Below are 72,089 nucleotides of genomic sequence, written 5' to 3'. Positions count from 1 at the left end.
AGTAGCATCTTTGGGGTGGAGGGTTTGTTATACATTTTCTCTCCTAGTGAACTTTCTATGCAGAGCCTGGCTACTTGGGCCTGGGGCCAGCGTGAGGATTTAGTGTAATTTCAGATTCACTGCCCACTCCAAGCCTTAAGTGCAACTGAGTGTATGTATTTTATACCAACTTTCACTAGCAGTCCAGAGTGATACACAATTGCAATTAAGAAATTTAAATTCCATTAGCTGACTAAATAATTTATCAACAAATACAGTAGAGGTTAATTAATGGCAGCGTTGCTTCTTTGGATGTTAGAATCACTTAATGTTGTTTGACATGCTGATTAAGGCATTCCAACAGCTAGAGTCTGTTTTTTGCAAGTCAGCCATAGAGTAATGCAGATATTTATCATTTTAAATATGCTATGAAACCATTTTGTATCCCCTTCACTTTTGGCACCAAATAGCTCTACTTTTCTAACGGGAAATGGTATTTTGTCACACTGAAGGGCACCAAAAGACCAATTACATATCATCACATTAAACCTTGAGGAAAAGATACAATTGGGGCTTAAGGCAATGGTACAAAAGCGTCTCATTCTGGCTGGGAACATGAAAAATACCTTATAATAACTCTATATACATAATTCTAGGTTTATTTGAGTACATAACAATACATCAATCTTATAGGCCCAACTCAGCAAAGCCCTAAGGTCCATGCTTAATTTTAAGTACATGAGTATTCCCATTGACGCCAATGGTGACAGTCACTTGCTTAAGTGCTTTCTGAATTATCACCTCCAAACTGTAGATCTCAAAGTATGTTACCAAGGAAGATAATTATCACTATCTCCATTTTACAAATGCACAGAGAAGTCAAGTGGCTTGGCTAGGTTACACAGCAAATCAATATCAGAGTCAGGAATAGAACCCAGGTCTCCAGTCCATGTACAGGTTTCAGAGTAGCAGCTGTGTTAGTCTGTATTCGCAAAAAGAAAAGGAGTACTGGTGGCATCTTAGAGACTAACAAATTTATTAGAGCATAAGCTTTCGTGAGCTACAGCTCACTTCATCGGATGCATTTGGTGGAAAAAAAAAACGTGCTCTATACACTGCACAACATTACTTCCTGGCATACAATACCTATAGCTATAAATGAAACTCATGTGCATATAATGAATTACCTGCAGTTCCAAACAACCTGTAAAAATGCATTTTATGAAATATTATCACACTACCTTTACAAAAAGAAAAGGAGTACCCGTGGCACCTTAGAGACTAACAAATTTATTAGAGCATAAGCTTTCGTGAGCTACAGCTCACTTCATGGGATGCATGCATGCATCCCATGAAGTGAGCTGTAGCTCACGAAAGCTTATGCTCTAATAAATTTGTTAGTCTCTAAGGTGCCACGGGTACTCCTTTTCTTTTTGCGAATACAGACTAACACGGCTGCTACTCTGAAACCTGTCACTACCTTTACAGTACTTAGAGCTTGTTGCAAGTTTGAACAAGCATATAGAAAATGTTTTAAAATGTTTTGCTTTCAAACAGTTTTGCTTCGAAGGGCAGGAATGCTTCTAGCCAGCAGCTATTAACCACTTTGCTCAATTATAATCATGGGGAAAAACACTTCCAACAAGGAGTCTTTTTCTAATAACATGCTCGATAAAATGTCAGTGATGATGATCTTTTGATTATTCTCTTTGCAATTTTTTCTCTTCTAAAATTAAAATGTACTTGCTAATACTTACAGATAATTTAAGAAGTTATTATCTTAATTTTCTAGGTTAGGCTTTTGTAGAAAAGTTGCATAATAAACATCATAATACTTGCCAGTTAAATAGCACCTTTCTTCTGAAAATCTGAAAAGCACCATATAAATACAAATTAACTAATCCACACATCTCCCCTGCACTCCAGGAAAGTATCCCCATTTTGCAGGTGGGCAAAGTGAAGGGACAGATAGTGTAAGTATAGTGGGTGGTACAGACACATCAGGACCCAAAAGCAGCCCTTTGTCGTGGTTTCCCCAAATCCTTAGTCAAAGAAGAAGGTGTCTGTGTGAGAAGCTTGGACTTAGACAAGTTCCACCAGAAGCTCAAAGGGAAGTAGTTAGGACAGATGCATCCAATTACACCCACCATGTGTAAATGCTTTTTTCCAATTTGATCTTTTGAAGGGGTTTAACTTAGCTTGCACCATTGCTCACTATTTCCCCTCTGATTTCTTTGCCTAAATACTTCCAATTTTATACTGAACCTGTGTTTGATTATCACCTTGGAATATTAGCACACACCCTTCCTTCTGCCTTTTGTCCCAACCTATTTTCCCCTCTGCGTAATTGACTGCACCCCAGAAACATTGTGTAGAGTGAGTTTATGTGAAAGAGATGGGTCCCAGGTAAAACAATAAGATTTGTCTAGGTAAATATTTTCACTATAAATAGTGAGTATAATCAATTTCTTGATTGTATGTTTTAAATATAACCATAGGTTATAGAAGATCAAAATCTCCATGTATAATGTCCATTGTACTAATGTATTCATTCTAGTAGCAGTGTAAAAGTCTTTGTTTTTTATTGGCCAAGCACCCTGCCAGGTTCCATAATAAGATTCTGAAGGATCTGGACCTTTTAAGATGATTAGGCCATCAGATGAATAAATGGAATTCAGTGTAGATACAAATAATTAGTCTGAGAGCAAGGAAGTAAGCTAGGAACTATATATGTTAAATTAAATGATATAGTAGCAGTATTTAGAGTTCTTATGGAAAAATCATTCAAACCAACAGCCTTGTCTATATAACATTAATTTTAATAAACAAATTTAAATAAACAAAAGCTGATAACTTGTATTAGTAAAGGAATAGAACAGAAAATGAACACGGTGATAACAATACTGTGTACATCACTCTTTGAAAGACTGTAAGGATAGGACAAAAACATGATGTCAGGCTTGAAGAATCTAAATTTTGGGGAAAAGTGAGAGGTATTGGGGTCACTGTCATTGTCTAATTTGGAAACGTAGAAGTGAGGGGTGTGTAAAGGATCTGATTAAAATGGGACGTTCTGAAACAACTTAAAACTCAGAAGACTTAGATTAAATGCATGACAGGATGTTTACACTAAAATTTATAGAATATGGGAAGGATTTCCAAAAGAGCCTGAGGGCTAGATTTTCAAAGGTATTTAGGGGCCTAAAGATGCAGAAAAGTGCCTAGTGAGATTTTCAAAAGCACCAAAGCTGGTTAGTCTCCTAACTCCCATTGATTCTCAACAGAACTTGTGCTTGTAAGTCACTTTTGAAACTACCACCCTATGTTCCCATGGAGCAAAGGGTGTAAATGAGCTCAGAGCTCCAGTAGCTATGTTTGTACAAGAGAGGATTAAGTGTGGAGCTGAAAATGCAAGATGGTGGGAATTAGATTTGTTTAAAAAAGCACAGGTGATTGAGCTGGACTGTCTTCTTCTTTCCTTAAATATTTTTTGGGGAGGGGCATGAACACTGTTTCTATAAAGGAAATGAATGCTATTCTAAAAAAAACCAAGCCCATCAACAGGTCATATGTTTTCAACAAACCAGCCCAGCTTGAAAATTAAACAAAAACAAGACACTGATTAGCAAATAAAAATCTGATCCAGGATAAAGCTACATTTAAAAGCCAAGAGTATATAATTTTTCTAATAAAATAAAAGAAATGAAAAATCACTAAATTTGGTCCCCATTCATATTACCTTTATTCATACACGCTTAGTCACTTTGATACATTAGAAGGAAAGGAAATTGGGAAACAAATACTATCATCATTTTAAAGGGACAAGGTGGGTTAGGTAATATCTTTTATTGGACCAACTTCTGTCGGTGAGAGAGACAAGCTTTCAAGCTACAGAGAGCTCTTCCTCAGATGAATTTGGTCCATTAAAAGATATTATTGCACTCTAGGGTTGCCAACTTTCTAATTGCTGAAAACCAAATACCCTTGTCCCACTCTTTCTTCGCCCCTTTCCCCAAGACTCCGTCCCATGCTCACTCTTCTCCCCCCTCCCTCTGTCACTTGCTCTCCACCCCTCCTCGTTCACTCCCACCTCTCCTGAGACTTCACCTGCTGCCTGCAGAACCAGGCTGGGATGAGCTGACACAGAGCCTGCCCAATCAGGGCACAGCAGGGGTCAGTCTCCAGAGCCAGGGCTGGGGCAATCGGGGCACAGTGGAGCAGAAGGGGGGTGGTCAGGATTGCAGTACCTACCTTTTGATGCCTGGTCTGGAAGCCATCCAGGTCCTTCCCCCTAGTGGTCGAGGTCAGATATTGATCAGATGCTGCTAGGTTCCCTTTTCGACCGGACATTCCCATAAAAGAACGGACACCTGGCAACCCTACTGCACTCACCCTTGTCTCTTGGGACCAACATAGCTAAAACAATGGCATAGTTGTTCTAGAGGTTGACAGTTTTCTGTCTTATTATATCCCTTTCTTGATGGTTCCCAACATTCTGTTTGCTTTTTTGACTGCCACTGCACATTGAGTGGATGATTTCAGAGAACTATCCACAATAACTCCAAGATCTCTTTCTTGAGTGGTAACAGCTAATTTAGACCTCATCATTGTGTATGTATAGTTAAGATTATGTTTTCCAATGCACATTACTTTGCATTTATCAACATTAAATTTCATCTGCCATTTTGTTGCCCAATCACCCAGTTTTGTGAGATCCTTTTGTAGCTCTTCACAGTCTGCCTGGGACTTAATTATCTTGCGTAGTTTTGTATCATCTGCAAATTTTGCCACCTCACTGTTTACCCCTTTTTCCAGGTCGTTTATGAATATGTTAAATAGGACTGGGGACACCACTATTTACCTCTCTCCATTCTGAAAACTGACTATTTATTCCTACAGTTTGTTTCCTATCTTTTAACCAGTTACCAATCTATGAGAGAACCTTCCTTCTTATCCCATGACTGCTTATTTTGCTTAAGAGCCTTCGGTGAGGGAACTTGTCAGAGGCTTTCTGAAAATCTAAATATACTATATCCACTGGATCTCCTTTGTCCGCATGCTTGTTGACCTTCTCAAAGAATTTGAACATTTGACCTAATTTAAAATGGACCACCTTTCATCTGTACGAAATCAAAATACCAATACTAAATCTTTAGTATTCTCCTTCTTTGTGAAGTGTAGTAACTGGTAGAGGTGCTCTATACAGATTTAAAAGGCTTTTTGGACCTGTCTGTACAGTAGATCAGTGTATGCTATTAATTATTAGAGACAAAAATGACCAGTGCACCCATCTTAATTCATTCACACCTCTGGGATTAGTTTGATGTTTTATAGAACTAATCAGTAATGTTTGCATTCAATCAGGTTTTACCTACTTCTCCAACTATGTGGTTGGTAATAAAATCTGTTGTTTGCAGAATGCATCCTATAGTCACATGAACAATGTGTAGTCTCTTCAAGGGTCAAAGTTGTGTCATGTCCTTCATAGAGAGCAGGGAAAAGTTACAAGAAAAATAGATGGGGCTTGTACTCCGGATGATCAGATTGTAGCAGTGAAAGAATACTAATGGCTGCATTTTCAAACATTTATACATAAGTAGCACCTGCAAAATATGGATGCAATCTGATATTGTGCAAGTAAATGTATAAGTACTTGTGAGTAAAAGGGATAATAGCATATTTAAATATAAAATTTGCATGTGCAAGGGTCTAGTTTTGCATATAATTTCCCATATTGTATGTGCAATAGCCAGTTCATACCTGAGCATGCATATTTTACAGATGTAACTCAGAACTTATGTTTGAAAATTTGGTCCAAAATATACAACTATGATCATTACTGACGTTCAGAATACTAGCTTTGGGAATACAATATTCAGTATCTCCAATTTTTCTTCTGGAACACTAGTATAAACCACATCAAATAATTAGAAATGACATTGGAGTTGCCTATCAACACTGATATCTTAATTCTCTGAAGAAAATCTGTCTTCACTTAAAGAAACAAAATAATTCACTAATAGAAGGCAACAAACAGAATTTTCTTGATTAAAATAAACAGAAAAATTTATATGCTACAATTTTACAAAAAATATCCAACTAATAAACTGGAAACTTGTCCATGGCTGCATGAGAAGTACAATCAATCAATTCCAAATGTAAGAAATGCAATTAATTATAGTAATAGTAACCATCTGATTTGTACTGACTATGCCGAGTTTAATTTCCAATTCTGTAAATCACTGAGAAGTCTCATAAACATGCTGAATATAAAAGATGTGAATAATCAGTTTTGATAAATATGCTGATAGTGAATCCCCAGTTTTAAACAGTGAACACACCAAAACAGTCACAGGTTTGGGAAAATATTTGGAAGTGGAATCAACAATTAAAGGGCTTCATGGTATTCAATAGGCGTGCAATTCACTCTTTTCTCTTTCAGAGTGATAAAATGGCTTTCTGCAGGGTGCTAAACTGGGACTGCCTTGTAATTAACAACTCCCATTATACCCACCCAATGTGTGACCAACCTTCATAAGCTGAAATGTGCATGATCTGAAATACTGGCTGCTGTTACTCTGCACCTTACTTTCAGCACCAATTTACCTCCTTCCCCCAACTAGTTGAGATTAGCATGGTTGACTGGTGAACTATATTAGATAAAGCACACAGACAGGGACTGTAACTTTGGTGGCATAAAACCTGCTCTGAATCTTTCCAACAATAGTGCACAGGTTTCCTTCAGGACTATACCACCACAGCAAACAAAATGAACAATATCGTGTTCTCTTTTGCCATCTCACTCGCAAAATTACTACAGTAGGAATTATCAATAGCAAACTGGGTGATTAACCCGGATTGAATAATCTCAACCCGGAACTCAAGCACCAGTCAGAGCTTAATTTCAGAAAGGGACCATTTAAAAATGTTTCCTTTGCAAAAGTTTGTATGTAACAAAAAATAATACAATGGAAAATTATAATGGAATATACAAGTTGGGGGGAGGGATAGCTCAGTGGCTTGAGCATTGGCCTGCTAAACATAGGGTTGTGCGTTCAATCCTTGAGGGTGCCATTTAGGGATCCAGGGCAAAAATTGGGGATTGGTCCTGCTTTGAGCAGGGGGTTGGACTAGATGACCTCCTGAGGTCCCTTCCAACCCTGATATTCTATTCTATGAATATGATGGAAAATTCAAATGTCCTCTGAAGAGTTGTGTGAAATTTGGAATCTAAATGTAATAATTAAAGTGTGAACTGATGAGATTTTAGCCCTGCTTTAAGTGTAAATCTTAGCAAGGAGTCATTACTGATGTTTCTATGATAATTTTATAGATATGAATCTTGTTTTCACAAGATGAAATAAGGCAGTTAAGTAAACTTCAGCATTCCTAAGTATAAAGGAGTAATCTATATTCTTCTTACCCTGACTATAGGGGGTATATTATCAGAACAGTGCACTGTTAATGTATACTATAAAGACTATGGGTTACATTGATTTTGTATGTGTAATCTTTTCTGCAGTATTTCTGAACATTCACTGTAATGTCTAATAAATGTCTCTCAATAAAATGTCTTTTGCTCATTAGTTGCACTATTGCCATATTCTAATAGTAAACATATCAGTGAGGCATAACTAAGATTCACAGTGCTGGAACCTTGCAGGACAAAGTACCATGTTGTGGCAGACAGTCAATTACCATGTATAAGGAAGAATCATACACAAGTGATGTTGTTTTCTAATGGCTCCTAAAATGCTCAACAACAAAAGAAATTGTCATTGAACTATGGAGTGGCTGTAGCTTTTTTGTCAGCTCAGCCTGTATAATGTCATAGATTAGTGGCATTGTAAGGGCAAGCATTTCACTTCACAGCTACAGGAAAGGTGAAAGCCAGCCCCAGAAAAACAAGCTCAATAAAGCCTACATGCATGCTTTCTGCTGATGGATTAGCTCTTATTGTCAGCTCTTGGTGTACATGAGGTTTTCAGTGAAGACTGAATTGGGAGGAAATGTAAGCTGCTAAAATAATGATAATTTCTATCTGGCGGCCCTCTAATTCTTTAGAGTGCTGAGATCTCTAGTATTTCCCTGCTTTATCCTCTGCTCTTGATCCCCACGTCCCACTGCATATGAACTGCACAAGAGCCTTTTTCACTAAAATCCTTTCACACAATAGACCTTTCTGTCTTTCTCTTCTGTTAACTCTAAGGATGTTACTGTGTTATTATTACTTATCATTGGTATTTCGGTAACACATTTAGGACCGGATTACGCAGGGATCATGCCCTATTGTGCTAAGTTCTTTACACACTTAATAAAAGAGATAGTCCCTGCCCCAAAGAACTCATGATCCATCCATATAAGAAATCAACAGGTGGCCAAAACAGATAAGTGATTTTAGTGGGAGGAGGAGAAGGTAAACAGAGAAACAATCCTGATTAGTAAGTGTAAGCGTTAGCCCACCAACTGCTTATGGTTACAATTCTATGGTGAACTCTGAGGACAAACCACAGTGAACACTAAAACAAATTTTCATGTACAACCACTTAACATTTGACAGTTCCAGGAAACTCACTGCCGACAGAAAATCCTCTCCCTCAGTTTTCTGTGATGGCCCCTCCCTGTGCACCTTCTCTCTTCCTTCCCCTGCCAGTGGTGCCATCATCTCACTAAACAGCCCTTCCTACTAGCCCTTCCCGTGTTGCTTTGCTCATTGTGCTCCTAGCATGTTGGCTGGCCATCTGACACACACACAGCCTTCTGTGGTTGCTATGCATGAAGGCTTGAATTTAGGCAAACAAAAGGATAGACGCCTGGCCTTATTTCTGGTGGGCAGGAATCTGGCTAGAGGTCTGTGAGTGACTTCACATAGTACAGTGCAAAACCTAGGGCCTGCCTGCTTCAAATAAGACTCTGATTTGCGTTTAAATAGAAAGACAGACAAACATTATGTTATTGTTTACAGTGTTGCAGTCATGGTGGTCCTAGGATATAAGAGAGATAAGATGGCTGAGGTAGTATCCCTTATTGGACCAACTTCTATTGGTGGAAGAGACAAGCTTTCCACAGATCTCTTCTTGCTCTCAAAAGCTTTTTTCTTTCATCAACAGAAGATGTTCCAATAAAAAAACATCAAGTCTCTTCCCTGATATAATGACATCACAGTTATGGTTCATCTTGTGCCATTCTTCACACAATCCATTCCAAATTAACTCTGAAGTCACACGAACATTTTAATGAACTATGTTTAATCTTATCTTTGATCAACTGCTATCCTGTGGTATCTGAGGCGAACAAAAAAAGATTACTGTCTGAAGGCTCCAACAGGCAGAGGTTAAATTAGTCCCTTTTCTCATTCCTACCACGATGCTTGTCAGAATAGATTAATGTTGTCCCATTTTCCTGTTCTCATTACAGTCTTTGTTATGGCCATGAGGTGTCTGAATCTTAATACTTTGAGCATGTACTGGTGTCCTCTGCAGTTCTGATCTTTTTCATATTTTATAGTTTTATAGTTGAAATAATTTCATCATCTCCCTTTGACAAGGAGCTGCACGGCCATCCATGCTAAACCATTTGCTCTACCTTTTGTTGCTCACTCCCCTTGTTATGCTAAATACCAGACTCTCTTTTGAGTCTTGTAGTCCTGGACCAATCAGTGTTCCCACAATACAGAGGCACAGGCATGGAGGCAACTCATAGAGCTGATTTACAAATGGAATCACTACAAAGAAATGCCTTTGTTACTTAATAGCACAGGACCTTTAAATAGGAGATGGAAAAGGTGTAGTACATTCTTTAATTCAGCCACCTGCTAATGCAGGGTTGCACCTAAAGTATATTAACCAACTGTTCAGTCCATGCTTAATAGCCTCAAGAGCTAGGGCTCACATTTCTGTATGGGAAACTATTGTGCAGCTGATTAGACCTCACTGTTTGGACATTTTTCCTGCTCTTTTGCTAAATCTTGCTTTGCAAAATTCTATCCCATTACTTCTACACATTGTTATACTCTCTTATACTCTTGGACCACTATATACACTGTCTCACTCCTTCATGGTTATACTTTTCATATCCTTTATTGCTACCCATTTAGCAATCATTTAATCTAATCTCTGTGTATTTCCTGAAGAGAGTGAAAAATTGTAGGAGATGAGTTGGATTGCTGCAGAATCGATGGAAACATGAAGAGTAGGGTGTACATAAATGTGATGCAAGCTTGTCTGAGATGAATGCTTAGAAATCCCTTGAAATAGATACATAATGTGGCTCTGAGGTACAGATTTCTGCACATCGTGAACTACTGCTGCCTTGAGGAGCATAAAATAATGATCTCTTTTCTATAGTCAGTTAAGTATGTAGTTTGTTTTTCCCAGATGAGTCTCACGTGAACATAGGCAACATTCCTTTGAGCACTGAATGCTGTGCTTTTGGAGAACTTCTGTGTGGGCTGATGCTGTAGTTCTCGGCAGCACACAAAGTTCAAGGGTGTAGCTGCTTCTAGACATTCAAATTAGGTTTTGCAATAATTTGTAATTTGCAGTAAAATGGAGTGATTTTCTCCACTCAGTAATATAGAAGCACTGGAAACATATGGCCCTAAACCAACACACATTCTTTACAATCAGATGGATTTCTGGTTAACTACAGAATGCTAGCCATCCACTCATGTGTATATATTCACAAAAGTACTAATGATCACATGATAAGGCAAATGTGACAAAGATGATACATGAGGAAGACATACAGGACAGAATGGGAGAATAACAACTTTGGTGAATGATTAAAAAAATAAAGGCTTCTGAGGAAAAACTAAAGGAACTAGGTATGTTTATTGCAGTATTGTTGTTACTGTGTTGGTCCCAGGATATTGGAGAGACAAGGTGGGTCAGGTAATATCTTTTATTGGACCAACTTCTATTGGTGAGAGAGACAAGCTTTCAAACTTAAATAGAGCCTTTCTTCAGATCTGGGAAAGGTGCTCAGAGTGTCAAAGCCAAATTCAAGGTGGAACAGATTGTATAGCATGAGGAATTAACTTGTTGTAAGACACCATTCAAGATAAAGCAGGCAATTAACATCTCTGCAGTCATAGGACAACGGAGAGTTGATAGATTATAGATTGTTGTAATGAGACATAAATCCAGTGTCTTTACTGAGTCCATGATTTTTAGTGCCTAACAAAGTTACGAATTTAAGCTCCCAGGCTCATCTATTGAAGGTGTTGCGCAGGTATCCTTGGAGGATGAGAACAGATAGGTCAGATATGGAGTGAGCATTTTGTGAAAAAGTGTGACCACAGGTGATATGCTGCTTTTGTCTTTCATCATTTTTCTGTGTGAATTCATTTGTGAGCGTAGTGATTGTCTGGTTTCAACCACATTGTAGTTACTGGAGCATTTAGTGTATTGGATGAAGACACCACATGTTGTGACAGGTATGTGTAGGACCCTTCGTTCATAAAAGGTGTGTTATGGGGCGATATTGATAATCATAGCAGTGGAGATATATCTTCAGCTTTTGCATCTGTTTTTATGGAAGCGTCTGATGCTGCTTTGAGATGGTGGGTCCTGGTCTGTGGGGAGCTTACCTCTGGTAGTGAACTTGGTGAAGTTGTGGGGGGGGGGGATTGTTTGAAGGGCAGTAGAGGTAGTTCAGAAAAGATATCTTTCAGGATGTGGTCCTCATTGTCTATGAGTTGTAATTGTTTAATGATAATATGGGATTCTGTGTGGGGTGGTAGGTGACAACTAGAGGTATGAGGTCAAAGTTGTTTTTCTTCCCATATTGAAGCAAGGGGTATTTGGGTAATCCATTCCATGATGAGATCTACTTCCCTGGTAAAGTTATTTTGGTGAAGGAGGTTTTAAGCGTGCTAAAGTGTGTTTCCTGAACTTTGTCCTTGGAGCATATTCTGTGGCATCTGAGTGCCTGGCCATGGATAATTTCTTGGTATGTTTGGAGTAGTTACTGAATCTGTGAAGGTAGGTGTGGTGATCTGCAGCTTTCTTGTCTACAGCTGTCTGGAGGGTTCCATTGCTGAAGCTAATTGTGGTGGCTAGGAAATTGATGTTGGTGTGAGAGTGTTCTAGAGATAGTTCGAGGGATGGGTGATAATGGTTGAAGTTCTGGTGGAAATCTATGAGGGAATTTAGTCATCTGTCCAGAGGATGAAAATATAATTAATGTATCTCAAAGATACCATTGGTTTCATGGTGCATTTGTCCAGAATTCCTTCCTCAAGGTGACATGTCTGTTCTCATAGTTTGGAAAGTGTTTGTTGTTGAATGTAAAGTGTTATGGATGAGGATAAAATGGATGAGTTTGTATTTGGGGTGGATATCTGAGTGTAGAGAAGTTTGAGGGGACACCAAACTTTGTGCAAATACCTAAGTTGAATTTATAAAGAGTTAGGGTATTCATTATCCTAATTGTTCACTAAAAAGAATAATAGAAATAATGGGTTTTATAATGCAACAGGGCCAATGTAGGTTATGTATTCTAACAACAGGTAAGCAATACAGAAAACATTCTGCTGGGACTGTAGAATGTCCATAATTGGTGATATTCAGCTCTAAAGATTAGATACAAGATTTTTAAAACCATCTAGGGAATTTAGCCATACAGTCCCATTAATTTAAATTAGAATTGTGTAGCTAAATCCCCTATTCATCCTTGAAAATATCAGCATATACACCCTTCTCTTAAGGATAGTATATATATATAAGAATCAGTTCACAAGACAGGAATTAGGTCTAAGACAATAATGATGAAACTTCCTTGCTTTCATCTTGCATGACAAATTTAATGGTTTTTTATTTCAGCTGCTGGGTTTTTTTAAAATGTTCTACCTTCTGTAACCTTTGTATATTACCATATAACGTTCTGGTTACAAACTGTCCAGAAAATAATTTATTTCTAAACATTTCTCATTTGTATACCTACATTTAATGACTATAGCCATAAATTGTGTCCTAGTGTGTGCGCACAATCTGTTATGCAGCCAACTGACCACTTAAGAACACATACAGCAACTGGTTTGTATGGATAATAGTGGGCCTTGTACAGGCAGGGAAAGTATGCACAGGTCCATCTTCCTTGTTTTTCTTTTTCCACTTATTTCTTTTTTGGTTTTGTTTACATTTAAATTTTCTTCTGTATCTTCCTTTCTTCACCATAACACTGCAGATTCTTGTCTGATACAAGAGGCATATACAGGGACACACAGTGTATGGTGTCCCTCTCAGCTAAGTTTCTGGATGAGTGCTTTGAAAAATAAGATGCATTCCTAACACAGAGGATGTAATCCTGAACAAAACTGTTCAATCCATTGGTTCTGCATAAAGCTTATAATGTAAAAGGAGTGGAGGTTTGCAGTTAACAAACAGGGAAGCAGAATTGTAAATGGCCCATAAATAATATTAAACCCCATTAGCTTTTCCAGTTTGATATTTGCAAACTGTGATATGTATGATTTAGTCCCATTTTGGCCTACTGTCATATCACTGGTAGAGAGTGATAGCCTGGCATGGAAAATCTGGGTAATGACTCAACTTAGAATCATAGAATCATAGAATATCAGGGTTGGAAGGGACCCCAGAAGGTCATCTAGTCCAACCCCCTGCTCAAAGCAGGACCAAGTCCCAGTTAAATCATCCTAGCCAGGGCTTTGTCAAGCCTGACCTTAAAAACCTCTAAGGAAGGAGATTCTACCACCTCCCTAGGTAACGCATTCCAGTGTTTCACCACCCTCTTAGTGAAAAAGTTTTTCCTAATATCCAATCTAAACCTCCCCCATTGCAACTTGAGACCATTACTCCTCGTTCTGTCATCTGCTACCATTGAGAACAGTCTAGAGCCATCCTCTTTGAAACCCCCTTTCAGGTAGTTGAAAGCAGCTATCAAATCCCCCCTCATTCTTCTCTTCTGCAGACTAAACAATCCCAGCTCCCTCAGCCTCTCCTCATAAGTCATGTGCTCTAGACCCCTAATCATTTTTGTTGCCCTTCGCTGTACTCTTTCCAATTTATCCACATCCTTCTTGTAGTGTGGGGCCCAAAACTGGACACAGTACTCCAGATGAGGCCTCACCAGTGTCGAATAGAGGGGAACGATCACGTCCCTCGATCTGCTCGCTATGCCCCTACTTATACATCCCAAAATGCCATTGGCCTTCTTGGCAACAAGGGCACACTGCTGACTCATATCCAGCTTCTCGTCCACTGTCACCCCTAGGTCCTTTTCCGCAGAACTGCTGCCGAGCCATTCGGTCCCTAGTCTGTAGCGGTGCATTGGATTCTTCCATCCTAAGTGCAGGACCCTGCACTTATCCTTATTGAACCTCATTAGATTTCTTTTGGCCCAATCTTCCAATTTGTCTAGGTCCTTCTGTATCCTATCCCTCCCCTCCAGCGTATCTACCACTCCTCCCAGTTTAGTATCATCCGCAAATTTGCTGAGAGTGCAATCCACACCATCCTCCAGATCATTTATGAAGATATTGAACAAAACGGGCCCCAGGACCGACCCCTGGGGCACTCCACTTGACACCGGCTGCCAACTAGACATGGAGCCATTGATCACTACCCGTTGAGCCCGACAATCTAGCCAGCTTTCTACCCACCTTATAGTGCATTCATCCAGCCCATACTTCCTTAACTTGCTGACAAGAATGCTGTGGGAGACCGTGTCAAAAGCTTTGCTAAAGTCAAGAAACAATACATCCACTGCTTTCCCTTCATCCACAGAACCAGTAATCTCATCATAAAAGGCGATTAGATTAGTCAGGCATGACCTTCCCTTGGTGAATCCATGCTGACTGTTCCTGATCACTTTCCTCTCCTCTAAGTGCTTCAGGATTGATTCTTTGAGGACCTGCTCCATGATTTTTCCAGGGACTGAGGTGAGGCTGACCGGCCTGTAGTTCCCAGGATCCTCCTTCTTCCCTTTTTTAAAGATGGGCACTACATTAGCCTTTTTCCAGTCATCCGGGACTTCCCCCGTTCGCCACGAGTTTTCAAAGATAATGGCCAAGGGCTCTGCAATCACAGCCGCCAATTCCCTCAGCACTCTCGGATGCAATTCGTCCGGCCCCATGGACTTGTGCACGTCCAGCTTTTCTAAATAGTCCCTAACCACCTCTATCTCTACAGAGGGCTGGCCATCTCTTCCCCATTTTGTGATGCCCAGCACAGCAGTCTGGGAGCTGACCTTGTTAGTGAAAACAGAGGCAAAAAAAGCATTGAGTACATTAGCTTTTTCCACATCCTCTGTCACTAGCTTGCCTCCCTCATTCAGTAAGGGGCCCACACTTTCCTTGGCTTTCTTCTTGTTGCCAACATACCTGAAGAAACCCTTCTTGTTACTCTTGACATCTCTTGCTAGCTGCAGCTCCAGGTGCGATTTGGCCCTCCTGATATCTTTCCTACATGCCCGAGCAATATTTTTATACTCTTCCCTGGTCATATGTCCAACCTTCCACTTCTTGTAAGCTTCTTTTTTATGTTTAAGATCCGCTAGGATTTCACCATTAAGCCAAGCTGGTCGCCTGCCATATTTACTATTCTTTCGACTCATCGGGATGGTTTGTCCCTGTAACCTCAACAGGGATTCCTTGAAATACAGCCAGCTCTCCTGGACTCCCTTCCCTTTCATGTTAGTCCCCCAGGGGATCCTGGCCATCTGTTCCCTGAGGGAGTCAAAGTCTGCTTTCCTGAAGTCCAGGGTCCGTATCCTGCTGCTTACCTTTCTTCCCTGCGTCAGGATCCTGAACTCAACCAACTCATGGTCACTGCCTCCCAGATTCCCATCCACTTTTGCTTCCCCCACTAATTCTACCCGGTTTGTGAGCAGCAGGTCAAGAAAAGCTCTCCCCCTAGTTGGCTCCCCTAGCACTTGCACCAGGAAATTGTCCCCTACGCTTTCCAAAAACTTCCTGGATTGTCTATGCACCGCTGTATTGCTCTCCCAGCAGATATCAGGAAAATTAAAGTCACCCATGAGAATCAGGGCATGCGATCTATTAGCTTCCGTGAGTTGCCGGAAGAAAGCCTCAACTTGAAAATGGAAAGAAAAAAAAAAGCACCGTTACTAAATATACAAGTCTAAACTGGGTGGAGAACTTGGGATATTTATGTGTGTGTATGTGTGTGTGTGTGTGGTGTGTGTGTGTGTTACAGACTTCCCCAGTGAAACAACACATTGAAGTGGGGGGTAGGGGCAAAGACAAAATAGGTGCCTTTCTTCATTTTTCATTCACTTACTTTAGGAAAAAAGCAAACTATGGCATAAATTAAATCTGCATTTACTGAAAAATATGCTTATACATCTTGATATGAACTATGAAATATACTTTATTTGGACTTTAGACTTCCTATATCTAGGTTTGGAAGAATTCAGCTTTAATCTGTAAATGTTAATAATTGTTTTTTCTCCTCCATTCAACATAAAAAAACATTTCCATGGTTATTACTGAGATTAACATAAAAGGAAAGTTAATTGTTAAAATCACACAGGGGCTAATGGGGTCCCATCACAAAGTATAGCCCAATTCAGTAAGGCACTCAAGAACATGCTTGTGTGCTGTTAAGCAAGGGCTTAGAATTAAGTTGGTGCTTCAATATTTTGCTGAATTGAAGCCAGAAACCTGTGTTGGTCAAATATAAGTATAAATACATGTATCTTTTTATTAGATTAGTGGGACTCAACTTATGCTCAGTATCTCTTTGATTTCATTGTGTGATACTGGCTGGAGATCACACACACAATATTAAGACATTTATATTATAAAATATCAAACATGATTTTATTTCTGAATATTTTTAATCTAGACTTCTATCCTAATTACACTTTCTCACAGACTCACTGTGGTTTTTATTCCCTGATACTGTAAGAAATTAATGTCAACAAAAACACTACATGGAAATAAACAGTTTTTTGGAAGCAGTAATTAGTGTGGGTGCAATCATGGCTGCAGCCCTGAGCAAAGAGCAGTACTTTGTTACACTCTTTCTGGAGCAGACCAGAAGAGATATCAATATGCCTTCTGAGTTCACCTTTGGAGGAGCATGTACCCTGGTCACTTAGTGCAGGGTGCTTCCCCTGCTGCAGTTTTGCTAGCTGTGGGTTTTGCAGTGGGTGACTGAGCCAGGACTCTGCCCACTTTCCACGTGCACTAGGGCATGGAGCCTGCTCTCCTCCCTGCATTGCTAGCTGCATTCCAGGTGACTGGCAAAAGCTGAGGGGAGCTTGGTGCAGTTGATTGTAGAGGAGATAGAAGGAAGGGAGCCTGGGCCTTAGCTTGTGCAGCTGACCTGAAGCCTTCTCCTCCAGCCACCCACTGCTAACTCCTGGCTGGCTGTTCCTGGCCCTGATGCAGAGAGAGAAGGGACAGGACAGGACACCTCTGGTTTCCTGCTCAGCAGGCACTATGGCTCCCTTTAGGGGCCTAAAAGGCAGAGCTTCAGCCAAATACCTGCAGCCAACCAGCTACAAATGCATGACAGGGCTACCACATGTGAAGATAAGGAGGCTGTTCTGCATTCCTCACACATCTGCCTCTCTGGAGAGATGCGTTTGTGTTGTGATAGTTCCTTCTCACTTGCAAGAAAATGAGGGTTGAAGGCTGGGGCATAATGTAGCCTGGGTCATCTGATGATGATTTTATTGAGGGCTCTAGACTGTGAGCTCACTTGTGCCTGCCCCCAGAGAGGGCAAAATTTATGCAGGACTAGCACTGCTGCTGAGGCCTAGATTCAGAGGCGCTAAGAGACACAGAGATGGAATGAGTTCATAGTTCTATCTCCCAACCTTTGCACAGTGTCAAAGAGGGACATGATGTATGCACTTCTCCTGTGCTGCTGGAAGCACTGACCGCGCACTCAGAGGCTCTTTCTGGGGCAGTGCAGCTCTGCCTGGTCCTCTACTATAGGCTGTGCCTTAAAGGCATGATGGAGCCCTGAGTTTGCCAATTATTTCTGTCATGTGTTGTGATTAAGACCCAATGAATCCTTGTACATTTGCAACATGAAATCATCCCAAAGTATTCGGTACAGTCAAATAAATAGAAACAACCTCCCTCCCACCATCTCTGTAATGACACAAAATATAATATGCAATATAAAATGGGGGTGATCATGACATTTTCTATATGGACAGATTGTGTCTAGAAGCTTATTACCAAGGATTCTGTAAATTCCCATCACATAAATGTTAACTATTTATATTCATATGATGATATAGAAAATTCATATTTTCATTGTCAAAATTCTCTAATGTTTCCACTACCTACATGGATCTAAATCGAATCTCTGTGGAGACTAATTTCAGCCCTGCAATTAATTACCCATTATCTGTTGTAATTTTCATTAATATTTATCTTAACTATTTTCATCTGCATAATATAGAAATTAAGGTCCTGATGTTGATCTCATGCTAATTTTACATCATTGTTACTCTTAACCATAGATGAGATCACAATGGGGAGGGGGCTCATTTTTCCAAAGCAAGGGAGAAAAAATTGATCTGAAGTGTCTCTTATGTCCAAAAATGCTAAGCTAGAAAAGAAGCAAGTATAAGCATTTCCTGTTTGTTTTATTTCTTAAAGTGCTGTCTAACTCATGCAAAATTCTCACATCTCAGCTTTGCTGCCAGCAGGAAAGCTTTTACACAGGCAGATAATCATTCTAATGCCCTCCTACAGGATCTTACTTTAATATAGATAATGATCACTATTAGCTTGAGAACTAGCAAATGCATTAGAGCTTTTTGCATCCTTATTTATGATGCAAAGCAAGACTGTTTTCTACAGCTGGCAAAACAGGGCAGGCAAGCAACAAACCATTGGAGAGGTTGAAAGTATGTGTGGATGTGACAGGCAGTCCAGTCTCCTTGGTTCTACTCCCAGTTCTGGGATGGACTGCAGTATAGTGACTGGAGCAGGGGCCTAGTGCTTAGAACTCCTGAATTCTCTTCCTAGCAATGAGTAGCTGAGTGTCTAGTGCAGTCATCTTGGGGGGTCTTGACCCTTGGGTTTTATGCTCAGTCCTGTTAGGAAGTGTTGCTTACTGTTAGAGCGGGGGGGGGGGGGAGGAGGGCCGGGGAGTCAGGCAGAAATGACTGACTTCACAGGGAGATTTGTTTGGACAAAGACTGCAGGATGAGGCATGAGATTTTTAACTGTATGTGACAACTGTGGCATTTAGCAAATTCTGCGTTTGGTGCGGTACCAATTGCATTACGAACTGTTCTCCTTGGTTTTAATATTTTATTAAATATACTGCTGAGTGCTGACAATGAAGTGGAAACTCCTTCCCCTTTACATGCACAACTAAAGGTGCAGGCATACTGATGCTTCTCCATTACTATATAGAAAAGCACCATGGGCTAGGTGGCCAGGATCTAGCTTCTTTTTCTTTATACAAATTGATCTATACAGGCTGTCAATATGGAATTGATATAGCCCACTCTAATGCAGTTAAAAGAAGTCTGTAAAAGACATGGTGATTCAGTTTTGACTAAAAATATGTAATCTAATCATTAACATACACGATAATCACTAACATGCATGCTTTGACAAATAGGCTTTGGGCTAATTTGGATCTCCTTGTTTCAATATCTAGTAGCGTGTATGCACTTTTGTAACAACTTATCCATAAAACAGTTAATTGAATACTAGACCTGGATTCTTAACTCTAAGTAGTATTATACAAAAACAACTACATTAAAAGAACATTAAGTTTGCAAAATTCAGAAACTCGAGAGTTAGAAAATGCTAGAGTTAAGGTTGCCTGTACAACCTTAATTCAACCCCTTTATGTGTATGCTTTATGCTACAGTTTTTAATGATATGATCACATGCTATTTTTTCTACAGGAACCATCATCCCAGACTCCTGCCTTCTTATCCCAGTTTCTTCACCTAACCGCTCACAGTCTCCACATTCCTGGGCTCCTCATCTGAACTTCAGTCTCTACTTCTGGGATCCTGTTTAATTCCTAATCTCCCCCTCTTAGCTCCTTGTCAAAGTCCCAGTTTTTCCCCCACCCTGGCTTCCAGTCTGAATCTTTCTCCCCTCATGCGGGACCCACTGCTGGACCTCTTGTCCCTGTCATGGGGAACTGCCCCCAAGCACTCCCCCTTGTGGCCCCTCAAAGCCCTGCAGGTGCATTGCCATCAAAGCCTGCTCAGGTTCTCTCAGTCAGTTACTCAGACCAGATTTGTTCAAAGCACATACCCCCTTCATGGGTGTTTGGTTTATTAATTCTTTCCACAGACAGTAGCTCACTTCTTTCCATCACTCAAGTTCACACCCATTCTGGGTTCATATAAAAGTCCTGGTAAGTTTTTCATGTCCCTGTTCAGGAGTCCCCTAGCCCCCTTCCTGAAGCTGTGGTTGTATTTTAAACAGTCACTCTCTCAAGAGTGGAGTCCACAGATCTCCTCTTTGACCTGGGTTATAACTTATCAGCCCCTCCATTTCTCCTGAAGGCAGGAATCCCCAGCTCTTGTCCCTGGAGCTGGGTTGTAGTTTAACCAGCTGTAAGGCCTTAGGCAGCTTCTCCTTCCGCTGGCCTTGTTTCTGCAATTAGTCCTAATGCTCAGAGCATTCAGCAGGACCACCTTCTCCTGCTCATTTCTCTCGTGCTATGAGGGAATAAGCAGCATATATGCTGGTCCCCTTCCTTAAACCTCATCCCAATTGTTTGGGTGACAGGAGAACCTTGTCCCACCCACTTTGCAAGGCTCCTGGACCTGCCCTCTTAAAATACAGTGATCGAACTTCCTCCCAGCACCACTTATTCCTGGGACCACTTCTTCTCTATCAATATCTCCTACATCCTTGTGTCTATCAGACCTTCCAAAATCTTAAAAGGCCTTGCCATGTGACTGGGACGGGTTGACCACTAGTCACCACTGCCCTCAAGGATGCAGACTATCCCGTCACACTCCCCCTTCATAGTGCCTTAGCTGATTTCTGTCTCCCACCTCCTCCAGCTCCCAGTCTTCCCCCCAGGCCCCTTGTTCCAACCTACTCTCTCCCCAGGGCTGATGCCTCATCCCTCTGCCTTTCAGTCTATTTCTCAGTGTTGCTAGCTCTCGCAACTTCATCATGAGTAACACAATTTTGGCCTCTGCTGAAGCCAGTCTCACAATGACTCAAAAAGCTCCAGCCCTCATGTGATTTCCAGCCTGGGTCAGCAGAAAGCTCTCTATGATTGGCTGCCTTCTTCACTACTCTACCTCTTACACAGGAACATAGGACTGGAAAGGACCTCCTAGGTCATCATGTCTAGCCCCCAGCTATCGCAGGCAATCCTGTCATATAATCTCATTCATAAATGTAGCAAGCTGCACCTTAAAGCTAATTAGGTTGTTTTCTCTCCATTGCTCCCATTGGACCACTGTTCTGGACCTTCACTCCTCTGACGGTTTAGATTTATCAATTCCAAGGTCAGAAGGGACCATTGTAGTCATCTAGTCTGATGTCCTCCATAACAAAGGCCACAAAATGTCCCCCAAATAATTTCTGAAGCATATATTTTAGAAGAACATCCAATCTTTATTGACTGGAAAGTAGCCATATCTCTTCATCAGCAAATGAGAAGGGACATGGCTATTGTGCATCTACATTTACAATTCCTGGCCGGTGAGCACAGTTTTCTAGTATTGATTAGAACACTGATCCACAAAGTTTTTACTAAGATGACCCACCAACTACATTTTGTCTTTTTTGTAGAGCCACCATTACAGAGATACTGTGTTTATGTCTATATAAAAGTTACTATTGCTTGCTAGGAGCAGGCATACAGGACTGTGGAGGGCCATTTAAAGTGGGGGCACCCTCCAACCCCCCTGCTCAGCTACCCCCTGGACTCCTTGCATTCACTCTCCTAGCACTGTCCCCTCTGATCCTACAGCTACTGCCAGTAACCCTGTCCTTACAGACCCTTGTTGAGGTGATTTCCAAGCTGTTTCCTTGGGACCTTGCAGCTGGTTATTATCTCTGCTCCTCAGAAATGACTGTCCACTTGCTGGCTCCAGACATTTCCTCTGCGCCGCTCCCCACTTCATTGCGTGCTGCCCCAGCCCTGCGGAAGTGAGAACATGTGTTTGTGGGGAGTGCTTCCAGGGCATGTGCGGGGCAAGGAACAATGTGGGGGGCAATGACAAGTGATTCACCTCAACCATTCTTGTGACCCACTGGTGGACTGGGGCCTACCATTTGGGAAACACTGGATTAGAGTAGCCTTGAGCCTGCTGTAAAACTGGCCAACTGGGCCTAATAGGTACTCGGTGTAGATGAGAATGTATGCCTGGAGCCTTAAGTAGGAGGAAGATGAATAATAAATACTGAACAACAAATAACTTGCTTTCTGTATGAATTTAGGGACAAACAAGAATGCTAAAATATGTGACAATTTTCAGATTCACAAATATTTTTGGAAACATCCAGCAATCATCACAATGACTGCAAATATGTAATATGACCCCACAAATAATAGCAGAGTGAAGCTGGTCCCTTAATTCTTGAATATATGTATAAATCTATTTTTTTTATTATTCATTTAGCAGTACTGAATACAGTGTGCAGTAAGATAAACTTTTATATGAAGAAATTCAGATGAGTGACATGCATTCCTTTGGTAATGACATGAGCTTATTGCCCTGTTATCAGGATGTAAGATGATGATAATTACTTATGCTAATTAGTTTGTGAGTGGGTGGCTGGATGTGGAACAACAGAATTGACCCAACCCTGGTTCTGATGCTGAACTGAACTCTATCATTTTAGAAGGCTTGGCCTGGTTCTGATAGTATCCTCACAGCTTGATCAAACATGACTTTTGGATTCTACCTATAAAATCCATCAAGGCAAGTCAGCTGTGCCAGCTGATGTCTTACTATACCATGTGCTATGGGGTTTCAATAAGATCAGAATTATGCAATCCATTTTTGCGCATTTCTGGACCTAGAAACCCTCATGCTATGATCCCCATCCTGTTAGACTTCACAATCTAAACAGAATTGGGATAGATTTTGTGTGTGAGTGGGATACCTTTAGTGCTCACCTAAGTGCTGCAGGCAGTAATGTTGGTGATTCAGGAGGTTGAATTCATCCCTCCAAAGCCTTGAACCTATGAACACTTGTACGTATTCTTACATAAAGAGTCTCACTGACATCAAAAGAACTGCTCACATACGAAAGTGTTTGCAGGATTGGGGCCTAAATCAGCACTAACCTATGCCTAGCACAATGTTAAATGGAGCCAGCTGCTAGAGGTGCTGCCTTTAGATAAGATGTACAATGATGGCAATGAACAAGATTCTTTTTTCATAGGAGTAGGAATGTTTGACACTGGTGTGATGGCCAGGTTCTACCTGAGATGATAACATTCTGTCTGTATAAATTCCCTGTGGAGCATCACTTGAATACAATAGTCTTCTTCACATTGTGCCCCAAACTGTTGTGCATTATTGCTGCAATTTGTTAAACAGCTGCCATGTTTCACAACAGACTTCAGTAGTGGATGAAGTGATCCCATATTTAGTTCATGTCTCAGTTTTGGGTTTGTAAAGCACATTGAGTTTGTTTAGCACAAAAGATGCTATCAGATATTAAGTACTGTTGTAGCAGATGGCCCAGAGTCTGCTAGACCTGCTGAAACTCTGCACTGCATCTGATGTGATGCTGGAAAATGTAACAGAGCCACTTGGGGTAATGAAAGAAGAATCAGGGGAGTCTACAAGCAAGAAACAGGGAACAAGTTCTGGCCAAAGGAGTTGGAGCAGAGATGGGGAAAGGAAGGATAGGGTTCCTCAGAGGAGGAGAAAAAGGTCTGGTTGAGTGGAGAGAAGAAAAATCTAGTTCAGTACTTTCCATAGCACAGTAAAAGCGCCATATATATTCTGAGTGCTCGATTCAGACACAGACTAAATGTTCATATGAGGGAGTAAGAATGGCCCTAATGTTCTATGTAGGCTACCTCAAGCTTGGGTCTGAGAAAATGGGACTACTAGCCCTATTTACTCCTTCCCTGCGGAAGGTGGGTGGGTAAATGGGTGGAGCCTTGACTCTACGCTCTCCACTCAGTGGCTTGAGTAGCTGAGCAGTGCAAGGATATAATAATTCACTGCTGGTATAGGGCACCAGTAGATGACTATCCCCGTAAAACAAGGTGGAACCTGGTAGGGTGCCTCCTTGGGCTATTCCTGAGTTGCAGCAGCTTTCATACCACCCCTTGTCCTGGGCTGTGCTAAAGTCACAACCTAAGATCTCTAAATCAATAGGAGATGAGTGGGAAAAGGGAAAAGACCCAAAAGGGGTCAGAGAAGACTGAAAATCTGTGGGTGTCTGACTCAACAGCTCACTTGTTGGGATATGACCAGCTTCAGTTTCCATCACTTCTGGTGAAGCAAATGCTATATCTGATGTTATGGAGAAAAATAAAGAGTGAGTGCAAAACAAAGTGTGTGTGTGTGTGTGTGTGTGAGAGAGAGAGAGAGAGCATGTGCATGTGTGCAAGAGAGAGAGAAACTTTAGCCCTTTTCCTACACATGCTGTACACCGTAGTGAAAGCTGTACTGCATTTGTATTCTACTTTTGCAAAGAAAAGATATTGCTTCAAAATAAGGTGTTACAGTCTATCAATAGTGATTTTTCTTTGGCTAGACAGACTGATTTATAAGGGCATTGTGATTTCTATGAATAAATCAGTGACCATTTTTGCTCTGATTTAAAGTTGTGACAGATCACCATGGAATCCAATGCACTGAATTAATGGTAACTAATCTATTGAAAAGATTGCTTCACAAAGCATTAATATTTTATCTAACACTTTTTAAAAACAAATTGTTGTTTCCCATTCACTTTACATCATTAGTTTTTCAATAACACCATACTGTGTGATTAGCACACCATACAGTAGTTCCTCTGAATCACACTTGAATAAAATATTTTTTCCCACACACAGGCAGTCCATCAGGCTGGAATACACTATTGGCTGCCACAAGCACTCACTGAATAAAAGTTTTGATGCACAGCAGTTCTGTTAGGAACCATGTCATGAGCCCACTTTTCTGCCTCTGGATGGCAGGAGAAGCTCACTGTGCTCTCTTCTAGATTTGCTAAGGGGCAGTCTCAGAGTTGGGTCACACAGGCACAATCTCTTCATCACCTCCTCCTTTCTGTTCCCCATGTCCTCTTTACCCCCCTGGCAGGCTTTAGACCAGCAGATATCAACAGGGGATGTTTTGAGAGAGAAACAAGTGTGGCCGGGTCTGTTCGTGAACATGTTTTCTCCTCAGGCTACAAGACACACCCTTCTTACTGGAGCTTGGGGGAGTAAGGTCAATAAGTGTAAATTTATAGCGGTGAGAATAATTAACTATTGGAACAATTTACCAAGAGTTGTGGTGGATTCTCCATCACTGATCATTTTTAAATCAAGATTGACTGCTTTTCTAAAAGATCTGCTCTAGGAATTATTCTGGGAAAGTTCTATGGCCTGTTATAAGGAGGTCAGACTAAATGATCATAATGGTCCCTTTCTTGGAATCTGTGAATCTATCCATGGGATTAGTGGCCTTCACTAGCCCAGGAAGTGATGGTTTGGGAGTCTGTGGACACTGGGACACTTTAGCATGACATGTTCTCTCACTATTTAACCCAAATGTTATTAGAGTTGGACAACAACTTGCTGAATAATAGTCAACAACGACATGAGTGGTACAAAAGAAGAGACAAAATGGACTCATAAGAACTTGAGATACCCATTCCAAAAAAAGTCTGGAACAAGAGAATAAGAGGTAAGTAGCCTGTGCATGCAGCTCAGGTATATATTAGCCTGTTCTGCACCTATTTACTACTAAGGGCCATTATCCCTTTGTCACAGGGCTGGAGCAGCAAGACATGCAAATCGAGGACAAATGAATTGATATTTTTCTTCATTTCTTTCTGGTTTCTAACTTCAAGTGTGTTGTACATGTGGTAAACCTCATTTTCAGTATTTCTTTATCTTAGGTGGCTGCAATGGAAAGCAAGGAAGCTCCCCACTAATCCCCCTTTATTCCTGTATGTGGTTTACTGTATGTGGTTTATTATGTGGATCACTGGGGCACTGTGAGGACTGCTCCTTTCCCACCCCAGGGGTACTGGGGAACGGGAAGAGCCTTGGCTCATTCTCCCTCTCCCCATCAAATCACTGGCCAGCAGATGTGAGGAGACATGGGGAGAAGTTACATGCAGCTGGTAAAGGAATGGTACAGATTACTTCCTTTCCTGGTTTCAGAGTGGTAGCTGTGTTAGTCTGTATCAGCAAAAACAATGAGGAGTCCTTGTGGCACCTTAACATATGATCAAAACACAGTACACACCGTTATATATCACATTTTGTCTTCAAATTGCCTTAGAAGTATTAAAAAATGTAACCTCATAAAACAGCTGTGTGGTAGGCACCATAGAAAATTAGTAATGTCATAAGAATAAAAATTATGAAAAATAAGAACAAAACCAAACTTCCTGTGGGGGTAAAGTTTAGACCAGGGGTCGGCAACCTGCGGCACGCGTGCCAAAGGTGACACATGAGCTGATTTTTACTGACATGCTGCTACCAGCCAGGGTCCCGGCTGCCAGCCCCACTCAGCCCGCTGCTGGCCTGGGGTTCTGTCCACTGGCCCCGCTCAGCCCGCTGCCAGTCTGAGGTTCTGTCCGCCAGCCCCGCTCAGCCTGCTGCCGGCCTGGGGTTCTGTCCGCTGGCCCCTTGCCAGCCAGGGTCCCAATCATTGGGCCCGCTCAGTCCGCGGCCAGCCTGGGTGAACAGAACCGCCAGCCGTCAGCGGGCTGAGTGGAGCCAGTGACCGGGACCCCGGCTGGCAGAAGCTGGCGGAACCCCAGACTGGCAGCAGCTGAGCCGCTGCTGGTCTGGGGTTCTGTTCCCCACCCAGCTCAGCCCACAGACGGTCTGGGGTTCCGGCTGCCTGGCCCTTGTCAGCCTGAGGCCCAGCCATCGGCCCGGCTCAGCCTGCTGCCGGCCTGGGATACTAGCCGCTGGCCCTGCTATCCTCGCTGCTGGTTTGGGGTTCCAGCCGCCCGGCCCCCTGCCAGCCAGGGTCCAGGCCTCTGGCCCTGCTCTGCCCTCCTGCGAGCTTGGGTACTGGCAGCCAGCCCAGGGCTCTGCTCCTGGCCTGGGCCCAGTGCTCTGCAGCCCTTATCAAAAATTATACTACAATCAGCTTAAAAACTTGAAAACTTAAAACTTTGTGTATTACAGTAATCGTTAAAAATGTATAATGTTAATAAATACATAGGTTTGATTAAACAAAGTAGTTGTACTTATGTGCCTGTTCTTAATTTGTGTTTTCAATGATTTACCTTTTAAAAAAATCTTGCATGTCTCACACTCCCAGAAAGGGCATCTTGCACCCCCAGAGGGTGCGTGCACCCCAGGTTAAGAACCACTGCACTAAACTGATAAGATCTGCATTTTAATTTAATTTTAAAATGAAGCTTCTTAAACATTTTAAAAACCTTGTTTACTTCACATACAACAATAGTTTAGTTATATAATATAGACTTATAGAGTGAGACCTTCTAAAAACGTTAAAATGTATTACCGGCACGCGAAACCTTAAATTAGAATGAATAAATGAAGACTCAGCACACCACTTCTGACAGGTTGCTGACCCCTGGTTAAGACAAATATAAAAAGCACTGGCCTTAATAGGAAAAAAATCTGTATTTTACAATTAGAAGTTGTAAAAACTAGAATGATTTAATCTGAAAGGAACAGAATTAAAGGGGACTTGATTAAGGTATACAAAGCGATGAAACACTAATCAAGTCTTTCTTTTTAGCTTGACATATCATGGTAATGCTTGCTGAAATTAAAGGGTATTTTCCATTCAGCACATATATTCAAGCTGCAGCATTCTGTGCCACACAAGATAATCAAGGTGCATGTTACGGGTGGTTTTAAAAAAGATTGGAAAACTTTGACCACAGATAACATTTGCAGCTATCCTGTTTCTTTTCTTTCCTCTGACATCACGTATTGGTTTCCATCAGAATCCAGTACCAAATCAGATGGGAAAACGGGTTGATCCAGTATGGCATCCCTATATCCATATAATATAAAAGCAGGAAGGAGATTTGTTGAGAATCCTTCCTTAATAAATCCTAATACTATTTGTTATATACACATTTAGGGAGAAAAAACAACTTACTTCACTTTAATCATGGGGCACATGACTTACGAGGAGAGGCTGAGGCAACTGGGGTTATTTAATCTGCAGAAGAGAAGAGTGAGGGGGGATTTGATAGCAGCCTTCAACTAGCTGAAGGGGGGTTCCAAAGAGAGTGGAGCTAGGCTGTTTTCAGTGGTGGCAGATGACAGACAAGGAGCAATGGTCTCAAGTTGCAGTGGGGGAGGTCTAGGTTGTATATTAGGAAACACTATTTCACTAGGAGGATGGTGAAGCACTGGAATGGGTTATCTAGGGAGGTGGTGGAATCTCCATCCTTAGAGGTTTTTAAGGCCTGGCTTGACAAAGCTCTGGCTGGGATGATTTAGTTGGTGTTGGTCCTGCTTTAAGCAGGGGATTGGACTAGATGACCTCCTGAGGTCTCTTCCAACCCTAATCTTCTATGATTCTATGAATCAAAATTACTAGTTAAGCTTGTCACAGCTGAGGAGGCTATAACTGACAATTTGGCACATATCCAGAAAAAGAGACATTTTGGCAGGCAATATATTTGGTAGCAAGGAGAAAGGGACCTACAAGAACTGCCATCTGTGCTGTTTGAACAATTTATTAATTATAAAGTTAGCCTTTTTTACGTTTAGAAAATCGTAAGCTCTTTGGGTCAATTGACTCTGACTGTGTGAGTACTGCACATACCTCCAACAGAGCCCAGAACTTATAGCTACATACAATCTGACCCATTCTTTTTAGGTGACAAATCTGAGGAAATGCCCCATATTGAGGTGTCAATAAAGGAGGTTTTGGAACAAACTGATCAATTAAACAGTAATAAATCACCAGGACTAGGTCGTGGTCACCTAAGAGTTCTGAAGGAACTCAAATGTGAAATTGCAGAACTACTGTACTTACTAACTGTGGTACGTAACTTATCACTTAAAATCAGTCTCTTTGACAGATAGCTAATGGCGGATAGCTAATGTAATACCAATTTTTAAAAAAGGCTCTATAGATGATCTGGCAATTATAGGCCAGTAAGCCTAACCTTAGTACCAAGCAAATTGGTTGACACTATAGTAAAGAACAGAATTAACAGATATAGATAAAACAAAAACAACCCAACAACTAATGGAGTGTTAGGAACCATTAGGAAAGAGATAGATAATAAAACAGAAACTACCGTAATGCCACTATATAAATCTATGATATGCCCACGCTTTGAATACTGTGTGAAGTTTTGGTCGCCCCATCTCAAAAAAGATGTTTTAGATTTGGACAAAGTAAAGAGAAGGGCAACAAAAATGCTTAGGGTTATGGAACAGCTTCCATATGAAGAGAGATTAAAAGGATTGGGACTGCTCATTTTAGAAAAGAGATGACTAAGGGGAAGCTATGATGGAGGTCTATAAAATCATGAATGGTGTGAAGAAAGTGCATATTTACCCCTTCACATAACACAAAGACCAAGGGTCACCCAAAGAAGTTAATAGGCAGCAAGTTTAAAACTAACATAAGGCAGTACTTCACACAACACATTGTCAGCCTGTGGTACTTGCTACCAGGGCATGTGGTGAATGCGAAAAGTACAACTGGGTTCAACAAAGAATTAGAAAAGTTCTTGCTCTGGATATCCCTAAATCTGACTGTCAGAAGGTGGGACTGGATGACAGGGGATGAATTACCCAATAATTGCTCTGTTCTGTTCATTCCCCCTGATGCATCTGGTAGCAACCACTGTCACTCTCGTTATAGTGGGTATGGCAACACCTATTTATTCATGTTCTCTGTGTGTGTGTGTATATGTATATATATATCTATATATATCTATATCTTCCTACTGTATTTTCCACTGCATGCATCCGATGAAGTGAGTTTTAGCCCACGAAACCTTATGCTCAGATAAATTTGTTAGTCTCTAAGGTGCCACAAGTACTCCTTGTTCTTTTTGCTGATACAGACTAACACGGCTACCTCTCTGAAACCTGTCAGAACCTAGGATACTGGGCTAGATGGACCATTCGTCTGACTCAGTATGGCCATTCTTATGTTATGTACAAGTTCTCAGGCTGAAAACGTTTAGGATTTCAACCAAAACAACTAGGAATTAAATATCTACTTTACATGTACATCTCAAAAGCAATAATTAGGCTTGGCAGAATTAGATTTTTGTAAATAGTTTTGATTAATAATATCAATGTTTTTTTAAGCATTTTTCATTTTTATTGACTTAAATTTTCACAGTTGTGGGAAATTATGAAGGCATCAGACGATAATTATTTAATTATTCTGACAGTAGGTGGAGATTCAAAAAGGTAAAGCTTTCCAACTTTTAAAACACAAATAGTATATTTTGACATGTGATTTTGACAAAGTAAATAGCCTTAAATCAAACTCTACTAGGTACTCAAGGAGCATTTTTCTTACTTTGTCTATTTGCAAATTTCAGTTATTTTTGATGGAAATATTGTTTCATCAGTTTGCTTGTGTAGGGTGAAACTGACATTTATCTATAAAAAAAAATCTAATCTTTGTAAGCCTAGTCAATATAAGGTCTAGAGCAGCCCTTTTCAAACTAAGCTCTGATTCTGTAAGCACCAAAGGTAAAAATTTAAAAAACCTCTAAATCCTGGATTTACAAAGGTAGCTAGGCAACTAAAGGTGCAGAGAGAAAGCTGATAGGATTTACACAAGTGCCTGAGCAGATTAGATGGCTAGTTCCCACTGAAAGTCAATGGCAGCTAAGCACATAATTCACTAGGCACGTGTGTAAATCCCACCAGGCGCTTCTCTGCACCATTAGGTGCCTAAATACTTTTTGTAAATCTGGCCCTAAGGCCTAGATCTTCAAAGGTATTTAGGTTCTATAACTCTCCTTGAAATCAATAGGAGTAAGGTGCCTAAATACCTTTAAGGATCTGGGCATAAGTCACTTTTAAGAATGTGGATTTGTCTTTTAAGTCACGTAGGTGCTTTTGAAAATTGTACCTTATGATTCCATGGGAAGATCATGGGATAAATCATTCTGATTTTCAAATGCAACATACTTCTAAATTAATTTCTCGATCGAAAATACATTTCAGCCTTTAAGGAAATTGTTAATTATCACTGGTAAGAAGCAGTGTTCTCGTCACACCATTTTTTTTCTCCTTTGAGCACTAACAATGAAGTAGTCTTACAGCAACAGTCTTTTTTTAAAAAGTGGGCCTAATCCTGCAGCCTCACCATACATTCTTTGACTTTACTGGGCATTTCACAAAAATAAGACAGCATCTAGATCAGACCCCAGTGCTAAGAAAGTTACATTGGTTCATTTGCTCTGCCCACTTCCATATGTGGGAAATAACTAAAATGGAAGCTCATGTTTTGCGAAATGTACTGGTTCATAAGATGGTGGAGAGCTGTGTGCACATGTGTGTATCAGATGCGTGGGAGGGCTCCCAGAGCTCTGGCTTCCGCCTGAGCCATAATATCTACACAGCAATTAAAAAGCCCCACAGCCTGAGCCCTGGGAACCAGCTGGCACGGGCCTGCCATGGGTGTCTAACTGCAATGTAGATATTCCCTGAGAGGGAGACCAAAAGCAGGCAGAGAGACTAGAAAAAGAATCAGGAATCAGTCCAACCACACATGTTTTGTAATTTTTCTAAATTCTTGGACAAATGCACTTTATAAATTAGAGCTGTGTCCAGCTCTAAATTAAGCGACAAGCATTTATTCTTCAGCTCATTGTTGATTCTGTTGTCCTTGGCAACATTACAAGAGGTACTCAAAAAGCATGCTTCGCAGAATGTGTGTGTAAGAGAGAGAGAGAGAGGGTGCTTTTAGGAGATTGTGGGATATCCTTCTTTGGGCATTTATTTGCAAAAAGTTTTCCATTTGGTGCAATCTTGTGCATTTCTAAGGCCAAAAAAAAAGAGGGGAAGGGCTCTGCTCTACAGAAGTCTCTTCAGGAACCATGGACAAACATCATCCCAGACAGTGATTGTTTAGCTGTATCGAGAGTTGTGGATGATCTTTCTTCCTCTCCTCCCATGAATTTCCATCCTGAGTTTGAAGGCTGATTAAAAGAAACCTGGTCTCATATGAATACATTGTTCTTGAATAACTTTTCAAACCTGGACACAAGCAGACTTCCTATTTGGTGTCAACAATGACAGGGTTTTTTTCTTTTCCTTTCTGTGAATCTTCAGAAGGCATATTATTGTGATCATAATAGGGAAAATGTCCATTGATGTTCAGCTAATTTCCCTTTTCATTCACTGTGAAGTAATGGTGGAACCTGCACTTGTAATATCTTTATATCTTAAAGTGTGTAAAGGGGCATGACTCACCACCGTGGTGCCTCCTGCTGGCTGTCCTGTGAATTAGCTCTCATTTCACCAGAGAACCCTTATCTAGTGGTGTCTTGCATGTTGTCACTCTTGCCTCTACCTCATGTCGCTCCCCGGACCGCAGGATCCTCTTCTGGATCCAGCTCCCCTCAGCTTTCCCCTACCTTCCAGAGGACCTGACAGTCCTCAGTCCAGCCATTTGCCTCGGTGGCAAACTGCAGTCCATGCACTGACCATTCCCCTCAGTGGCAAGTGGAGAGGGTAAAGAAGGGGGAGGCCCAGGCCTGCCTGCCACTCTGGGTCCCAGGCCAGGGACCATATAGCCAGCAGCCACGTAGTGCCCCTCCTCCTACTCTGCCATCTGTTTCCCTGGGCCACTTCCCCACAGCCCTAGCACCTTCTCTGCCCTTGTAACAGGGCCTCAGTCTGACAGCCATCAGGCTGGAGCTCCCTCTTGCTCCCCTGACTCCACCGGGCACTGCTCTGTCCATGGTACTGTCTTTCTCAACCCTCCTACAGGGCAGCCAGTCCTCCTCCCTTTGCCTCCCAGGAGAGACTACCTCTGTTCTACTCAAAAAGAAAAGGAGTACTTGTGGCACCTTAGAGACTAACAAATTTATTAGAGCATAAGCTTTCGTGAGCTACAGCTCACTTCATCGGATGCATTTGGTGGAAAAAACAAAGGGGAGATTTATATACACACACAGAGAACATGAAACAATGGGTTTATCACACACACTGTAAGGAGAGTGATCACTTAAGATAAGCCATCACCAGAAGCGGGGGCGGGGAAAGGAGGAAAACCTTTCATGGTGACAAGCAAGGTAGGCTATTTCCAGCAGTTAACAGGAATATCTGAGGAACAGTGGGGGGTGGGGGGGGGAGAAATACCATGGGGAAATAGTTTTACTTTGTGTAATGACTCATCCATTCCCAGTCTCTATTCAAGCCTAAGTTAATTGTATCCAGTTTGCAAATTAATTCCAATTCAGCAGTCTCTCGTTGGAGTCTGTTTTTGAAGCTTTTTTGTTGAAGGATAGCCACTCTTAGGTCTGTAATCGAGTGACCAGAGAGATTGAAGTGTTCTCCAACTGGTTTTTGAATGTTATAATTCTTGACGTCTGATTTGTGTCCATTCATTCTTTTACATAGAAACTGTCCAGTTTGGCCAATGTACATGGCAGAGGGGCATTGCTGGCACATGATGGCATATATCACATTGGTAGATGCGCAGGTGAACGAGCCTCTGATAGTGTGGCTGATGTGATTGGGCCCTATGATGGTATCCCCTGAATAGATATGTGGACAGAGTTGGCAACGGGCTTTGTTGCAAGGATAGGTTCCTGGGTTAGTGGTTCTGTTGTGTGGTGTGTGGTTGCTGGTGAGTATTTGCTTCAGATTGGGGGGCTGTCTGTAAGCAAGGACTGGCCTGTCTCCCAAGATCTGTGAGAGTGATGGGTCATCCTTCAGGATAGGTTGTAGATCCTTGATGATGCGTTGGAGAGGTTTTAGTTGGGGGCTGAAGGTGATGGCTAGTGGCGTTCTGTTATTTTCTTTGTTGGGCCTGTCCTGTGGTAGCTGACTTCTGGGTACTCTTCTGGCTCTGTCAATCTGTTTCTTCACTTCAGCAGGTGGGTATTGTAGTTGTAGGAATGCATGATAGAGATCTTGTAGGTGTTTGTCTCTGTCTGAGGGGTTGGAGCAAATGCGGTTATATCGTAGAGCTTGGCTGTAGACAATGGATCGTGTGGTATGATCTGGATGAAAGCTAGAGGCATGTAGGTAGGAATAACGGTCAGTAGGTTTCCGATATAGGGTGGTGTTTATGTGACCATCGCTTATTAACACCGTAGTGTCTAGGAAGTGGATCTCTTGTGTGGACTGGTCCAGGCTGAGGTTGATGGTGGGATGGAAATTGTTGAAATCATGGTGGAATTCCTCAAGGGCTTCTTTTCCATGGGTCCAGATGATAAAGATGTCATCAATGTAGTGCAAGTAGAGTAGGGGCATTAGGGGATGAGAGCTGAGGAAGCGTTGTTCTAAGTCAGCCATAAAAATGTTGGCATACTGTGGGGCCATGCGGGTACTCATCGCAGTGCCGCTGATTTAAAGGTATACATTGTCCCCAAATGTGAAATAGTTCTACTCAGCAGCCCTTCTTATATAGGCCAGCTTGGCCCTGATTGGCTGCTCCATTAAGCCTTCTCCCTATTGGCTGGCTCAATAAGCCCTCTTCCAGTTCGCTGGTTTCTGCGCAGCCTCCTCAAGGCTGCTTTAACCCTTCTTCTGCCAGTGTGGGGAGCCGCCCCACCACAAAGTGTCTTTAAAGATGTATAGCAATTAGATGTGTGCATCAATGCTTATGAACTTTAGTAGCTCTTTCTGGGGGGATATGAATTTGTCATTACCATTTTGGAAAGCAAATATTTTTATGTTTCATCTCTCAAGTGCTTGGGTACCAGAAACAGAAGCATACAATGTTCCTAATAGTTGTTTCACTTTGTGAGTGTACATGTGAATTCTTTAGTGTCTTTTCCAAAGACTCATTTTGGCAACACTGATCCTGCATTCCTTATATATTCAAAATTTCCAATGAGATTTTCTTTTCTCATTCAAATTGATACAGTGCCCCAAAAGCATTGGTTATACATTAATGCTCATTCCTGTTAGTGATGGTGTTACAATTGGAATGGTTATATGGAATTGACAGCTGTTGATACTTTCACTAATAATTTAGACAATCAGAAGTTGAATACAAATGGACTAGATGATGAAACACTTACTCACAATGAGTACTTTACTACACAAATAATCCCATTAATTATTAGGATTAATTATAAAGTACTATCAATGGGAGTGAGGCGGACAGAATTTGACCCTTTTATTCAAAATTGCCAATCATTCTTTTGAATTCCCCCTTCCAACCCTCCCCACCCCCAAGAGAATGAGTTTGGATTATCAAAAATAATTATGTTTCACATTAGCTGATACCAAAGATAATGTTTCCAAATTGTATTTTGTAAAGAGGAGGAAGCTATTATTTATCAATATGTGACTATGTTAAATAATAAGACTAGTTGCTCAGAGTAGTTTGGTTATTCAAGATTATTTAAGTAAAGATACTAATCATCACAGTAATATGACATGGAATTCTTGCCATTACCTTTCCTATCATTTTAAAGTTAATAGGCATTTCATTCTGTTCCCTATGCTATAGCATGCCCGCATAATCTATGCAACCAGATGATTCCTTGTGGTAGAATATTTACAGTATACAGCAAATCTATTACCCTGCGTAAACTTTTCATTGCATAAATTCTCCTAAAACACAAAATTAGAGCTAATTTGCCTTTCCTTAAGTGACCCTTATGAGATAATTGTTCAAGCAATTAATTCAAATTAAAAAGAGAAGTTCATAATTGAGAATTGGCTTCTGTTAGCAAATTCTTACTCTACTGGAAGTAGAATGCATAAGAGAGAGATGGATGGAGCTGGCCTCACACAGACTTTTGTTGCCTGAATGGAGTGACGAAATGAGTACAGTCCTTTTGCAGGGGAAGAGGGGGATATTACACCTGTTTCCAGGTGCCAACCACAATTCTGCCCCAATCATTTTTAAAATGTCATAGAACAGAAATTAGAGATGGGAAAGAACTATTAGATCATCCTGTCCATCCCCACATGGTAAGGAATTATGTCCTACCGTGGGCTCTCTAGTGCTTTGCCTATTATTAAGGGACTCATCTGATGGGGCTTTTTGCCACTTGTGATAGATATTGGGGAAGCCATGTCACAGTCTATCAGACATCACTCCTAAGAATTTTTCCTTATAACTGGCCTAAATTTTCTCTTGTCCAACTTCATCCCATTAGTCACACTGGGTAAGCCCCTTTGGCAATACTCTAAATATTCATTTCACCCTTTTTATACCTTTCAGAAAATGGGGAGAAAATGCAACACAATCAGGAATTGAATGAAACATCTTTGAAATATAATGTAGATAGCAATATCCATTATGCTACATGGTATTTGGGTTTTCAATCCCAGAAATGTCCCATCTGTTTAGTGGCAGACAGTATATGTAACTCCTATATATAAATTGTGGGTCTCCAGAAATAGCACACAGGAGGGGGAAAAAAACAATCTTACAGAACATAACATTCCAACAAATACTGCTAAAATAAACTCTTGGATTAATTTCAGATACCATTCTTGAAATAAACTTGTTCCTACTAGAACAGACAGATTGAATATGCTTAAACAGGGCTTAGAAACAATTCCCACTATAGCCAGTACAGAGTGGAAGAAATTCCTACAGTCAAGTATTCTCATTGGTCCCACAGCTTTGGACCTGTCCCCCTATGGCTGCTGGATCTGCAGCCCATTGCCATTCTTGCTCCTTACACCCAGATTTGAGCAGCAATTCAGTTTTGGCTTCTGGCAAGTTGGGAGTAGCTATTAAAACCAACTAAACTATAGCTACCCTGGGTTTTCGAACACCCATTATTGGCTACTTAAAAAGCATCCAAGGTCATAAGAAATCCATAAGAAAGCCTGCTAAACTGGGAAAAAGGAGTTATGAATACTGCAGTCTAATTAAACTCTTAATAGGGTATTGTCTAGTGGGAAGGAGCTTGAATGAAGCTTTCAAAAATCTTCCATTATTGTCCTGTACTACTGGACCTTTTCTCATCTTGTCTTATCTCAGGAAGAAATTCACTTTATCAGTTTTTGCTCTCTGGCCTCAAATGATTTATGGTACTATTCAAACATGCCACCAAAGCCTGTAGTGACAGTGGAACAGGTTAACTGTACTCCATTACCTTTATTGAAATTGAATTTAATTAGTTTTTTGTATAGTGTTGGATAAAAATCAGTCTAGTTCAATGTGTGACAACCATAGGATTTGGCTTTGTGCATTTTTTTTAAGTTTTCTAATGTTTTGAAAAGCAATAGCCTTTAATAAAACAAAACCTTTCTAAACAAGTTTGACAGGGAAATACATTTCAGATTAGCTTAGTTCTCTGGGAGCTGGAACATAGCTTACCTTTTAAATATAGGCTACTCTATGCTTTATGGTTATATTTAGTTCATAACCTCACAACTTTACATTTGGCGAGACTGCATTGCCATCAGCAAAATGTATCTGTTCAGAAAGAATAGCCTCCAAAAGATCATTTATATACCTGATAAGGAGGGAGAGATGGCCTAGCACTGACCCCTGTGGAAACCCATATATTACTCTGAACCCTGAACCACTGCCTCTTAAAATGATGTCTGTTTCCTGTTCTTGAATCAATTTCTTAATCAATTCTAATAGCTCTCTTCTTATATTGTACTCGCTGACTTGGTAAACCTATTTGTTGCATGGCAGAAGCTTTCCTGAAATCCAAATAAATATCTTCTTTTGTCTCCCCGTTACATATTTATGCACAAAGAACTATAGGGAATTTTTCAGTTATGTTTTTACCTTCAGAAATTCATGCCCACTGTTTATTGCTTCATTTTCCTTTTCTAAATAGTGTGTTCTCTTTCTTACTCTGCATATTCCCACACAGGAGGTCAGGCAAACAGTAGTGTATATACAGTAGTTTGCATGATTTTCCTTTGATCCATGCTTAGCTATTCAGTGATATTTCCTTATTCTTTAGTGAACTATTGACAAATCTTTGCCAAAAGGTTTTTCTCTGCACCCTTTGCTTCTTTCTTCAAAATTCTAGTATGTAATTCACCTGGATTTAGTGCTATCTGCACTTGATATTGTATATCTGACTACCTTTCTATTAGGATTGGACAAACTTTTGTAGTTTAAATATGATCGGACGCAAACCTTTGTTTGCCTCTCAGTCCAAATGGAACCTTATCCTTTTCTGTGGTTCACAAAATTATTAGGTAACAATAAATTTTTGGTTTCAGAGTAGCAGCCATGTTAGTCTGTATTCGCAAAAAGAAAAGGAGTACTTGTGGCACCTTAGAGACTAACAAATTTATTAGAGCATAAGCTTTCGTGAGCTACAGCTCACTTCATCGGATGCATTTGGTGGAAAAAACAGAGGGGAGATTGATATACACACAAACAGAGAACATGAAACAATGGGTTTGTCATACACACTGTAAGGAGAGTGATCACTTAAGATAAGCCATCACCAGCAGCGGGGGGGGGGGGAAAGGAGGAAAACCTTTCATGGTGACAAGCAAGGTAGGCTATTTCCAGCAGTTAACAAGAATATCTGAGGAACAGTGGGGGGTGGCGTGGGGTGGGGTGGGGGGGAGAAATACCATGGGGAAATAGTTTTACTTTGTGTAATGACTCATCCATTCCCAGTCTCTATTCAAGCCTAAGTTAATTGTATCCAGTTTGCAAATTAATTCCAATTCAGCAGTCTCTCGTTGGAGTCTGTTTTTGAAGCTTTTTTGTTGAAGGATAGCCACTCTTAGGTCTGTAATCGAGTGACCAGAGAGATTGAAGTGTTCTCCAACTGGTTTTTGAATGTTATAATTCTTGACGTCTGATTTGTGTCCATTCATTCTTTTACGTAGAGACTGTCCAGTTTGGCCAATGTACATGGCAGAGGGGCATTGCTGGCACATGATGGCATATATCACATTGGTAGATGCGCAGGTGAACGAGCCTCTGAAGTCACCTACTACAGGACAGGCCCAACAAAGAAAATAACAGAAAGCCACTAGCCATCACCTTCAGCCCCCAACTAAAACCTCTCCAACGCATCATCAAGGATCTACACCTATCCTGAAGGACGACCCATCACTCTCACAGATCTTGGGAGACAGGCCAGTCCTTGCTTACAGACAGCCCCCCAATCTGAAGCAAATACTCACCAGCAACCACACACCACACAACAGAACCACTAACCCAGGAACCTATCCTTGCAACAAAGCCAGTTGCCAACTCTGTCCACATATCTATTCAGGGGATACCATCATAGGGCCTAATCACATCAGCCACACTATCAGAGGCTCGTTCACGTGCGCATCTACCAATGTGATATATGCCATCATGTGCCAGCAATGCCCCTCTGCCATGTACATTGGCCAAACTGGACAGTCTCTATGTAAAAGAATGAATGGACACAAATCAGACGTCAAGAATTATAACATTCAAAAACCAGTTGGAGAACACTTCAATCTCTCTGGTCACTCGATTACAGACCTAAGAGTGGCTATCCTTCAACAAAAAAGCTTCAAAAACAGACTCCAACGAGAGACTGCTGAATTGGAATTAATTTGCAAACTGGATACAATTAACTTAGGCTTGAATAGAGACTGGGAATGGATGAGTCATTACACAAAGTAAAACTATTTCCCCATGTTATTTCTCCCCCCCCCCCCACCGTTCCTCAGATATTCTTGTTAACTGCTGGAAATAGCCTACCTTGCTTGTCACCATGAAAGGTTTTCCTCCTTTCCCCGCCCCCGCTGCTGGTGATGGCTTATCTTAAGTGATCACTCTCCTTACAGTAAGAAAAGGAGTACTTGTGGCACCTTACAGTGTGTATGATAAACCCATTGTTTCATGTTCTCTCTGTGTGTATATCAATCTCCCCTCTGTTTTTTCCACCAAATGCATCCGATGAAGTGAGCTGTAGCTCACGAAAGCTTATGCTCTAATAAATTTGTTAGTCTCTAAGGTGCCACAAGTACTCCTTTTCTTTTTGCGAATACAGACTAACACGGCTGCTACTCTGAAACCTTGTCATTATGCAAGGCACTGAATTTAGCCGTATAGAGTGGAAATCTATCAACTTCATGAAAAAAATCGTACAGATACAGACAGACATCATCTTCCTCTCCAAATGCAAACAGATGGACATCATACCGAAAGGACTGAAGGTAATAAATCCATTACAATCTACATACCACATAGACTATGGTGACAGCTTGTGCCACACACTCTCAAAGAAACTGCGGAACCACCTGATCAACATCCTCTACAGGCATCCGATGAAGTGAGCTGTAGCTCATGAAAGCTTATGCTCGAATAAATCTGTTAGTCTCTAAGGTGCCACAAGTACTCCTTTTCTTTTTTCATCCCAGGGATGGTAAGCAATTTTAAGAACTTGGTACATTTTAGGAGCCCAGAATTTTGAGACATCTTATTTAGAAACTGTAGCAGAAGCGCTGAACTTTCTTGAGATAGGAACCTTGAGATAGGAACAAGATAGGTACCTTGAGATAGGAACAAGTCCATCCCAAAGAGATGAGTTATTATTAGGAAAGCATTTTGGCTGAGATTCCACTCTATTTAGTCTGTTCTACTATTAGTTTCTCTGTTCTGCTGCTTTTCTCTTTCTTTGAAGAGTTATAAGAATTATAATTTGTTTTTCTCTCCACATGACATAAAGCAAACTCCATCCTTGTGGAGTTGGTTCCTCCCTATTGATTGATATTTGCTATTAATGTTCTATTACCTATCATGCTCAGAATGTGCTGGAGATGTGTTTCCTTAAACCCCTACTTAAGTGATGTGGCCCCCTTCCTTCAGAACTGCCACCCTGTTTTCTAAGTTTGATGTCATTCTGAGATGTAGAGACAGAATAAAGGCTTGAAAGGAACTCATGGAATCTTACCTATGCCATCAGGTAGATGCAGGATATCAGCATTCCAAGGAAGTTCATAAGGCATTTTGATACTTTGGTTGTTGGATACTTAGTGAATTGTGGATGTAACTTTCCCTTCTTCCAGAATAGATACACTAAGAAACAGTTCATCAGGATTGTTCATGAGGAACATTATGATTTATACCAGCTGAAGGAGGCTCTTCTCATGTTCATAATGTTTGTAGATCCCCAACTGCTATTAGCTGATCGTATTGCAGCAGTGACCAGGAAGGTATTTCTCACTTGTATCTGATCAGAAGGTTGCAACCATTTGTTCAGCTGCTGTCACCAATGGCTTTGTCACATTGAGTTAGATTATTATGGTGTGCTCTACACAGAGCTAACCCTTCAACCTATTCAGAAAACTCAAGCTGGTGCAGAAAGTGACAGCTTGCTAGTTATCACTAATTCTGATTTTGAAAAAAGAAAAGGAGTACTTGTGGCACCTTAGAGACTAACAAATTTATTTGAGCTGCAGCTCACGAAAGCTTATGCTCAAATAACTTAGTTAGTTTCTAAGGTGCCACAAGTACTCCTTTTCTTTTTGCGAATACAGACTAACGGGGCTGCTACTCTGAAATCTGATTTTGAAAGTTGCTTTGACACAGTATTTGTCACAGTGGGGACTGAATTCTCCATTTCAATACATTGGCTATTGATGATGACAGTGCTGGCACACTCGCTCCCGATATATATTGGCTTTGTTTGCTTGGGAGTAATGGTGTCGGGAAGTAGTTCAAAAACCAGTGATTACAGCACAAATGAAACAGAAATCACTGTCGTTAGCAAGTGCAGCAGTGAAGAAAAGCGGGAGATGGAATGGGTGAGTCATGCTGTAGCAGACAGATTCCTTTCCTGGAGACACTTTGAACAAGTTCCAGCACGATAACATAGAACAAGGCATCTACAGCAGGGTATGTGAACAATTGAGTGTGGGGGGGGGAGAGGAGAGGAGTTCTCTGCTGGTAGAAATTGGCCCAGCCTCATTGCCAGGAGTCTTTTTGGAAAAGAATCATCCCGGAAGCCTGCAGCTGCATTGAGGATGCTTGAAGGTGGAAAACACTGAGATCCGGAACAATTTCAAGACTCTGATAGAAATATAAAAACAATACTGGAACAAATGGAAAAATAGAAATATCTCAAATGTAGCCTTTCCTGAAAACCCTTTTATGTTGAAAATTTCGATGTAAAAAGGACATTTGTTTTGAAAATAATTAATGCACATTAAATGTAACATACTAATATGTAGATTGCTTTAACACACATAATGCAAATGATAACCAAAGCACATTTCACTCGAAACAATGACAGAAAATCAATTATCCTAAGAAAAAAGTGCCTTAAAATCTACAATTAACTTAATTCAAATATTATTAATATGTCATTCCCTGATCAATGCAAAGAGTTCAATATTTCCTGTCTGTAACATACTGTACCCCATATAACACTGTAATGAAGGCTTTTGAATCACCACCATGGTGCCTTCTCCTGGCCATCCTGGGAATTAGCTCGGGGTTGCCAGTGCACCCTCCTCAGGTGGTGTGTCACCTGTCATCGCTTCTGTCTCTACCTCTAGGATCACTTGCCTCAGTGGCAATCTGCAGCCCAGGTTCTAGCTGCTTGTCTCAGTGGCAGCAGTCTATACACTGGCCACTCCCCTCAGTGGCAATTGGGGGCAAAGTGGGGATGGGGGACCCAGGCCTGACCGCTACTCCAGGTCCCACCCTATAGTGTAAGGCCCGGTAACCCTATATCTGGCAGCCATCTGCTGCCCCTCCTCCAACTCCTTCCCTGGGCCGCTTCCCCTCAGTCCCAGCACCCATGTATCAGGGCCTCAGTTGGGCAGCCATCAACCTGGAGCTTCCTCATACTCTGTACAAAGTATGCCTTTTGCAATATCATTTGAAAACTCATAATCTACTGAACATTATTATCCTGTTAAAATGTGTGTATCAACATTGTATATGGAGCTATGAGATTTTACTTATGATTGTTACTGAAATATACTGTAGTTCTAGATATCACCCACAGATAATTTTCTGAAAGACACTGGCACACCAGCTAGATTCTAAAAAGCCATTACCTGGGGAGTTGTAAACAAGAAATTTTCAGTTCATCTGAAGGTCGGTTGGCAGCTTACATACACCATGGAACTGCCTGACCCCAGGACCCAGCAGAGACTTTTCCAGTACAAAGGGTCAGAATATAAGAAAGGGAAAAAAGGCCTCTTACCACCTCTCCTCTTCACTTTACATCTCTCTGCTCATAACACCAATGAATATCTGAAGGACACTGAACTAAGGGGAATGGTCCGAGGCTGAAAGGAAATCCAACCTGTGAACTAAGAACTGTGAACTGCCTGCAGAATCTGGTGGGGTAAGAAAGTTGTTCTTTTCAAATCTTACTGAGCTTGGTAAAGCTTAGAAGTTTATCTTTTATTTCTTTTGTAATCAATTCTGATCTGTATGCCTTATCACTTATAATCACTTAAAATCTATATTTCTCTAGTTAATAAACTTGTTTTATTGTCTTATCTAAACCAGTGTGTTTTGGTTGAAGTGTTTGGGGGAATCTCTATGCACTCTAGCGCATAATCATTTCATTTGATGAAATGACGGACTATTAATGCACTTGCATTGTTTAGTAATGTGCTGGACAGTACAAGATGCACAGTTCTTGGGGTGCAAGGCTGGGGCTAAGAATTTGTGGGTGTCATCCTGTATGTATTTCATGTAACTTTGCTGGGAGTGACTTTACATGCTAATGGCTGTGAGCGAGCAGAGCCTGGAGAGGCTGCTTGTCACTAGCAAAGCAGTGAAAAAGGCACCCTGGACTGGAGAGCTAAAGGGACACAGCAGTTCAACAGTCCACTTTGTACCCTGGGGGCTGTCATACTGTCATTTAATGCAGGTATGCTGTCCCCCAGTTTCCCCCGCAGAGGAAATGGAAATGAACTAATCCAGAAATCTGTTCCTGTTAACACACCATGACCTTCCTTTCATCTGTAAAATGGTGATTGGTTTCCTTTGACATGTACCTTATGCCCATAATGTATTTAATGCTGACCGGTTACAAAGACCTTTAAACAGTCAGTGTACACTCACTGAAATCACTACAACAATAATAAAGCTAGTCCAGTCATGATTGCCTTATTTGGGAGGTAGGGGCATGTGCAAGGGGGACAAGCAGGGGACACCCCTAAATCTCCATGTGTTCCTGAAGCCCAGGGTGGGGAGGGAGGAATCAGCAGCGCGGCTGGCTGCTGGCTGAGCTCCTTCTCCCCCCATCCCTGTAGCTGCAGCCTGCCGCTTCTCCTTCCCTGCTCCTGGAGTCCCACGAGTGCCTCTGCCTCCAGCCACTGACTCACCTCAGTGGGCGGTCTGCAAAGCAGGTAAAAGCTCAGGGACTCCAGCAGCAGGGAAGGAGAAGCAGCAGCTGTAGGGGTTGGGGAGGAGCTCAGCCAGCCGCCAGCCACCCTGCTGCTTCCTCCCTACCTGGGCTGTAGGGACAGGAAGAGCGCTGCTGCCAGGGGGAGCCACTGCCTCCATGCTGCTGGGCATCCCCGGCAGAGGTGCCCTGAGATATGTGGGGGGCAGGGGGTCATGCAAACCTTTCATTTATGTGTTTTACATGCCCCTCCAAAAACCGTCACTTTTAAATTTCTGCTCACACCCTTGTTGGGAGGGTTATTTCTTCATGAGTGATACTCTTCCTACTTTGTCTCATTTGCTGCTGGCAGTATAAATGACACCTGGAGTTCAGAGATGGTAATTAATACAAACCCTGACACGGAGTAGGAAATGACATTTTAATCAAGCCAAGAAAATTCATCTCTGCTGTCTAGGCACAATGTATTTTAGTGTCTCTCTGAACCAAACTGTTTCTCACCTTTTTGCAGGATTTGAAAAATTTCAAGTATATGTTTTCAAGACTAAAGGTAAACGAGGAGTCTTTTACATTGTTTGGTACTGTATATATTTATGTGGGCTAAATCCTGAGCTATTCACTCAGGGAAAAACCCATTAGCTTCAATGATTGCAGAAGTAAGGACTGACTAAAATAAATTAGGATCTCAGCATTTGGCTCTATAAAGCTAATGTATAACTTCTCATAGGTTTGATGGAAGCTCTTAATGACCATTGTTGTTATTTGTAATGTAATAGCATCCAGGGGCCCAGTCAAGGGCCCCATTATGTTAGGAGCTGTACACACACACCACAAAGAAGATCTTTCCTTGAAAGGCCTTACACTACCATTTGTAAGGTACCCTGTGCCATGGTATCCGGGAATCCTTTTCCCCCGGAAAGCAAACCAAAGAACATCTAAAGAATGGAAAGTTTTCTCACAGAGACTCATTGTAGTTGATAACATAGAGAAGATTAAATATCAATTGATACTTGATATCACCTGCCATTATTGTACAACCTGGTCGAAGGAGCATCTTACATCTCATCTAGAATATAATCAAGCTGGAGAACAGTGATTTGCATAATCCTCACCTCCTCTTAACTCTCACTGATTGGGGTGAGTGGTAAAAAATGTTTTGTCCCACTTTTAATATTTCTATTTTAAGACAAAAAAATTTACATTTTTTTAAGCAGAGGTTGTATGGTTTATACAGTAAACTTTTAAAGTTTCACTTGTTCCATCATGTCACATTTGAAACTCTAAACCACTGAAAGCGCTGACATTTCTGAGATAATTATATTGTAATCTGACTGAGGTTATTAAAAAAAATCCAAGGATGTGCTCCAGCACCATAAATGGCTATTTTGGTTTTATCTTTTAATCCTTGATAAAGGAAAATTGCTTGTTCTAATGTTTGAAGGTCAAAAGTCCAATCTATAGTTATTTCATGTACATGTCAAATTGCACTGTATGGATAAACTCTTAGGGATTAAAGAGGCAGAATATCTTTTCTGAGAGATTTCATACCAAAATCCCTGATTCAAGCCACTTGATCTCCTATCCCACTGTTTGTGCTTTTTAAAAAAAGTATCAGCATTTGTATTAGTCTATTTCCTTTCACAGAAAAACAGCTTACAGTATGTAAACATGATATCAGTCCTTTGTTAGATGGATGATTCTTCCAGTTTTATCAATGGGATGTATAAACTTGACAATGTTTGAAACTCAGAAGATCTTAAATTAAACCTTCCAAGCCAGGGTGAAATTCTGCCGTGGGCTGCATGCACATGGCTCCCATTAGAATAATATCTAAATCACTGATTTATAGTGAACTATAGTGCATTATGTGATCTTTTAATTGTGCCTGTAGGGTTTATATTTGTTTTTCTATAGTTCCTCTTTAGTCATCTCACTCATTTGTGTTAGTGGCAGAATGGGGGCATTGCTGAATGAGATTGTAAAGTTTCCACAGTGGTTAAAATAAAGGGCTGGTTTAACAAATAGATGAGAAATTAAAGAACGGAATGTTGCTTCAATAAAAAATATTTAAGCTTTTATTCCAATTGCTAAACCAGGACAGAAACTATTTAAATTCTTACAGCTAAGCTCCCATACTGCTAGTGATGCAGCTGCCATCTTCCCTGGCACAGAGACTAAAGCTGCTCACGGACAAACTATCCCAGTTGAAGCACACAGCAGATAGCTGGAATGGGTGCAAAATCCATCCATCGACAGTAGAAAGACTTCTTACAGCACTGTGCCACCACAGTAATGGAAGCAGTAACTCCGCTGACTAATCCAGCCAGACTGGATAGAATCATAGAATCATAGAATCATAGAATATCAGGGTTGGAAGGGACCCCAGAAGGTCATCTAGTCCAACCCCCTGCTCAAAGCAGGACCAAGTCCCAGTTAAATCATCCCAGCCAGGGCTTTGTCAAGCCTGACCTTAAAAACCTCTAAGGAAGGAGATTCTACCACCTCCCTAGGTAACGCATTCCAGTGTTTCACCACCCTCTTAGTGAAAAAGTTTTTCCTAATATCCAATCTAAACCTCCCCCATTGCAACTTGAGACCATTACTCCTCGTTCTGTCATCTGCTACCATTGAGAACAGTCTAGAGCCATCCTCTTTGAAACCCCCTTTCAGGTAGTTGAAAGCAGCTATCAAATCCCCCCTCATTCTTCTCTTCTGCAGACTAAACAATCCCAGCTCCCTCAGCCTCTCCTCATAAGTCATGTGCTCTAGACCCCTAATCATTTTTGTTGCCCTTCGTTGTACTCTTTCCAATTTATCCACATCCTTCCTGTAGTGTGGGGCCCAAAACTGGACACAGTACTCCAGATGAGGCCTCACCAGTGTCGAATAGAGGGGAACGATCACGTCCCTCGATCTGCTCGCTATGCCCCTACTTATACAACCCAAAATGCCATTGGCCTTCTTGGCAACAAGGGCACACTGCTGACTCATATCCAGCTTCTCGTCCACTGTCACCCCTAGGTCCTTTTCCGCAGGACTGCTGCCGAGCCATTCGGTCCCTAGTCTGTAGCGGTGCATTGGATTCTTCCATCCTAAGTGCAGGACCCTGCATTTATCCTTATTGAACCTCATTAGATTTCTTTTGGCCCAATCCTCCAATTTGTCTAGGTCCTTCTGTATCCTATCCCTCCCCTCCAGCGTATCTACCACTCCTCCCAGTTTAGTATCATCCGCAAATTTGCTGAGAGTGCAATCCACACCATCCTCCAGATCATTTATGAAGATATTGAACAAAACGGGCCCCAGGACCGACCCCTGGGGCACTCCACTTGACACCGGCTGCCAACTAGACATGGAGCCATTGATCACTACCCGTTGAGCCCGACAATCTAGCCAGCTTTCTACCCACCTTATAGTGCATTCATCCAGCCCATACTTCCTTAACTTGCTGACAAGAATGCTGTGGGAGACCGTGTCAAAAGCTTTGCTAAAGTCAAGAAACAATACATCCACTGCTTTCCCTTCATCCACAGAACCAGTAATCTCATCATAAAAGGCGATTAGATTAGTCAGGCATGACCTTCCCTTGGTGAATCCATGCTGACTGTTCCTGATCACTTTCCTCTCCTCTAAGTGCTTCAGGATTGATTCTTTGAGGACCTGCTCCATGATTTTTCCAGGGACTGAGGTGAGGCTGACCGGCCTGTAGTTCCCAGGATCCTCCTTCTTCCCTTTTTTAAAGATGGGCACTACATTAGCCTTTTTCCAGTCATCCGGGACTTCCCCCGTTCGCCACGAGTTTTCAAAGATAATGGCCAAGGGCTCTGCAATCACAGCCGCCAATTCCTTCAGCACTCTCGGATGTAATTCGTCCGGCCCCATGGACTTGTGCACGTCCAGCTTTTCTAAATAGTCCCTAACCACCTCTATCTCTACAGAGGGCTGGCCATCTCTTCCCCATTTTGTGTTGCCCAGCACAGCAGTCTGGGAGCTGACCTTGTTAGTGAAAACAGAGGCAAAAAAAGCATTGAGTACATTAGCTTTTTCCACATCCTCTGTCACTAGCTTGCCTCCCTCATTCAGTAAGGGGCCCACACTTTCCTTGGCTTTCTTCTTGTTGCCAACATACCTGAAGAAACCCTTCTTGTTACTCTTGACATCTCTTGCTAGCTGCAGCTCCAGGTGCGATTTGGCCCTCCTGATATCTTTCCTACATGCCCGAGCAATATTTTTATACTCTTCCCTGGTCATATGTCCAACCTTCCACTTCTTGTAAGCTTCTTTTTTATGTTTAAGATCCGCTAGGATTTCACCATTAAGCCAAGCTGGTCGCCTGCCATATTTACTATTCTTTCGACTCATCGGGATGGTTTGTCCCTGTAACCTCAACAGGGATTCCTTGAAATACAGCCAGCTCTCCTGGACTCCCTTCCCTTTCATGTTAGTCCCCCAGGGGATCCTGGCCATCCGTTCCCTGAGGGAGTCAAAGTCTGCTTTCCTGAAGTCCAGGGTCCGTATCCTGCTGCTTACCTTTCTTCCCTGCGTCAGGATCCTGAACTCAACCAACTCATGGTCACTGCCTCCCAGATTCCCATCCACTTTTGCTTCCCCCACTAATTCTACCCGGTTTGTGAGCAGCAGGTCAAGAAAAGCGCTCCCCCTAGTTGGCTCCCCTAGCACTTGCACCAGGAAATTGTCCCCTACGCTTTCCAAAAACTTCCTGGATTGTCTATGCACCGCTGTATTGCTCTCCCAGCAGATATCAGGAAAATTAAAGTCACCCATGAGAATCAGGGCATGCGATCTAGTAGCTTCCGTGAGTTGCCGGAAGAAAGCCTCATCCACCTCATCCCCCTGGTCCGGTGGTCTATAGCAGACTCCCACCATGACATCACTCTTGTTGCACACACTTCTAAACTTAATCCAGAGACACTCAGGTTTTTCCACAGTTTCGTACCGGAGCTCTGAGCAGTCATACTGCTCCCTTACATACAGTGCTACTCCCCCACCTTTTCTGCCCTGCCTGTCCTTCCTGAACAGTTTATAACCATCCATGACTGTACTCCAGTCATGTGAGTTATCCCACCAAGTCTCTGTTATTCCAATCACGTCATAATTCCTTGACATCACCAGGACCTCCAGTTCTCCCTGCTTGTTTCCAAGGCTTTGTGCATTTGTATATAAGCACTTGAGATAACCTGTTGATCGCCCCTCATTCCCAGTATGAGGCAGGAGCCCTCCCCTCACAGACCTTCCTGCCTGTGCTTCCTCCCGGTATCCCGCTTTCCCACTTACCTCAGGGCTTTGGTCTCCTTCCCCCGGTGAACCTAGTTTAAAGCCCTCCTCACTAGGTTAGCCAGCCTGCTGGCAAAGATGTTCTTCCAGATAGTCCAGACACTGTGCTGACTGCTGTGAAGAGCTTTCATTCTGCTCTGTAGACTGGATAAACCAGATCCAAGAGGCACTTGCAGATAGTAAACTGTACTGTGGCCAGGAAGACACTAACCACCACAGACTGGTGCTAACAACATCCATCCTCATTGTGCACAATAACAGAGAGAGCAGCACTCACAGCCTTGTTCCTCAGGATTTAGCACAGATCCCCTATATGGGATAACATGAGATGCGTTTCACTTATTACACCAGACATTCCGTTGTCGCTGTTTTTATTAGTGATGGATAAAACCAAAGCTCCAGATCAGACATCATGACATGGGCCCATCTCTGCTTTTAATCTAAAAAGCTGATAAAATAGGAAAAAATAAATACAAGTGAATGAGAACAGAAACAATTTATTCCTTGGGTTTTTATTTATTTTATTGTTGCCCAAGTCAAGCAGATCAATTAGATAAACTGAGGATAAAGCCAAAAAGAGGAGGAAACTGCAGCCTAGACTATTAAATAGAAACCATTTTAAAAACCTACTCTCTTCAAGCTTATATTATATTCCTAATTTTCTTTTGGTTTTCACCTGTAAAAGAGAGACCAGAGAAACATAGCAGTGACTGTTACCACTAACAATGCTCCAAGTGAGAATCTTCCCCCTCAAAAGCCTCGTTCATGCTTTACTTGATGGCAGGAAAATGATTCCCCATTTCTTTTCTTTTTTTACTTTTGTAATTTGTATTCACTTTGCATTCCCAATAATGGAAATAGACAGGAAGCCAATACCTCTACAATCAGTGCCACCCACACGCATTCACCACAAACCTGCCTTGAGACACTTTAAAAAACAATTCTGCATGATTATGTATGCTGTACTTTTTCTGTAGGAAATACCAGAGGCTGAAGGCAATATCACTGTGTCTTGGAAAAGTTTATACTACTCATGCTGTTGAACGGGATCCAACTGGAACGTCCCGATACCTATCTGGATGAAAATACAGCAAGTTACAAGTACAAGCTGAAAATGCAATTTTTATGGAATTGAAAAATGGCTTTTCTAACTAATAAGCCACAATAACAACACCCTGTATGTACACACTTCTTTACAAAGCACAGAGTTAGACATGGTCGCTGCCCTCAAGAGCTTACAGTGGCAGTGGGCTAAGCACAACACAGAACCGGTGGAGTATATGTCAAATAGAGTACAAGAATGAGATGGTGAGAAAATAGGGGCTGGAATAGTTATCGGAAGGAGAAACTCAAAGAATTTCTTAAGCAGCAGAGGCTAAAGGGAAACTGAATTTGTGAAAGATGTTATGTGTTATTTTTGGAATAACTATAGGTCAGGGATCCTTATTTGCAAAGAAAAGTAGATTGATCACCGAACATCAATTTCTGATAAAAGTGTCTAGGTCCAAAGAAAGACAGTCCCCCTCTGGCATCAGCCATAATGCAGAAGTGGATTTTAGTCTTAGCTGAATTTCAGTATAATATCCAACATAAGGCTTCAGTGCAATGTGCCAATACTGACACTCTCCTGATTGCTTCTGAAAGCAGAGCTACAGCCAAAAGTAGAGTCAATATATGCACTCTTTGAAAAGGGATCTTCCCATAACTGCAAAGAGAATCATAGAAATAAATAAAGATTTTGTTCTTTTAAAAGTAAGACAATACACTTTCTATTGGCCAAATCATATAGTGGATAAGAGATTTCACATTCATTCATATAGAAAAAGAGGAACTCATCAGAGGAGTGTGTAAGAATGTTAATACTATAATCTTATGTTAGGATGCAAACAGGCACCTTTGATCAAAAGGAAATCACAGCTCTCCCAAAAGACTAAGGAACTGATTTTTTCCAAAGGTGCTGAATTGATTTCACTGGGAGCTGGGTTGCTCAACACCCAGATAATCAGGCCATTAAATCGATTAGTTAAACATTATAGGGGAGAAATGTGGACAGGGAACTTTAAAAATCACAGTGACTGTCTAGTTAATGCACTTTTAAGACATGGAACATTCTGGATACAAAATTTTGGGGGGAAATTAAAGCTTTGTTAATTGCAGCTGCAACTGAAGGCTGAAACTAGGAATGACATGCACTGGAAGTGGCTCATAAACAAAGAATCTCTCACTACGGCAGCTTAATTTATTTTTCTTGGTTGTTATCCTATTCCTTTTTGTTAAAGTAAGGCATGAGTGGCCCAGTAGATTCTGGAGACATTACAGAGAAGAGTTTGCTCAGAAGAAAAAGTGTTGGTTGCTGCTGTTACATCTTTCCAATTTTCAGCTATTGCTGGTTACCGCAAAGCTTCAAGAATTCAAATTTTAAATAGGGTCTTAAAAGGCTTTTGTTATTGATTACAATCTGGCATAATCACTGTAAATTATTCCCATGGAATGTACAGAAAAATGTTACAGGTAAAATTGTGGCTACTCGTGTGTTGTAACAACCAGGCAAGGTACTAAGAAACTTCAACAGGACTTTTTTTTTAAAGTAGAAACCTCTTTACCAAGCTGCTGCTGCACCCTCGGTAGCTCTCACTCAGCCTCCTCAACTTCCCTCCCCTCCTTTCTGTTTCCTGTCCTTTCAGACTCCCAACAGCCAGTGCTCCCAGTTCTAATAATTACAAGCTGCATCTAAACACCACATTCCCTCCTCTCTTAAGAAACTCTCCCAATTAAAATAAACATTGTTCTAACCACAGGAACAAATATGAAACAACACTATACTGTTGGCAGAAATATTACACTGAAAACACTGTAGATACTATATAACATAGTCTCTAGTCCAGACAGGTGGTCGTCTGGGTCTGACAGTCTGTCTCTCAAGCCCCGGTTCCAGTGCAATGTCTTGTTGTGTTGATACTACAGTGAAGTCATCCAATGCAGACTGGGTGTTGGCATAATCTCCTCTTGCTGCATAGGCAGGTGCAAGATAAGAAGCATTCCATACCTGCCCATCAGAAAGTCGATAGGTGTAAGGTCCTTTCTTCTCTATGATTTTAAGAGGAGCTGTGAATTTATGGTCCCCTTTGCATAAAATTCCAGGTTTTCGTATTCTAACAAAGGAACCACATTCAAACTTTGGTTTCTTAGCACCCCGCCGCTGGTCTGTGAAAGCTTTATACTTTGTTTGTGTAGGGGACTGTGGAAGACTTTGTTACAGCCTAGCTAGGGAACTTCCGCTTTTTGCACTGAGAGGTTATTGTAGGACATAGAAACCCAGCTAGAACCGGCCATTGGCTGGTTACAACTGCTTCGCATGGCCCTTTGCCAGGTAGTGGAAATCCCCTTTTGGGAAGTACCTAATTCTATAGTCATGAGCTGTTTTTGTGTAGTGCTTATTAATGCTGGCCAACTGCCCCTCCATCAGACTCTGTCCCAGGCAGAGCTCTGGTGTGCTGGGTTCCCCGCCTCCGTGACTGCAATGCTTGAAGTCCCCGTTGCGGGTGTGTCACTAACCTTCAATAAAGCCAATAACTCACAGCTGTGTGTAAGCCTTGTTTTTTTAGAGTACTCCTGCCAAGCCTGTGGTGCTCTGAACACCTTGGCCCAGAACAGCTTGGTTCTGTTCAACTGTTTTTCTCACATCATCCTTGGTTGGGGCATCTGGTGAAGGCAAAGGCAGGCGAGAAAGGCAATCAGCTACCACATTTTGGTTTCCAGGCTTATATTCCAGTTCATAATTGAAAGAGAGTAGTCTTGCAGACCATCTAGCAATATAATATAGATTCATAGATTCATAGATACTAAGGTCAGAAGGGACCATTCTGATCATCTAGTCCGACCTCCTGCATAGCGCAGGCCACAGAATCTCACCCACCCACTCCTACAAAAAACCTCACCTATGTCTGAGCTATTGAAGTCCTTAAATCATGGTTTAAAGACTTCAAGGAGCAGAGAAGCCTCCCTCAAGTCACCCATGCCCCATGCTACAGAGGAAAGCGAAAAACCTCCAGGGCCTCTCCAATCTGCCCTGGAGGAAAATTCCTTCCCGACCCCAAATACGGCGATCATATGGGCAAGATTCACCAGCCAGATACCCAGGAAAGAATTTTCTGTAGTAACTCAGATCCCATCCATCTAATATCCCATCTCAGGGGATTAGTCCTATTTACCCTGAATATTTAAAGATCAATTACTTACCAAAATCCCATTATCCCATCATACCATCTCCTCCATAAACTTATTGAGTAGAATCTTAAAACCAGATAGATCTTTTGCCCCCACTGCTTCCCTTGGAAGGCTATTCCAAAACTTCACTTCTCTGACAGTTAGAAACCTTCATCTAATTTCAAGTCTAAACTTCCAGGTGGCCAGTTTATACCCATTTGTTCTTGTGTCCACATTGGTGCTGAACTGAAATAATTCCTCTCCCTCTCCTGTATTTATCCCTCTGATATATTTATAGAGAGCAATCATATCTCCCCTCAACCTTCTTTTAGTTAGGCTAAACAAGCCAAGCTCCTTAAGTCTCCTTTCATAAGACAAGTTTTTCATTCCTCGGATCATCCTAGTAGCCCTTCTCTGTACCTGCTCCAGTTTGAATTCATCCTTTTTAAACATGGGAGACAGAACTGCACACAATATTCTAGGTGAGGTCTCACCAGTACCTTGTATAATGGTACTAAAACCTCCTTATCCCTACTGGAAATGCCTCTCCTGATGCATCCCAAAACCGCATTAGCTTTTTTCACAGCCATATCACATTGGCAGCTCATAGTCATCCTATGATCAACCAATACTCCAAGGTCCTTCTCCTCTTCCATTACTTCTAATTGATGCGTCCCCAACTTATAACTAAAATTCTTGTTATTAATCCCTAAATGCATAACCTTACACTTCTCACTATTAAATTTCATCCTATTACTATTACTCCAGTTTACAAGGTCATCCTGCTCTTCCCAGTCCTTTCGTGGTGAGCAATGTCATCAAAGGGCTGTGGTCTGTGCGCAACTTGAACGTGCAGCCCCACAGGTAAGTTCTCCATTTTTCAGTAGCCCAGACACAAGCAAGTGCTTCTTTTTCAACTGTAGAATATTTTCTCTCAGCATTACTTAGTGTCCTTGAAGCAAATGCAACAGTCCTCTCTGTGTTGTCCTCATGCAGTTGTGTGAGAACATCTCCAAGTCCATAATCAGTAGTTACAATTGTGGGCAATGTAGGGCTGAATACTGCAATTATTGGACTATGTACAATCAAGTCTTTCACCATCATTATTCCACATTTTAACTTTATGCAGAAACTCATAAGTGCAGCCAAGTTTCTCCTCAACCTGGTGTTGGGTCCCAGCTGAAACTGGTGTGTGTACCGCAAGAGTGCTTTGCTGAGGAAGATCCATTTGTCCATTAATTACCCTGAGATTTAAAGCAGCCAATAAATCTCTGCCAAGGATAGGACAATGTAGAACTCTGTAGTTTGTGAACAATGTAGAAGTCTGTAGTTACACAGCAATCACCAAAAGTAACTATTGCTGGCAGGCAGCCATGTACTGGAATATGGTTTTTCAAATAGCACACCAAGTGAAGTTTGGGTTCAGTTAGAGGCATATCTTTAAAGTAATGCAAATAGATGGAATCAGGTAGTATAGATACTGCTGAGCCAGTGTCCAACATTAGCTGAATAGAGTGTGATTTACCTAAGGGTATTGTGGAAATGTTTACAGTGCACTTTATTTGTTCTGGAATATGTGCAGCAGTGATTTTGTCCACGCTCACCACAGTAACATCTGGTATTGTAACTGCATGCACCTGTTGATTGAACTGGCTGCTGCGACATACTTTAGCAAAATGCCCAATCTTTTTGCAATGATTGTACTGAGCTACTTTTGCCAGACATCCTGTGTAGCTTGCAAGGTGTTGTGGGGATCCACAGCAAAAACATGCTTTTACTGTATTTTGAATTTGCTGATTTGGTGGTTTTTCATTAGTTTTCCTCTTTCAATTGTGTGTCTGCAGTGGTAGTGAACTTTTCTGCAACGGATTCACAGCCTGGACTGTGCCCCCTGTATCCATGCTCATTATTTTGGCTTTAGCTGTAGCTGACTCAATCTGAGTAGCCATGGTTATTGCTTTTTCTAGTGTAAGTTGTGGTTCTAGAAGTAAGCGTTCTCTTACACGAAGCATGGTTGTTTTCTCAATGAGCTGGTCTCTAATCATCTCATCTGCCATATTGCCAAAGTCACAAGTCACAATCAGACTCCTCAGGGAAGAAATATACTGCATTATAATCTCCCCTGTTTTCTGCTCACCCTGATGAAATCTGTAGCGATTAACTACTACATTCACTTTTGGCACAAAAAATTTCTTTAATGCAGTGAATGCAGTCTCATATTTATCATCTGCAAGGGGAAAAGTGTAAAATATACACTGCCCTTCTGCTCCAAGACATTGGATTAGCAGAGCACGCTTTCTTACTTCTGAAATCTCTGTAGCACTGATTGCAAGCAGATAAGTCTCAAACATATGGATCCAGGCAGTAAAAGCAATTGGAGGCTTATCTGGGCTTTGCAGAAAGGGTGCAGGTGGGTTCAGAGGCAGAAGATCCATACTCGTCACCAAAATGTTGTAACAACCAGGCAAGGTACTAACAAACTTCAACGGGACTTTATTTTTAAAGTGGAAACCTCTTTACCAAGCTGCTGCTGCACCCTTGGTAGCTGTCACTCAGCCTCCTCAACTTCCTCTCCTCCCTTTGTTTCCTGTCCTTTCAGACACCCAGTGTTCCCAGTTCTAATAATTACAAGCAGCATCTAAACACCACACTCATGTTTACTCTGATAGTTATTTTTAGTACTGGGAAATGAACTTGGTTTATCCCACTCTGTCACACCTCTAGGAAACGTAAACATGCTCTCACGAAACAATCAAATATTTCTTAAATTTCAAACTTTTAGTCTTTACTAATTACTTTTAATCAATTTTTTTAAGAAATAGCTCAAGCAAACAAACTGGAGAGGCAGCAGTCATGGCTCCATAAGATAAGCTGAGTTTTGCACTGTAATTAATTAAAATGTGATCATTTAAAATATTTAGCACTAGGTGACAGACTTTTTATTTATTTATTTTTTGATCCTGAATTATCTTAATGGCAAAACAATACAAACATTTCAAACTTTCCATATAGTTAAAACCCATTGAAATCTTGTGCCTATGAAGATTTTTTTAAAGGATTAGTGGTCATTTTCTGCCATTGTTCTTCATAAGTAAAAGTTTCTCCTTCAGCAGAGGCTGAAGAATAGTGTTCTATTTAACAGTATTCTGTGAAGAACTTTTCTCCTTCAAAATAAATGCCATAAACCATAAACCAGTGGCAGATTAGCCATTGGGTCAATGGGCTCCAGGCAATTGGGGGGCCCTGGAAAAATGGGCACCCTCATACCCTGACTTGCTCTGCCCACCTGCCTGGTACTCCTGCCAGGGAGTGGGGTCAGGACATGGGGGTTTCGACTTGCCCCACTTTGCCCAGTGCTCCTGCTGGGGAGCAGGGTTGGGGCACGGGGGCTTGTCGCACTCCACCTGCCCTCCTGGTGCTCCTGCTGGGCTTACCCCACAACCTGACCCTCCTCCCCAGCAGGAGTGCTGGGCAGGAGGGAGGGATGGGACAAGCCACCATGCCCCAACCCCATTTCCCTGGCAGGAGCAGGAGAGTTGGGGGAGACTGCAGGTGGAAGGGGTGGGGAGGAGCCCCCACTTCCTCTGGCCCAGGGCCTCACAAAACCTTAATCCGCCTCTGCATCTCACATTGCTTTCAGTGTGGTTGTCCTCAGCAATGATGTCTAGTACCTCTTTTCACCAGTGCTCCTCTCTACCTGATGACAGTATAGGGGCTGCCATCTTGCTTGAGTGTAGCTTGCCGTCACTCTCCTTGGAAACAGTGGCAGGTGGTGGCCATTTTGACAAGAGGCTATTTTTCTTGAGTTTCTCTGAAGGAGAAGATTTAATTTTTCATCTTCTGCTGTCAGATAAATATAATAGAAAATAACAGCAAAAATTACCATTAATCCAAAACATTGATTTTTAAAAACTACCTGTGTTACCAGATCTTCTCAACAGGAAAAGCTGAAGAAGGGGGAAAATGAAGGGTAGGTTTGTATTCAGGGAAACATGGGGTGGAAGGGGGCACAAGACGGGGAAATTAGAGTGTGAGTGCCGAGTAATGTCGGTGGAGAGGGGAAACTGCTGTGTACATTCCATCTGCTTTGGGCTACCCTCGTGGTGCAGTTAGCTGGTTAGTATGCTCTGGCTGGTTTGCACTACTCCACAGTGACAAACAGTAACCAAAGCATGCTGGGAAATCAATACCAAACATCAGGGTGGGGTGAAATAAAGTTGATACAACATTTCTTCAAATCACTGGAAATTTCACACAGTAACATTTTTTTGGGTTTCTTGCGTGTGAAAAGTTTAATAATTAGAAAAGGCAATTTCTAGACAAAAACTGCATGAAGATGGAGTTAAGTGGAGAATACATTTCAGTAATTTAGGGTACAACGCATTACAGAGATGTTGTACTTATCCCAAAACAAGCATTATAAATCTAGGAAATTAGGAGTTAAACTGGTATACAACTGCATTCATGTTGTTCATGCCTATTTTTGAAAATCAAGCCCTTTTTAGTTTGTTTTTTTTTTGCATTTCAGAATTGTAAAAATCTATCTTGGGCTTAATTTTCAAAAACAGCCTTTCAATACCCCTCCCCCCATTATTTGGTGAGAATTAAAAGAAGAGGAGACCAGTTTTTCGGGACTAGTCTGGATGCAGCAGAAATCTTGCTGCATTCAGATATTGATACCATTGGAACTAAAATCCCATGAGAAGGGCTCACAAGATTCTGGTGCTGTTGAATCCAAATTCATCATGCTCCTTCATGCATCTCCTGATGGCCTTTGTCTACCAGGGATCCAAAGCATATTAAATTTTACACAAGTATCAATACTGCACATTCCGTTATACCATGAGTTCTGTATTACTATATATTTTAACATCCAGAAAACCATTCTCCCATGTATCCCTTTGTACTTGAACAACAGTACACTTGTACATTGAATAATACTTTCAAAGAACAACAGGGGTGAAAGTAAGCTGGTTCTGTCCGGTATGGAGTACCAGCAAGAGCCAGTACCCCATACTGGACCAGCTTCCCCAGGCAGCAATTTAAAGGGCCTGGGGATCCCAGGTGCAGCTGGAGCCCCGGGCCCTTCAGATTGCTGCCAGAGCCCCGCTGCCAGAACCCCGCTCCTCTCCAGGTAGCAGAGGTGGCCAGGACCCCACTCTGGTGGCGATTTACAGGAACCGGGGTTCTGTTGCCAATTTAAAGGGCCTGAGGCTCCACTGTAGTAATGGCGGCTGGGAGCCCCGGGCCCTTTAAATCACCGCCGAAGCCCCCAGCCACTGCTGTAGTGCTCCAGGGCTCTAAAGGCCCCACCTCTTCCAGTTGAGGCCATATCCCTTACCGTTGAAGCCGGTGTACCGGTAAATCCTTTAAGTTACTTTCACACCTGAAGAATAAGCTAAATTACTGAAAAAACACTGATGGGAGTTTTTAAAGAGCAGAAAATCCAATACACTAAATCTTATGTAGGCTTCAAAATGCATTATCAAAGTGTAATATATGTTAAAACAGAGCATATTTTGTCAGCTTTAAAGATTTTTGAAACCTAACTTACAAAATAGTTTATTACTTTTCCTTACTTTCATTTCTTTCATTTCCTCTGAAAATGCAAGTCCTCTCTGATAGATCGCTGAAATCTTATGACAGCTATGCCAGAAGCTTAATGTTAAAGGATGAATGGGTATGTGGCACTGAAAGGTATTGTCCAGTGTTGACTCATATAGATCATCACATTTACAGAGGATTGTCCCAAATTGTACAAAACGTATAAAAGTAATCAATTGAGTTTAGGATCCTAGACCCCATGAAGAGCTTTCATTAAAAGAGCAATAATTCCTAGAATTCATTGATGTACAATTGTGTTTTCAGGTTTCAATGTCTTAACCTGCTTCCTAACAGCCATTATGGTTGTTGTATCACGGCAGTGAGTGATAAAGAAAGAAAGAAAGAAAGATGGCTTAACGGGTTATGGTTCTCTCTCATTTCTTGTGACAACAAAAATGAAAATGTCTTGGATGTGACAGTGCTGTTAGTGCTTCAGTGTATAGGTCACAGGTCTATTTTTTTCAGCCAATTTTAATATAAAACACTGATTTTAAAAAATAATCACTTAAGCCATTTAGCATACATTAAAAAGCAGTTAATAATATTTATAGATTTCTTCCTTATTTGGCTTTCATCAGTGTTGTGTGTCATCCATATGGTAACTGAACACCTAGTCCCAGATCCTCAAAGGTATTGACCCTCAAAGGGTATGTTTACACAGCAAAAAACAAAACAAAACAAAAATGCAACAGTACGTCTCAGAGCCTACAGACTTGGGCTCCAAGGGCTCAAGCTACCATAAGCGCTGGAACTAAGGGTGCTGGGGGTGCTACTGCTCCCTCTGTCTTGAAGTGGTTTTCGTTATATACGGGGTTTACAGTTTGGTTCAATGGTTCTCAGCACCCCCACTATACAAATTGTTGCAGCACCTTTGCATGCTACGGAGCTAAACAGAGCCGTATAGATGTTTCTTCTGGCTGGTGCTTAGGCTCTGAACCTCACCTCCCCACCCTCCCTCCAGGTTTCAAAGCCCAAGCTCCTGCTGAGAGGCAACATCTACACTGCTATATTTAGGGCTGTAGTGCATGCCCAAGTCTGTAGACCTGGGCTCTGTGACTCACTGAAGCGGGTGTGGTTTTTGGCAGTGTAGACGTACCCAAATGTACTTAGGCATTGCTCCGTTGAGTGTTTGGGAGAGTTAGCTGCCTAAGAAAGGGATTCTCAGAAGCCAGCAAGCTGAATAAGTAGCTACCTAAGCTAGCAGAGAATGAAAGACAGAGGAGAGGGGCAGGGAAAGGAGAGAGGCTAAGACGCCTAAGCAGCTGACCTGGTGTGCCTGCTTGACAGGCTAGAGATAGGTATCTCTCTCTGCTCAGGATCCTCAGCCATGAAGCCTTTCCTGGAATTAGGCACCTAAGCCAGCTCAGACATTTAGCTAGCCCCTATCCTAGCAGCTGAGACCATCTCTCTAACTTTCTGCCTCCTGCTCACGCTCAATGTCTCTCTCAAGTGCGCCCTACATTTCCCAGTGCCCCAGACTGTGCTGCCCCCTCACCTACTGCTGGCCTACACTGGCCCTCTTGCTGTGGGATCTGACAGTTATCCTGTCATGCTTTGAGCATGCCTACAGGGCCTGGCCCTGCTGGCGAGATAGACTTCTCTCCATCTTGTTTGAGAATCCTGCTTTGGGGCCTCCAGGGCTTTGGCTTGAGCTAGGGCTCAGAGCTACTTATTAGCTGTGGGGCAGTGTGAGGGGTTACACTTCTTTGTGAATGCTTATGGGTGGGAACTTAGGCTTGCGAATCTGAGCCCTAGCTCCAGAGTTAGCATAGCACATAAGCATATGCTTGAGACCTATTGACTGCAGTGGAACTTAAGTAGGGGTTTAAAGTTAAGTATGTGCTTAACTGCTTTGCTGAAATGGAGCCTTGGGCCTTGATCTTGCAAACAGGTACATGTGTAAGTTTACACATGTGGGTGCCACTGAGTTTCACAGAAGAAAGCTTGGTGTGGCTATGAGTCTCTAGATACACCTTAAACTGTGTTAGTGGAAGGGAAATGCCTGTAATAGGTTTCTAACCCCCCCCCCCCCCGGCTGCATCACAGGTAGCTGTAGTTTGGGGAATGGAAATTTTGAAACAAAGTGCCTTGTGGTGAGTGAGCTCTCTGTCACCAGCTCGTGGGGAGGCATCCGCTGCATTCAAATCATTGATTATTTTTAGACTATGTATTCTCACCTCACTGCTTTGGATCCCACTGATGTTACATGCCAAAGTTAATGAAAACACCAGCATGCATTTCATGGACTTTGAATCTTTCAAAACCAAGAACTTCCTACTGGAAATACATTTCACCTCACCAGGAAATAGCTGTAGATGATGCTATAATAGGGGTGTGGGAGGTATGTAAGAGGGTTGTTGGCCCATTTCTGAAACTCAGTGGGGTGTTTTTGGTTGGCACCCTGCCAATACCAGGAGAAAGGGAATTGGCCAAAGAGGAGTCAGGATCCTGAGACTGACAGGTCCCCAGGGCCAAGGGGGAGAGGCTTGCTCTCCAAGTCAGCCAGACTGACAGGGCGAACAGGTCAGTGATGGAGTTGAAAGTCTAGAACCTGCCCTCCCTGTGAGCTGGGGCTTCGGCCTGCGTAAGGAATGAGAGGGAGACTGCAGAAGCCCAGGGCTGAGCCAGAACAGCAGCCTCAAGCTGGGGAGCTGGAGTGGCAGATGCCAGCCGTGCCGATAGTGAGCCCGGACTGAGCAGCTGTGGGGAGCTGCAGGATCAGGTTCGCAGCTACAAGTAAATTGGAGCCAAGGGCAGTGAGAGCGAGGTGGAGATCCTCGGCAGAAGGGGTCCAGTGGAGAGAGATGTCCCAAGACAAGAGAGCCTTGAAGACTGGACTTGGAGAGGGGATGCAAACCTAATGAAGGGAAAGGTCCTGCCACCTAGAACCTGAGGATGTGTAGCCCGCACCAGAGTAGTTGTCCCTACCTGCGGTATAACCAGGGCACATCCGGGTCCTGAGATGGAGACCTGCACCCTGTAATGAATAGGATGTGAATTTTCTTGTGTTCCAGAGAGTGTTGTTTACAGTGTTCCCTGTGCTCACAGTGCCAGTCCTTGTTCCTTTAACCTCTTCAATTTTCCCCTCATTTGTTAACAGTTTCTGTTTAATAAAGTTGATGTGGTTTAAACTCAATGTAGCAATCACTGGGTCAGGCGAGTGGCTGGTGAGAAGAAAACACCCTGGAGTGGGGACACTCTAGCCCCTGTCCTGAGTGACCCATGATGAGACTAGGGGTAAAGCTCCCTCGGGATCCTGGGCTCAGCCTTATCAGGGGTTTGAGGACTCTGTAGCATGGGAGAGAGGAAGAGAAGTCCTCAAGGTGAGGCAGGTATTCAGAGAAAGGGAGGTGGCCTTTTGCCATCTGATTCCACTGGAGTAGTGCAGAGCCAGGAAAATTCCCCACAAAAGCGGGACCATTCCCCTGTTACAGGTAATGACATGGTATTTACCACACCAATAATGAGATCCTACTTCTGCAGAATATGGAGTCAGTGTTATCTATCATCCTTTTCCTGTATAGTGTGTGGTTCAGGATGGCTTGCAAACATTACTTCTACCTGTGTAAATGACTCTTCTGGGGTAAAAGTGGCAGATCTCCAAACCAGAAAATAAAATAAAACTGGAAAATAGAATGCCACTTAAAAAAAACCTTTGCTTGAAAACTGTTATTTTTCATAAGAATCAATGGTTTTCACAGAAATGTTTGCCTGTAAATAAAGACAGGGCTTTATAACTATGTGGCTCAGAGTGCTCTGATGAGAATTTTGCATAATCAGGAACCAGTCAAATCCTCAATATCAACTTATATCTTTCACAGCAAGGAAAAGCCAACCTCTCTCAGACAATGACTGGCTGCCTGCCAATGCACAAGGATGGTTTATTGCTAGCTACGTCATACCTTGTGCTGAAACATCATTCTGTGAGTTATTACTTATTTTATCTGAGCCCATTCTCTAATCCCTGGATATAGCATAAATAAAACTTTTAATAAGCACTACTAAGCAATCTCAGGCTGCATTTGGTGCTGATTTATTGTTTTTCTGTAATGTCAGCATGACCTTGTTGAACTCTGCTGGTTATATGGGTAATATTCAGATTGAGGCCAAGTGACCTTTGCTTTCCTCTGCTCAACTCACTTTATGGAACACAAAAAGCATTTTTTTTTCTGGATGGCAGGTGGAAAATCTTTTTTTTTTTTTGCCTGTGGAAATGGGAGAGAAGACTGTTCCACACAGGTGCTTGCCCTGCTCTAAGAGCCTATGTGATCATCTGCCCCAAAACAATTTACACTTCATGGAACAATGGATAGGAAGAGCAAGGCAGTGAAAACCTTATGGTAATGAACTGCTGCGTAGCAGAACTGATAGCAATGGACTCTGACCCATTTTTCACTGTAGACAGACAAGGACTCTGTAAAGTGCTCTGTAGAGTACACCACACACGACTACATTAGCTTGCTTCAGCACACTGGCATTTGAATATTAGAGCTATGGGGAGGCATGACTAGTAAGAATATTCCTGCCACAGGCAGAGAGAAGTACATTTCTCCACTAATATGTGGATTAGTATAAATCACTAATAATAGCTTTTTTTCCCCACTGGATGCCCTCCTTATTTTGTCTAATGGCCCTTTTCCCCTCAGTATCTTCTTTACCCACTGTAATACAGCCCTCTGACAGGGCCTGATCCTATTAAGGGCAATCTAGTTGGGTCAAAAAAGTTGAGGTGAGTTTAAATCTTTGTTTATTCTCTATGTAGGCAACTCCTTGCTCAGCTCACATTCCTTATGTCACACATTAGGATTAAATTAATCTGAAAAAGATGCTAATGAATCATTTATTTTAATTAACCCTTTGACTCACAAATGGTTGCTGAAATGCTTTGCTTTTCCCTTGTAGTTCTATCAGGTATCTGGGTGAACTTTTTTATTTGTTAAGCCTATTTCCTGAACTAACTTCTCATTCTTTGGTCCCATTCTTTTCTTTTCACATGAATTTTACATTGGGCTCACTCCAATTACCTCAGTGGAATTATTCCTGCTTTCAACTAGTGTTTAAGAGGAGAATAAGACCTGTGTTAACCACACACATCTTTCAGCAACTGGTACAAAGAATTAAGCCATTGCCAGATCACTAAATTAACTTAACACCTCAATGACATTTTGTTTTAAAATGAATGAGATGTTGCTTCCCACAGCAGTATCAACAGACTTTCTGATGGTTACTTTTTTTTTAGGGGCAGCATCATTAATTTTTCTATATTTTGAGGGATTCCAGTTGAAAAATATGTAGAATCTGTGCAATTTTAAGAATACATATGAATCTATGCACCTGTCAGTGTCTTCCTCTCTTAAATATTAAATATTTTCCATCAACCTGACCCAGTAGTCATGAAGGTGAACTAGCTGTTCTGCACTTGAGTCCCAGCAGCTGGATTAGGTAGTGAAAGACTAACAGAAGTAACATTCTTGCTCCCTGGTACCTGTATGGAGTAGTCACTAGGTATTCTTGAGAAAAAAGAAAAACCTTACCAATGTAGAGCCACTTTAATGCATAATTGGCAAGAAAGAACCACCTAGAGATTGCAATAATGTTTCTGTTATTTATATGTATGGCTATGGACACCTACAGAGAACAATCAAATAAAAAAGAAGTAAAAATTCCCTCCCTCTGTCTTTGGTCCCGGCTATGCTGTAGAAGTTCATGATTATTATTTATTATCTGTATTGTGGAAGAACCAACAAGCCTCAATCATGTACAAACACTACTAAAAACAGCCCCTGTCCCAAAGAGTTTATAATCTAACCTTTTCCTGTGCTGAACCACCTATTCCCTATGACCAATCGTAAATTACTCAATATGAAAAAAACCCAGATAACAACAACATTTTATGAGCAACTAACAGGCTAACATTCTTTGTTTGCATTTGAAAATCTTGAATAACAGAAAAAAAATCACATGTATCACGTTATCTACAGAAAAAAAATGTTTCTCATTAAAGGCCTAATCTTGTCAGAAAATGGTTGTGTTGAATAAATTCTACCCATCTCCAGTGAAAATGCTGGCTAAAATCTTTCACTTTTGATTCATAGAGTCATAGTATTTAAAACCAGAAGAGATCATTACATAATCTAGTCATATACAGGTATGCAGCACTATAATCTAGTCTTGTTTAGAATCTAAACATCCAATCCAGTCTTCCCATTGACTTCAATGGGCTTTGGATGGGACCCTCAGAATCACCAAAGACCAGCCCTTGATACAGAATCCTGAAAGATGACAAAGTTAAACACGTGGGACCTGAGCTTCCAATGCTTAGTCATTGACTTCAATGAGAACATGATGAATGGAGCTTCATCTGTCAACAATTTGTTTTGATATAGAGCAGAACTAATTTTAAATTGGAATTGTAGGATAATATGGGAACTGGGGCTTTAAATGTAGGAGAAAGAGAGGTAGAGAGTAGAGAAATTGCTTCAACCAACATTTTGAGCTGAGTTACTGGAAATCTTATTAACATTCCAAATGCAGATCAGCTAGGAAGTTGAGGTACTTGGGTAGAAGGGCTTGTGGGAAAAGGATGCTAATTTTCCCAGTGTCCTGACAACACGTTTAATCCAAGTAAACAGAAAGAACATTATATATATTGTGGGGTGTGGTTGCCTGAGATCAAACCACTTTCCATAAATCATAGACTACATTTGGGAACACAAAAATAAGTTATTTTAGAATAAGACAGAATGGAACAAATATCTCCAAACAAAACACCTTAGGAAACAATATAGTGGCAATTGAGAATAACTAGGATGTTTTTGCTAGACCTGCCTGTCTGGTCTGTTAATGAACACTATTGCATATTTACCATCCCAGAATCTTAGACTCTGAAGGACTTGGATCCCAGGCAGCTCCTTGGATGGAGAGATGACAGCTGACACTTTATACCAAGCTATGGGTAAAAGATTTTGGGTGCTTAGATTTTTAGAGCTCAAACCTGAGACACATTAAAAGGGCCTGATTTTCAGAAGGGGGATGCTTAGCACATTCTGAAAATCAGGCCACTTTCCGATGTCCCAGGTTAGATACCCAAATATTGAGGCACCCAAAATCACTACTCACTTTTTGAAAATTTAGGCCCTTGTGATTCTTCAAACAGCTCTGAAGAACAGATTGGTAGTAGATGAACATTAAAAATAAATGTAATGGAACTTAAAACAAATGATTTTTAAAACAAATGTCCATATTAGTTTCTGGGCATGAGCAGACAAATTGATATTTTCACATTCACACAGGCAAGGAGATCGTTGAGTAAGGAAGCTTCTGGCAAATGAAAATGTGGCGTCTGGAAACAGAAATAGTTCAGGGGAAGAAAAATACTGATTACATCAAAGCCAAGAATGTGCTTATTTGAAGGTTAACTGAAGTCTCTTAATTGCCAATTTAAATTGCCATCATCTCACTAAACGAAATGAACGAATAGAAGGAGGACTTAATACTGAAGAGTTTTTCAGTCTGTCAAAGCCAGAGTAATATTTGAAAATCTTTAATTATTAAAATGTTAATGCCGAAAATGTGTTTTAAAATGTTATACGATTTGTTATGGCAATTGTGTTTAAACATACCCAACATGTCTTTCATAGTTATCCTAAGAATCCTCTGCTGTACTTAAAACCTGCTTTAAGGCAGTGACCACAAATCTCTCCTTAGCATAGATTGCAAGGGCTAAATTCTGAACTCATTACTCAGTCAAAACACCTAATGATTTCAATGGGAGTTTTGAATGACCAGGGACTAAACAAAATCTGAGTGAGAACTGGAATACAGGCTGTGTGTGCATGTTACTCACAGTCTACATCAATAATTATGATGATGTGTACAGGGAGAAACATCTAACCTTTTAGAAACTTAAGTAAAAACTTCAGATGCTTAACAAAAATGTTTTTGAATTTTTTGAGTTGGCGAAATTGGGGTGGAAACCTGGAGCTTCTTTCTGCACAGAGCTCAGCATCTATTGAATGGTGCTGAGCAACCTTAACTCTCAATGAAGTAGATTGGGGGTTAAGGAGGGTTTTTCTACACTACAATAAAACACATGTGGCTGGCCTGTGTCAGTTGACTCAGGCTCGTGGAGCTTGGGCTGCAGGGCTATAAATTTTCAAAGTAGATGTCTGGGCTTGGACTGGAGCCTGGGCTTTGGGACCCTGCGAGAGGGGGAAGGTCCCAGATCCCAGGCTCCAGCCGGAACCCAGACATCTACACTGCAATTTCATAGCCCTGCAAGCTTGAGTCAGTTGCCATGGGTCAGCTGCTGGTGTTTGATGGCAGTGTAGACATGCCTGGAGGCTCTGTAGCTTGCAGGATTGGGCCTCTGGTTAGAGCAGATATTTAGCTATCTAACTAATGCCCTGATCCTGCAATGTGTAGTGTGCGTGCCCAGTGGGGTTCCAGCAGGTGTAGGAGTCTTTTCCATCTTCTTCCCAATGCCAGGTTAGGTCTAAACTATATACTGATTTCCAAAAAGCATATATCACTGAGAGGTATCTAAGTGGCAAAGTAAGCAGTGCAAGCTATCCACTACTTCCTATTACTAGTTAGACTTGAAATAAAAAAGTCTTTCTTGGGACATTTTGAAAATGTTGTTTCCAGCCCAAGCCAAGAGGAGTGCAAATGAAGCAAGGAACGCTTGGACGAGTGGAAGTGAAAAATCATTTAAAAAGAATAAAATTTAACTGAAGTTTTTGAGCTTCATAATAATTATTCTTCAAGTTACTTTTGAGTTTTGAGTTGAGGTTTGTGCCATTCCTGATTGTATCTGAATCAGTTTCCTCATTCCTAATTGAGAAGCAATTATCTTCTTAGATAAATTTCATCTAAGTAAAAACTCTAATGAAATATGGGTGAAAGAACAGGTGCCACAAGACTAGAAAGATGGTATCATTGTGGCATTATCCAAAAAAAGGTGATCTCAGTGCACTAACTGGATAGGTATTGTAGTGCCCTCAATCCTGGGCAAAGTATTGACTACTGTTATGCTGAATAGAATGAAGAAGGTAGTGGATGAACATTCTGAGAAGAACAGTCTGGGTTTCAGCCAGGTAGATCATGTGGGGAAGAGATATTTCCTCTTTGACAGATCATTGAAAAAGCTACTGCTTCCCAAAAACCCATCTTAGTCAATTTTCTCAACTTTAAGAAAGCATTCAATAGCACCCACAGGGAGCCCATGGAGGATTTTGTTAGCAGTTATGGGATACCAGATAAGCTGATCAACATAATAAGGAGTTTAGATGATGGAAGTAGATGCACAGTAAGATCGGATACAGGCTCGGTTCAATGTTGTGGTTCAATGTTGTGACTGGAGTTAGACCCAGGTATGTGCTATCATCAATCCTCTTTGCACTAGCAATAGACTGGGTGATAAAGCAGACAACACAAGGCATAATGGATGGTGTAAAATGGGCTAGTGGAGATGAGTTATATGACCTTGACTTTGCCAATAACATTGGTTTACTAAGTATGATCTGGAACAGAATAATTATTCCTACATCAGAGTGAGAACAGGAAGCAGCAAAAATTGGAGTGAAAGTAAATGCAGAGAAAACCAAGATTATGAAGGTAGGAAACTGGCCAACATATGTAAAACTGTACATGGATGGAAAAGAAATCACACAGGTAGAAGACTTCTGCTATCTAGGGAATGTGATGACATTTGAAAGTGGCTGAAATAAAGCTATTCATATGAGATTATGAAAAGCAAACACCATTTTTGGAAGGATGAACAACATCTGGTCAACGTGAGGTCTCCCCACCAACCTAGAGGTCAGGTTATACCATGCAATTGTAGCAGACAGGCAAGAGTATGGAAAAGGGTCTTGGCTGATGACAGTGGGTCAAGAAGAGATCGGAGGCTACCCAACACAGGTGGCTGAGGAAGATTCTGCACAGTTCATGGAAAGATAAAATAACAAATCCAAGAATAAGGGAGCTGGCAGAGCAGGTCATATTAGAAAACATCATAGAAGAAAGAAGGCTCAGGTGGTTGGCACATGGATGCTGCATTTGATTATCAGGAGCCTATAGAGAGGACAGTGCTCCTGCATGAAGGACTGCTGCTGGGGAAATTGCTTTTCAGTTCACTGGAGGTGTAGAGGAGGGAAACTAAATTAATTTGTTAAATCCATGCAGTGTATGTGTTCTAGTTTGTATTTTGAATTGTTTTGAGTGGAGTGAACAGACTAGGGTGCTATTCTGTGTGGCACTTCTAAGAGCTTCTAGAACATAGAATTTGCAGCTCAGCGGGAATGGGGTGCTTTAAGCCACTTATATGGCCTCCCAGTCCTGGGCTGCTCTGCTTGTTGGAGAGCCCATATGGGCTGAAGGTACTGCAGCCTCCTGGCACTGTCCAATGGGCTGCAGCGCTGCCTGGAATCTCACCAGTTCTGCATACTATGACCCAGATGCTGCATGACCCCTAAGCTGAGGCTTATAATGGGGTCATTGGAATGCAGCCTGATTGCTGTATTCTGCAGTGTCTGTGCTAGGGGACCCTTCCCAGGCCACAACTGGGGCTTTTAGGGCTCCTTTATGCAGGGCTGGATTAACTCTCCTGTGTGCCGGGGCAATTAGATTTTGAGGGGTGCCTGTATACAAGTCTTTTTCTGGGAGGGAGTTTGGTGCAGGAGGAGGCTGGGGCAAGGGGTTGGGGTGGAAGAGGGCGTGCGAGGTGCAGGCTTCGGCCAGGAGGCACTTACCACAGGGTAAAACACTCATAGACTTTAAGGCCTGGTAGGGATCATGATCATCTAATCTGACCTCCTGCACAGCACAGGCTACAGGATGTCAGCCACCCACTCCTGTAACAGGCCCACAACCTCTGGCTGAGTTAGTGAAGTCCTTAAGTCATGATTTAAAGACTTTAGAGTTACAGAAAATCCACCATTTACTCTGGTTCAAAGCAGTAAGTGACCCATGCCCCAAGCTTGCAGAGGAAGGTGGAAAACCACCAGGGTCTCTGCCAATCTGACCTGGGAGAAATTCCTTCCTGACCCCAAATACGGCAATCAGTTAGACCCTGAGCATGTGGACAAGACCCACCAGGCAGACATTGTAGGCAACCTCATTTAACTTAATGCAAAGGTGCTCAAGCATGAATGAGTATCTCAACCGAGGATCTTAATTGTTGGGTTTGCCAGCCATCCCTATGGAACCAGTGGTTTTTGTCTTCTTATCACAAGCCCTTGCAATGTAGTCACCAAAATATCACATTGCTCATAGAAAAGGAAAGAAAATATCTGTTACCAAAGGAACAGGAGTTTGGAATTTGCTTCATCCATGAAGATTTTGAAAGTTTTGCCTGAAAGAGCAAAATAGGACCTCATCATATTATATCAAAGCAGATTCTGCGGCTTTGCAAAGTGGACCCAAAAATCTATCAGCCCAGGCACAAAATCTGCATAGAAACATTTTACAATGCAGAGTATGACAATAGGGTAAAATGATTACTTGGCATGGAGGCAACTGGAATTTTACAAGACTGTTTTGTCATTGTATTGAACTCCAAACCTGGGGTAAGGATTTTCCATTAGTTTCTCAGGCTAGGAAACATGGCACATACTTCATTTTCAATGGACAGGATTTTGAAAAAGAAATTTCAAGCCAGGGGTGGTAACAAGTCATCAAGTGAGCTCTGGGGAGCATATGAAATATTACTTGTTTCCTACCCTCTTTTCCACACATTCTGTTTTTTTCTGCAAGGCCTCTTTCACAATAATAATAATCATACTAAAAATCAATGATGTCTATCACTTCCTACAAAGATCAAGGAGAAGGTCATCTCAGAAAACACCAGCTGTTAGCCATGAGCTAAGGTCATCTAATTTTTTTAATCTGAAATGAGAAAGCTGTAACACACACATCAAATATAATGCAAATATGCCTTTATTTGTCTTATTCAGTGTCCTTCATACATGGTATCTCAAAATGCTTTAGAGAGAGAGTCAGATTTAAGCTGGTGAAAAAAATGGTTTTTAAGACCAGATTTAAATGAGAAGGGACTTATTTTCTCAGAGTGGAGGAAAGAGTTCTAGAGAAAGAGGGTACCACAATGGAAGAGTGATCCCGAATTGGGCAACATATTCTTAGACAATTTTATTCAGGCAGGACATTCAGGAAGAGCATTTATCCACAGGAGGGCAAATAAAAAGGACTCCTCCTTGCCATGTCTCAGATCAGCTGCTGAGCTACTGTGGCTCTGAGACTGTAGAAGCTATTGTAGCCTTAACATGTTCCTTGTGTGGTAGGGAAGGATGGGGATGCAGGCTATAAGTCATGTAGGGGTTGTTCCCCACACCCTCACACATACCACGGACTGTGATATATCTGGACAAAACAAGGTCTCTTGATGGGTAAAAGGATTCCAAAAGATCTCGAATAATGACATTCTTTTAGTTAGGTGAACCTTCTTCCAGTTTCC

At 41.7% G+C, this 72,089-nt stretch overlaps 1 long non-coding RNA gene across 1 annotated transcript; it reads left to right on the top strand.

The window, feature by feature from the left end:
* Nucleotides 1-30,441: 30,441 nt before the first annotated feature.
* Nucleotides 30,442-48,658, top strand: LOC122458646. Its single transcript, XR_006278751.1, has 3 exons — nt 30,442-30,659; nt 47,510-47,515; nt 48,648-48,658. It is a non-coding gene; the product is annotated as an uncharacterized LOC122458646 (long non-coding RNA).
* Nucleotides 48,659-72,089: the final 23,431 nt, after the last annotated feature.

This window comes from Dermochelys coriacea, chromosome 2 (genome assembly GCF_009764565.3).
Source record: "Dermochelys coriacea isolate rDerCor1 chromosome 2, rDerCor1.pri.v4, whole genome shotgun sequence".
Lineage (NCBI taxonomy): Eukaryota > Metazoa > Chordata > Testudines > Dermochelyidae > Dermochelys > Dermochelys coriacea.
The sequence above is the reverse complement of the archived record's forward strand: the minus strand, read 5'-3'. Positions and strand labels throughout refer to the sequence as shown.